The sequence below is a fragment of the Alligator mississippiensis genome, chromosome 1 (assembly GCF_030867095.1).
Source record: "Alligator mississippiensis isolate rAllMis1 chromosome 1, rAllMis1, whole genome shotgun sequence".
NCBI classification, from domain to species: Eukaryota; Metazoa; Chordata; order Crocodylia; family Alligatoridae; genus Alligator; species Alligator mississippiensis.
The window spans coordinates 478,418,642-478,490,123 of record NC_081824.1 but is presented as its reverse complement, the minus strand read 5'-3'; the positions used below and the strand labels follow the sequence as shown (position 1 = coordinate 478,490,123).

General features: G+C 48.4%; 1 protein-coding gene across 1 annotated transcript; it reads left to right on the top strand.

Annotated features, from left to right (window-relative positions):
- The first annotated feature begins 13,054 nt into the window (after positions 1–13,054).
- On the top strand, positions 13,055–68,323 carry LOC102566994 (disintegrin and metalloproteinase domain-containing protein 20). Its single transcript, XM_059724717.1, has 17 exons — positions 13,055–13,144; positions 13,624–13,700; positions 14,889–15,084; positions 17,271–17,342; positions 21,479–21,550; positions 24,890–25,059; positions 28,008–28,089; positions 31,003–31,160; positions 32,371–32,542; positions 34,958–35,047; positions 38,142–38,334; positions 47,071–47,176; positions 55,956–56,130; positions 59,117–59,194; positions 61,027–61,138; positions 65,624–65,733; positions 68,207–68,323. The coding sequence occupies exons 1-17, from the start codon at positions 13,055–13,057 to the stop codon at positions 68,210–68,212; spliced, it is 1,959 nt and encodes a 652-aa protein (XP_059580700.1). The 3' UTR covers positions 68,213–68,323.
- Positions 68,324–71,482: the final 3,159 nt, after the last annotated feature.

The window sequence follows — 71,482 nt, the reverse complement described above, 5'->3', positions numbered from 1 at the left end:
TTCGATACCACAGGTGTTGAGAAAGACGCTGGGAATAGAGGACTGGAATATCTACTGAATTTACGCACATCCTAAGTGATAATACAAGTACACATCTTAAAAATGACAGTCAACTTTATAAAGGCCCTATATATCCCTTACAAACAGATGTCATACCAAACTAACCAGCTGTAGGCACATCTACACATGCACTTTCAATGCTCAGTAGCCTATTTTACTGAGCATTGAAGTGTTGTGTAAAAAACTGTGCAATTATGCCAATGCACAGTAAAACAGGCTACTGCACATTAAACATCACTTTAAAAACTTGCACTTTTGGTATTGTGCACTAGGGCAACCTAATGCACGCTTATTATCACACATTGGAAGTACTAAATTTAATGTGCATTAGGCAAGCACATTAAAACACACATGTAGATGTGCCCTGTATCATGCAAGATGCAAAGATTTTGGGGGGGTGATACCTTCACCATGGAGGGAGGTGGTGGACTCTCCATCCTTGGAGGTTTTGAAGACCCGGCTAGACAAAGCTTTGGCTGGGATGAGCTAGTTGGTCCTGCTTGGAGCAGGGGGTTGGACTAGATGTGACCTCCTGAGGTCCCTTCCAGCCCTTGTTTTCTAGGATTCGAAGATCTTTATTCCAACCATACAGTTAATCCAATAAAGTTAAACCACTAAAGTTAGACATGCTTTTGAATGCAGGGCATTCTTCATCATTCTGCATCCCGACCATCCGTGCAAGTGCCAAGAAAGAAGCAGGCAGTAGTACCAGGGCTTTTTGGAGAGGGAGAGGACTTCCAGAAATGTGCCTACAAGTATGTTGATGCCATGTCAGAAAACATTGTGAAGTTCACAGCTAGTCTCAAGGGAATCCAAATGGCAGACAACATTCATTTTTGACTACCCAAGTTTTTCCAAAGAGGCTAGAACCATAAAATTAATGCATGGAAATATCTGTTCCTTTTTTTTTTCCTGTAAGGTATGAAACCAATATAACCATGGTAGAAAGTCTCCTGGTGCAAAAAGAGACCTTACCTATTCACTAGCTTTATCTACTAAAGTTGTTATTGCACATTGAGAGAGTCTAGCGGCTACAAAAGTGTGGCATGTGTGCTCTTTTTTATTTTGAGGGAAAAAAGCTGTTCTTTTTCAGGTCATTGTCCACTTTCACATTATCCCCTCTGCACCCTATCTCATATCGCTGAGCTTTGACCAGGGATGTCATTGCTCAGCAGCACCTATGAAATGCACCCTGGTGCTACCTCTCCTTATACCCCAGAGCCAAAGCGGGTAGAGGGTGGTGTGGATTTCTTGTTCCTCAGTTCATCTCAACCCTCTGCCTTGTCCTGGGTCAGGCCATAGGCCCATCTTGCCCAGTCTCTTGTGTCACACAGGGCAGGGAGCAGAGGCTGAAGGGGAGAGTGAACTGGATCTGAGCAGGGTTTTTTCCCACCGTTCCTCTCTTGCTTGCAGCCTCCAGCACTGAAGGTCCAGGAAGCTCTGATGCAGAGACCGTGCCCCTCGCTTGCATGCTCAATAGCTCCTGATGCCTCTTTCCTCCGAGACCGAGACTAATCCCTTTGGGAATCTGGCTAAACGGTCACCTTCCACCACCTCCACGAGTTTCACACTTGAATGACACGCTGGGTGAAAAAGAGCTTCTTTTGGTAAGTTTTTAATTTACTACCTACTCCTTTCATGTTGCGACCCCTGGTTCTTGCACGGTGGAGGAGCATAAATAACAAATCCCTCTTTTCACCACTGAGTATTTTGTAAACCCTTATCATGCCCCACCCCGCCCCGAGCATCTCCTTTTCAAACTGAGCAGGCCCGGCCTCATTCGCCTTTCCTCCTATGGAAGCCCCTCCATATGGCTAATGATCCTTGCTGCCCTTCTCTTAGTCCTTTTAAAGCCTTTTTGGGGTGTGGGGACCAGAACAGGGTGCAGGATTCAAGGTGTGGATGTACCATGGATGTGTACACAGTAACAGCATGGCGATGTACTCTTTCAACTTGGCAGCTTCCATCCAATGCCAGGCTCCACGCACACTTTCTTTAACACCACGTAGCAAGGCATGGCTATTTTGTGGCTTCTCTGCCGAAAAGAAGAAAAGCCTGTGGTTCTTCAAGCCAAAAACCAGAAAAGATGGGGAGAGCTTTAGCTTTGACCTCTTTTCCTCAAAGGCTGTGTATCAAACCCAATTTTGAGAGTCTTTGCACATCCCCAGGAACCAGGTGTACGTTGGCTTCTTCTTCTTCTGCGCCTTGACGATCACCAGTCCCAGCTGAGACCCAGGAGCAAATGCCAACCCGGGCATACAGAGACAATCCTCATCGTGTCAGCAGAGCCCTGATACTCCTCGACCTGCAGAAGGTAACCCAAACCTCCCGATCGGTGACCAACACCTCCCAGTCAATGAGGACGTCACCACACCATCACAAGATAGGCTCGAATCTAGAAAACCCTTCTGGAAATACGCCACGAAGCTCTACGATGATAACGAACGCATCAAAGACCAATGGAGCAACGCTTGGACAAGCGCCGACCTCCTGCAAAAATACATTGTCAGCAACCCTACAATCCCCCGGCCAGGATTTGACCGACAGAGCCAGATTTCATCCTCCCTGAATCATGTCCAGACACTATGTGGGCCCCCGCTGCCTATTAAAGGGTTGCGACTGCGGTGCGATGTTTCGGACGGCACGACACGTGGTGAACGATTGCCCAATTAGCTTATTTAACGGCGATCTGAAATCAAACCATGCAGCTACCCCTGAAGCAGTTGAATGGTTCATGGGGGGTCTTCAGGAGGGCTCATGGGGGTCCTCGTGAGGGACAAAAGGCTTCTTGAGGGTCTTCTCGAATGACTTGGATGACAGCGGAGGGTCTTCTCGAATGGTTCATGAGGGTCTTCATGACAGACAAAAGGCTCTCAAAGGAACGGAGGGGACGGATGCAGCCGGAGAAGGCCCCAGGACCCCTTTCTGACTCGGCTGACTTCCAAACTCCCAAAAGACATTTATTGGATGGGCCGGAGGCAACACAACGTAGCTAGACGGAGGAGCTGGCGCCGTGCTCGCTTGGTCCCTCGTTTGCACGGCTTCCTGAAGAGTCCTAGCCCAGGTCGGTCCTTTCACCGAAAAATCGCCGGGATGATTTCCTCAACCAATATGGGAACAAACGACTCGGTCACTGTTACCGCCTCGGTTTACGGGGCTGACGATGGGACAGGCGCCCATCAGGGGCGGGGCTTGGTGGCCATTGGTGGGGGTGGGGCTTGGTGGCTGTTGGAGGGGGCGGGGCCTGGTGGCGGTTGGGGCGGAGCTGAGGCATGGCGGGGATGGGGCCGCTCCATGCGCTGCTGCCGCTGTTGCTGCTCGGCCCAGGTGAGGCGGGAAGGCCCGGGAGGGCAGGGGGGGTCTTTATGGGCATTTACTGTGCCACGCCCCCTTCTCCCCCATTGGGCCCTGTGGCTGCTAGGCCACGCCCTCTTCCCCCATTCGTTCAGGGGAAGCTGTGCCACGCCCCTCTCCCTCCTCCCTGTGGGGCAGGGACCGTCCACTCGCCCAGCTGGGCCACGCCCCCTTCTCCTATTGGTTTGGGTGGCAGCTGGGCCACGCCCCTTCCCCCCATTGGGTAAGGGCCACACCCTCTGTCCACCAGTCTGCAGCCCCTTGCTCCCTCCCGAGGTGCAGGGGGAGCTCGGGGGAGCAGGGCCACCACGGCACAGATCAGGCCCGCCTGGTGCAGCGGGGTCCCAGCCGGGTGCAGATGCCCCGGGCTGGCAAGGGGGGAGCAGCTGGGCAGAGAGCCCAGGAGAAGGGGCTTCCCTGCAGAGACACGGAGGCAGGGCACGAGGCGCGGGGGCAGACCTGCCCCTGCCATGCCTGCCCTGGACCCAGGGGTACCAAAGTCTGGCGGTCAGATCCTCGCTGGTGGCTGAACCCCGCGCTCTGCTCCGCGGGTGGGATTTGGAACTGATTTGCCTCCTTTGGCCCGAGGCGCAAAATTAAAAACAAAAATAATAATTAGCACTCATAACCCTGCATTCACACAGTAAACCTCTCCGAGCTGTTGCACCGAACAGAGGATCGTAGGGCCAGGGGGCTGCAGAGGTCACATCTCATCCAGCCCCTGCTTGAGGCAGGATCAGCCCTGTGCAAATCATCCCGTGCAATCCAGCCTCTTAGTAAGATGCCAATCCTCCCGAGACAGCACCCTCGCTACAGATAAGGCAGGGCGACCGTGGCAGCCCACGCCTTGCTTCTGGGAAATGTTAATATGCGCTCAAGAGATCCTGGGTAGGATCCTAAACCTGCTTTTTGCTGCTGCTTCAAGCCATTGGTCTGCATCCTCCTCTCTGCAGCAAGAGGGAAAAGGTGTCTCCCTCTTCTTCACGGCAGCCCTTCAGGTATTTAAAGACTGCTGCCATGTCCCCTCTTAAGCACCTTAACTCGCTCGTTCTGCATCGTGCCTCAGCTCCAGGAAGCTGGTTGCAAGCAGCGGTCTGAGAGCGCACAGCTGCAAGCAGCCTGGACACCACGAGCTGCCTGGGAACACACTCCCTCCCCCAAGCCTCAAAACAACAGATAGTTGCTTCCAAAAATACCTCTTGCAACAGTTTGCAGGTCTTAATTGGTTTGGGCAGATTTCTGATCGAGTTCTGCTTGCCAGGAGTATCGCACGTGGTTCCTGCCAGCTTGCCGGTAGGCTGCTGGCAAACCCGGGCCTCTCAATCTCTAGGCATGCCTGCCAGGGAAGTTGGCCGCCACTGGTGTAGAGGAAGGAGAAGGAAACATGTCTTGCTAAGGGGATTTTTGGAGGATCTGAGCAAAGAAGGGGAAATGGATCTAGCTGACAGGGATATTTTGGGGTGTGCAGAAATACGGCATGACGAGAGGGGATTTTGAGACCTAGACAAGGCCCGCCCAGGAGAGGTGTGCAAGGAGTACAGAAGGGAATGTGGTTTTCTGAGGGTGTCGTTTTTGGGAATGAAACAGCAGGAAGCGGGACCACCAGGAGCCAAGATCAGGGTCGTTAAATTGAGAGGGCCGAGACGGGGGCAGAGAACTGAGCACGGGCTGTAGGAGATACTTGGGGGAGAGGGCACATAGCGGGTACCAGTGTAGAGATGGGGAGGTGGAGGCCAACCTGGTTGGTTGTGACACAGTTGTGGTTTGGAGGAGCAGGGGCTCGTGTTAGAAGAGTGAAGCAGGCTGTAGCATTAGGTGGTGGATCAAGGGGGATTAGGGGCTTCATTTGGTGAAGAATGGGTATTTGCTGAGGGGACACAGCTGAGAAGCAAGGAAGGATGGATCCTGGTAGGGAGGTTGGGTTGGGTTGGGTTGGGCTGGGAAAAGAAGACTAGGAACTAAAATACCATTCCCTCTTTTTCTCTCCTGTCTCTCAAGTCATTTGCAAATAGTATTTCATCCTCCTTGTGCTGAAATTGTTCCACGTGCAGCCAAGTGACTTGCATCAAACGGCACGTCGCGGTAGAAGGGTGTGCCGCAGATGTCATCAACTTCTTAAATCTTCTGTTTTTCCAGCGTGTGACTATTTCTCTTCTAGGCATTTCGGAGACTACAAAATTCTCCTACTCAGAAGTAATAGTGCCAAGAAAGCTAGAGGCAGAAGTTGATGGCTCCAAGGTAATGCATCTCTTTAAGAAAAGAGACTTTGCTCTTATGGCGGTAGAGCAGTGATTCGTGAATCCAGTCTCTGGCAAATCCCAGACGGTTCGGTGGAAGAATGAACACCTCTCTAATCACTTTGTGCACTGGAGGGGAAGGGGGAGTTTCTTGGCCCGTTGGTGATTTGGATCGAGTCTCAAGCATGAGGATAGATAATAATAATGACACTTTCTTCTTACCTGTGTAAATGCCGTCAATATTTTTATTAGTGGAGTTTGACATACAGGATTGACATTTATGATCTGACATTGCACAAGTAAGAACCTCTGTACAAGGCACTGAAATAACCTGATCTGGAAGGGGCTCAAGCCTCTTTAAACATTTTACAGTGTTCAGATACTTTTACTATGTTACTGTGCACAACATACAGGGCTCATTTCATCACCACTGGCGAACCTAGGGTGGGGCGCAAAAATCACTATGCACCTTGGTCTACCTTTGCTGTGTTGCCAGATCGAAGGCAGTGATTCTTCCCCTCTATTCTGCACTGGGGAGGCCACATCTGGAGTCCTGTGTCCAGTTGTGGGCCTCCCACGACAGAAAGGATGTGGACACATTGGAGAGAGTCCAGCGGAGGGCAAGGAAAATGGTTGGGGGGCTGGGGGACAGGACTGGTGAGGAGAGGAGAAGTGAAATGGGCTGATGTAGTCTGCAGAAGAGAAGACCGAGGGGAATTGAATAGCAGCCTTCACCTCCCTGCAGGGGGGTGCAAAGAGGATGGAGCTGGGCTGTTCTCAGTGGGGGCAGATGACAGGACAAGGAGCAATGGGCTCAAGCTGCAGCAAGGGAAACTGAGGTTGGATATCAGGAAGAAACTTTTTCATGAGGAGGGAGATGAAGCACTGGGACGGGTTACCCAGAGAGGTGGTGCAGTCTCCATCCTTGGAGGTTTTGAAGACCTGGGTAGACATACCCTTGGTTGGGATGATGTAGTTGGGGCTGGTCCTGCTTGGAGCAGGGGTTGGACTAGATGTGACCTCCTGAGCTCCCTTCCAACCTCATTTGTTTTATTCTATGATTCTACAAACATTCCCACGAAGTAGAGATCTGTATGGATACGGGACCGAGATGGAGACCTGGGCGGCCAGAACGAGATTGGCAAACCAGGTGGCAAAGCAGGACATATTCCACTTCTTTTTACAAGAGTTTTGCTGGTATTTGTGCAGGTGCACCACTATTAGCAAGGCTGAGGCCATTAATACAGAAAAAGTGCTGAGGTCTATACCCACTTTTCACATTGGGTTATACTTGCATTGAGCATGTTTTATTGTTATGATGGTAAATATTGGCTATTCTGGTATATAAGGGGCACTGTGTATAAAATACAACCCTCTTCTCTTCCTCCCTCTCTCTGCCAAATGATAAAAATTGCACCTTCATGGCACCTGATAGGAAGATGAGGGTGATGGCAGGAAGTCAGAGGGCATGAGGACATGGTTGGCATGCACAACTGGCTTCCATGGAGGTATCCTTCCCTGGGTCACATGAGAGGAAGAATCAGGTGCTACAGTGCAGTGAGGGGTAGATCAATGAGCATGGTGATTTTGCTCCCCACGTTCCCCAGCGGTGGTGAAATGAGGTCCAGACCTTGGCATTCACTAGGATCACCCAGCATGTGTAGGGCAGCTGTTTCCATACTTGGGGGCCCCTTCTTAGAATTACAGACCATGAGGGCTGGACAGGACCTCGGGAGGTCACATCTAGTCCAACCCCCTGCTCAGAGCAGGACCAGCCCCAGCTACATCACCCCAGCCAAGGCGTTGTCTACCTGGGTCTTGAAAACCTCCAAGGATGGAGAGTCCACTGCCTGTCTGGGGAGCCTGTTCCAGTGCTTCACCACCCTCCTAGTGAAAAAGCTTTTCCTAATATCCAACCTCAACTTCCCTTGCTGCAACTTGAGCCCATTGCTCCTTGTCCTGTCATTCCCACTGGGAACAGCCCAGCTCCATCCTCTTCACACCCCCTGCAGGGAGCTGAAGGCTGCTATTCAATCCTCCCCCCACAGTTTTCTCTTCTTCAGACTCACTTAGCCCAGTGCCCTCAGCCTCTGCTCACAAGCCAGGTGCCCCGGCCCCCAACCATCTTTGTTGCCCTTGGCTGGACTCTTCTTGCCCTTCCCTCCCTAGGGCTGCAAATTCTCACTGCATTTGGAGGCTCGAATTCAAGTTATATTTCAACCAGTTTTACTTAACTATTGCTTTTCTTCTGCAGCTTCAGTATGTAAGACACAGGTGACATGAGAGCTCCTTTTTGAGGGGAAAATGTGTTGCATACCCTGGAGAAGATGGTAACAGTTGTGGCTATAGTAGGTTAGTTTGCACTAGGGGTCTCAGGGCTGCTCATACTAGAGGTGCACCAACATATCGGTTCCATGTCGGATCGGCACTGATAAAAGGAAAATTAACATTATCAGCTCTTGGCTTGTTTTGCCCGGTGTAGCCAATAATTTTCACCGATAAACATAATATGCCTTTCGGCTGTGCCCCCAGACAGCGTGTTCGTGTGCACAGCCGCACGCGTGCACAGGGCCAAGAATGCAGCCGGGCAGCATGGAGAGCAGTGCCCTGCAGTTAAGTCTGAGGAGGGGAAGGGGTGTGGGGGAGAGAAGGTGCACGGCGGGGTGCAGATCAAGTGAAGGAGGGGTTGGGCCAGGGGCTGGGGACGCTAGTGAATGGGACCAGAGACCGGGGCGGGGAGTGGCACAGAGCCACACATGGCTTGTTCAGTGGATGCAGAGGGAGTAGAGAAGGGAGACGGCTCCCTGCCACTGTGCCCACCCCCAGGTGAGGCATGGAGGGGGCACGTACCCCCATTTTTGTGAGCAGGGCAGATGCGGGCTGCTCATTGTGGGCTCAGAGGTCTCCGCTCCGCTGCCTTTGCCCCAGGGGCCAGAGATGGCTGTGTAACCCCTACCTGCCCAGCAGTGGGGACGGCGAGTTGTGCCTCCCACTGCCGGGTGGGCAGGAGGCGCATGGCCAGCTCGGCCCCTGGGGCAAAGGCAGCATTGTGGAGGAGCCTGAGCCCGCAGTGGGCAGCCCACATCCACCCTCGCCCCGCTTGGCTCTGCTCTGGTTAAAAGCGTCCCTGTGCTTAAAAATGGTGGCGGCAGTACTTGAACTAAAGTTCATTCAACGACCTTTATCTCAAGCTCCCCCACTGCCATTTTTAAGTGCTGGGACACTGATCCCCTGGATGAGCCGCCCATGAATCTGTCCTGCTCCCTGCCCTGGTCCTGGGTCCCATTCATCACCCTGGCTGGGCAGAGCCCCCAGCCCCTGTCCCTGCCCCACTCCCTTGCTCACTGTGGGGGCCTCAGTCTGCCCCCCCATGTCTCTTCTCTCCCCCATGCCCCTTCCCCTCCACAGGCTTACCTGCAGGGAGCTGCTCCCCACGCTGCCCACCTGTGCTCCTGTAAATCGGTTATCGTATCAGTATCAGCCGATATGGCGGGTTAATAGTGGGCTATGTGTATCGACCAAGAAAATCTTCATCGGTGCGCCCCTCGCTAACACTGATCCCGTGGTGGCAGTGTTAGGAAAACCCCCCTTGAAAACTTCCCTGTTGGGGTCTGATGAATGGAGTGAATTTAAACCTGCTGTACGTGCAGCTGTAGAGATGGGTCCAATCGACTCCTTGTAAGAGTGAATGTAGGACGTTGTTGATCAAAATAGTCTTGACTACTGTTAAATACGTCTCAATGCTTTAGGAGGCCGTGTCTTATGTCATTAAAATAGAAGGACATTACTACGGTGTTCATCTACTACGAAAGAAGTAAGTGCTTTCTTTCCAATCTTTCTTCCGCATTTTTTATAGCAAAATAGTTATATGTGGGGTTTGACACGCATGTATGAAGAAAAAGCCCTGCCCCAAGGTAGTGTCAGTCTAGATAAGGAGCAATAACAGAAGGTAAAAAGGAGGAGGAATGGATTGCAAGGAAAATGGCTTTATTTTGGACCATAGTATTACGGAGGGCCAAGCATTTCTAGTAAAACTGCATTTCCATTATAAATGTTTTTGAAAAATATGTTTTAGCTTTGCCAACCCTTGTGAAACTCCCCTCATTTGATCTTATGCCAAGGAAAGGGTTGGAGAGGCTGGACAAGATATTTCAGAGAGATGACAACTGCTTTTTGGGAGTGATCCCTGCATGTTAGCCCTCTAATTAGAACACATCCTTTGTGTAATGACGTGTGAACACATGCCGTAACACTTGGCGTGTAAACAAATGACGTGGAAACCCATCCTTTGTGTGGCGTATTCCTCGTTTTATCTCGCCATCCATTGCATTAACGGGCCAGGCAGCTCTTTACAAGACGTCATTAACTAGTTATTCACGTCTGAAGTGTAAAGTGTGCCAGGCACCTCTTAATAAAAGTTGCATATAATTATAGTCATCTAATGAAGTATCTGGAGGTTAAATAGCTAAGTGTGACTCGTGACTGGGTTCTCTCCCTTTCTGTCCTGTGCTTCCTGTGGAGCCTTGAGTGAGTGATTTTGGACGGGCGACAGCTGCTGAAGCAGGATAAATTAGTTGCCACAAGATTTCTGTTGAAACCAGTTTCAACCTGTAACATCCGAACAAACAATCCAACCACATTATTGTCATGACACTGAAGCTAGCTAGCTAGCTCAGTATCTCTATTCTGCTGCACCCAGTTCTGGTTGCCTTTACTACCTAGTGCTTTAGTTTCCCCATCTATAACATATAAGTAGTACAATTACAGCATGGATCCCTGTAGCTAAGCTACATGTATGCTATTGAGCTGATTATGCCTTGGTCATGCTTCAAACCAACAGTTTGCCTGCATCGGGGCAACATGCCTTAGTCATGCTTCAAACCAACAGTTTGCATGCATCGGGGCAACAAATGGCAGGGGCCTTTGTTTTCATGTCTAATTTTAGGGTTCTTCATTTTTGTTTTCAGGATGTACGTAGCCAGAAATTTCCCAGTTTTTACTTATAACACAAGAGGAGATTTGATAACTGATTATCCATATATTCAGGTGAGTCTGAAATGGGCATGGTGGAGGGTACAGGTCTCAGTAACAGTAAACTGCTCTGCTGTGCATTGCTGAGTTACTAGCAAAATCTTGGGATTCCACTGGATTATAATCTAAGGATGTGTCTGTGTACTAGGTTAGCCATGGTCTGGGCAGAAGGCAGATAAATTTAGTGCCGGGTATGGTTAATGAACCACTAATTAATAACTCGGTGGTAAAATCCTGAATCTCTTAATTAAATCAGAGAATCAAAGAAAATGAGGGTTGGAAGGGTACCTCAGGAGGTTGCATCTAGTCTGACCCCTGCTCAAAGCAGGCCCAGCCCCAACTACATCATCCCAGCCATGGCTTTGTCTACCCAGGTCTCTTTTAGGAAACTCCAAGGATGGAGACTCCACCACCTCTCTGGGGAGCCTGGTCCAGTGCTTCACCACCCTCCTAGTGAGAAAGTTTTCCCTAATATCCAACCTCAACTTCCCTTGCTGCAGCTTGAGCCCATTGCTCCTTGTCCTGTCATCTGTCCCCACTGAGACCAGCCCAGCTCCATCCTCTTTGCAGCCCCCCTGCAGGGAGGTGAAGGCAGCTATCAAATCCCCCCCTCGGTCTTCTCTTCTGCAGGCTAAATCAGCCCAGTTCCCTCAGCCTCTCCTCACCAGTCCTGTCCCCCAGCCCACAAACCATTTTCATCACCATCCGCTGGTCTCTCTGCAATGTGTCCACGTCCTTTCTGTTGTGGGGGGCCCAAAACTGGACACAGGACTCCAGATGTGGCCTCCCCAGTGCTGAACAGAGGGGAAGAATCACTGCCCTCCATCTGCCAGCACCACTCCTCCCAATGCAGCCCAGGATGCCAGTAGCCTTCTTGGTGACAAGGACACACTCCTGGGTCCTATTCACTTTCTTGTCCCCCATCACCCCCAGGTCTTTTTCTGCAGAGCTGCTGCCCAGCCTGCACCGATGCATGGGATTGTCCCTCCTAAGGACTTTGCACTTGTCCTTGAACCTTATGAGATCTCTTTTGGCCCAATCCTCCAATTTGTCTAGGTCTCTCTGAATCCTAGTCCTGCCCTCCAGCATACCCACTATTCCCCCTAGCTTGGTGTCATCTGCAAACTTGCTGATCATGCACCGCATCCCATCTTCCAGGTTAGTGATGAAGACATTAAACAAAACCGGCCCCAGGGCCGACCCCCGGGGCATCCACTTGACACCACCTGCCAACTAGACATAGAGCCATTGATTGCTCCCCTTTGAGCCCGACAAACCAGCCAGCTTTTTACCCTCCTTACAGTCCGTTCATCCAAGCCGTACTTAGCTTGCTTGCAGGAATGCTGTGGGAGACCGTATCAAATCACCAACTTTTAATGGAAAAGAGGGGAAGAACCTGCAGAAAATGGGTTCTCAAGCGGCCAAAAGATAAATGGTTTTAAAGAAAAGTTAAAAAAAAAACCAAACAAAAAGGCTTTTTCTGCCTTTCGTTGTGTTTTGACTTAAAGTGGTTAGGACTTGATAGCCCTGAAGCCCTTTCCAGTCCCGTGTCCCTGTGTCAGTGAATGTGGCACCTTTTCTTTCCCCGTGTGTCAGTAGTTATGTGGAATATGCATTGTCTTTTAAGAATAGTTTCTTGCTTCCTACCTTCCAATACAGCGACCCCCAAACATGGACGGGATGGAGCAAAAAGGCTCCGCTGTGCTTAGTGAGTATTTCTAGTGCAGGACTAATACCTATAATTCCCAGCTTTGTTTCTGACCTGCTCTGTGACAGCGGGCAAAACACTTCACCTCTCTACCTTTTTTCTCTTCCCCCTGTTTTAACTATCTGTTTAGTATTTGAGCTCTTCAGGGCCAGGATGGGATTGTCTCTTCCTACGCATTTGCCTAGTGCCAAGCCCGGGGAGGGGGACGGGGAGGCGCGGAGAGGGCAGCAGTGGCACAGACCTAGTCTGGGGCCTTTTGGCACAATTGACATACAAATAAATAAGAGGAAACTTCAGCCCTTTTGTGACGGCTTTTACTAGGCTCTACCACTTCCGGCCATCTAGCCCTCCCTTCCTTCAAGGACCAGACCTTCGTCAAGTTATCGGAAAGGAAGGAGCCATTTATTTTGGGGGGGGGAAATCAATCAATCTCATACCGGGTTTCTCTTGGAAAGGGTTAGAGCCAGATACAACTTGCTGTAATGATAAGGGGCACTGCCTGTTGGCTGCCATGGAGCAGGTCTTGGGAAACCATCGCACAGATAAAGCCGACGATTCCTTTTGCTTTCTTCTTGCCATCTTGCCTAGCGTTCAATTTTCATATAAAGCGAACCACTTTTATTACATTTCTTGAAACATCAGGCGGAGCAGCGAGCCTGGACAGATGACCCCTGCTATAGAGCTGGCATCGGTCTTGTATGCTGATGTAATTTATATCGGCATCCGGAACAGAGCGGCACGCAGCCGTCCGGCGGTACCTGCATGCAGCGGCAGCTCGAACCGCACCGCTCTGCAAGCCGGCAGGGTGGAAATGTAACCCCCTTGCCTTAGCAAATGTCAAATGAGATCTAAACTCATTTAACATAAACAGGTAGAGTTTTATTCCTGCTTCTTGTTTGACTTCTCCCCCATTGGACTGAGTAACGTTAACTTGGTTAGGGGGTATATTCTTTGTCTATCTATAATGATAATGCCAGTCTACATGCACAGTCTACCCAGGTCTAGGTGTTATGTAGTTTGGCTATTCAATTGACCATCCTATTCCTTCACTTTCCCCAGATACTATTGTATTAAAAACTAGTTTCATTTCCACCGGTCCTCTTTTTTTTCTGCTTACAGACATCTTCAGCTAGGTGCCATGGATGTGTGAATAATAAGCCCGGGGTGCTCTGTGTGACTGATAGTATGGGGTGTTCCACCTGATCTAGAATAAAATCATTTTGGACCTTGCAGGATGACTGCTTCTACACTGGATACGTAGAAGACGTCCCAGGATCGGTGGCCGTTCTCAGCACCTGCTCTGGGCTCTGGTAATGTAGGCTTCTCAAGATGTAAGATCATCAATAGTGAATCTCTTTATGCTAGCTGCAAGCATTAACCGGGGAGGCACAATATATGGCTAGAAAAGGTTATTAGGGCATCTTGGAGTAATGACAAGCTGTGTGGGTCTGCTTTCTCAGTTCTGGACAAAGTACCATAATTATAACAAGTTCAAATGATGCAGCACCAGCAAAGCTAATGTAGGTTAGCAGGTGCCATCTAGTTCAGAGCGCAGGCTTGGCACGTGATTAGCGTGCTGAGCGGTCCTTAAACAAGTGTCTAAAAGTGAACCTATGCAACTAATTGAGCATTAGCTAACGATTCATCCGTGGCTATATAAAACAGGCATCCTTGTGGAGGACTCTGGATTTGTGTACCCCTGCACTATTTCCTCTCCATCAGCCAGCTTGGTGACTTGTCTGGCAGCAAAAAGTGCTTGGTTATACCTACTGCATCTGTCACTCCCTTATGTGCCAGTGACTCTGGAAACCAGCTTGCCTTAACTCCACAAGCAGCGGGGCACTTTGCCTGAGAAGCCCTTTGACTCTCCAGTGTTATTGCCTAGGGCTAAAATTGCACATACATAAACTTCATGTTTTAAAATAATAGAAAAATAGTATAGGGATGGCAAATGTGCGGCGTGGGAGGCATGTCGGACTCTTAATTCAGAGCAGGTGTTGGTAGCCATGTAGTCTTCACAGAATGGGGCAGGAAGAAAACATAGAAACCATTAGAAAATGAGGGTGGAAGGGACCTCAGGAGTCACATCTAGTTCAACTCCCTGCTTCAAGCAGGACCAGCCCCAGCTACATCATCCCAGCCAAGGCTTTGTCTACCCAGGGTTTAAACACCTCCAAGGATGGAGATGCCACCACCTCTCTGGGGAGCCTGCTCCAGGGCTTCACCACCCCACTTACGAGAAGTTTTTCCTACTATCCCACCTCAACTTCCCTTGCTGAAACTTGAGCCCATTGCTCCTTGTCCTGTCATCCTCCACCACCGAGAACAGCCCAGCTCCAGAGGAGCAAGCAAACATGGGGTAGCTCCGGGAATTGCTTTAGTTTACGGTCTGGACCTCTGGTTCTTGCATGCAAGGATGTTTATACACTATCTGCAGTTTTTCAAGAGCTTTTCAGTTTTCTTAAGTCTTGAAATCACACTCAAGTTTTGCAATTCAGGGGCTACTTGAAGATATACGGCGTTGACTACGAAATCGAACCCGTTGCGTCTTCCTCTTCGTTCCAACACCTCCTTTATCGGGCGGCACTTGAGGAAGACTCCCCTGAGCGGTGTGGGGTCATCGATGAAGATATGAGAGATCCAGCAGCGGAGCACAGAGACCCTCCGACAGTGGAGAGACAGCTTGGAAAAGATGTAAGTTTTGTATATCTGTTCATATCAAGTAAATGCATATTGCATATTGTATACGAAGCTGTGCATAAGGCAGTGTGGTAACCTGTTTAGAAAGACAGGAGCTTTCATAGGCAGATGTAAAGAACAAACCTGCAGAGAGCTGCGATACTAAATAGAAAGGAATAAGGCCAGTTAAATGCACAGGATGGGGAAGGGGGAGGAAAGGAAGGGACGCCGCTAAGAGAGGTCAAGGTGAGTTGAAATCCAAAGGGGCACAAAGCAGTTAACCAAACCATTGAGGTCCTGAGGGTTTATAACTGCTGATCCATCATCCATAATCTCTACTGAGACCGTGCTTAGTATAATCCAGGCTGTGAATGATTTCTTGTTCAGCAGTTTGGCATTTAAGTTGGATTTTAGAGATTTGTTGTTGAAGAATAGCTGCTCTGCGCTCAGTGCCGGGATGCCCAGGGAGGTTGAACTGCTCTGCCGCAGGCTTTTGTCTCTTTGTGGGGTTGATGTCAGATTGGCGTCCATGCTTTCACATAGCGATTGCCCCGTGTGTCCAAAGGAGACAGCAGAAGCCATTGAACAGCAACGTGAACAGCCGGTGGTGGCAGGTGACACAACAAGGAGCAATGGGCTCAAGTTGCAGCAAGGGAGGTTTAAGTTGGATATTAGAAAAAAACTTTCCTGCTAGAAGGGTAATAAAACACTGGAGCAAGCTCCCCAGAGAAGTTGCGGACTCTCCATCCTTGGAGGCTTTTAAGCCCCATCTAGACAAAGCCTTGGCTGGGATGATGTAGGTGGAGCTGGTCCAGCTTTAAGCAGGGGGTTGCACTAGATGTGACCTCCCGAGGTCCCTTCCAGCCCTCGTTTTCTATTATTCTACAGCTACAAAATTGTGGACCCATAAATCACCTGCAGGCTCCAATCTGAGGCCTAAATTCTCCCAGTTGATCTGCCTCTGCTGGAGGCAAATGTCCAAGCTGTCTTTCTCTTTAGAAAGTGTCATCTCTGCTTTCCCCTGCATGTAGAAGCACTTGGAGCAAACCCTACACTAGTACTAAACTATCCTACCAGCATTTTTGTATTGGAGGGAGGGTTCCCAGAAGCTGCTCTGCATGTGTCCCAACTATCCAGTTAGTCCAACAAAAGATACCACCCACAAGCATCCTTTCCTCCCGTGCGTGTTATCTTCTGCTACAGCTACAACCTTGCCCAAGCACTACTAAAATAATCTATTGTCACTTCTACCCAAACCCAACTCTCCCCACTTTCAACAGAGGATCAAAATCTGCATCTCAGTGGGATACATGCAAGAACAGTTGGTCACTAGAAGTCTTTTAAGATCCTCCCGAAACTCCTGTGAACCAGTTTCTCCACCTCTACGTCAGTAAACGCAGCACCTTATATCCCTTCGGGAGAGCAGAAGTAGGAAAAAAATCTCGTGAGGAATAAGCCACAACATTTTAAAGGTGCCAAATTAGGAGATCCTTCACCAATTGCATTGGTACAATTTTGTGCGTGTTTGAAAACAATATGTTGCTGCCGTTTGAAACGTAGGATTGGGTGAGCAGCAGTTTTGCAAGCAACTGGGAGTAGTTTTGATTTCTCATTGCTGGACCTCCACCCGTGGTCTTCTGCTCGGCCCTTGTTTCAGTGACCATATGACCAGGCTTAGCTTGAAAGCAAGTATGTCTCTTGGTTAGGCTGAAGGCAGGGCAGATATGCCCCTTTATAGACTGACTAAATAAGCTATACAGATAGAGCACAAGCTTTTATGAACCCAGGTTCAGTTCTTCAGATGCTAGGCTGATGTTAGGCGACCACAACCGATCATTTTGCAGTATGCCTATGGAGAAAGAAATGAGCACTAATATTCAAAGGTATACATGGCACACAGGTATATATGGTAGTATGATGTAGAGTTTAGACGATGATTTGTCCGGGCTGGTTTGGCCAGGGCTGATCCTGCCTCGGGCAGGGGGTTGAGCTAGATGTGACCTTTAGGGGCACGTCCAGATGAACACGCACGTGCAGGATGTGGCGCCGCAGACCCGTTACATTTCTCTGGGCTTTTCCAGGTGGGCGAGTGCTCCAGCATGGATGGGCACGTGTCAGGGTTGTATTTGTACGATTCTGCATTGAGCTTAACCGCCTGCATTTCCTTCCCATCACCTTGTTTTACGTATGTTTGCTTCTAGGGAGACGAAGTAAACCTTTTGTACACATCTACCAGATATTTAGAGCTGTATCTTATTGCGGACAAAGCAAAGGTACGTTGCATCAAATGATAGGTATTACCACTTTGTCCTAATTGTGATGTGGGTGTGGGTTGTAGCCGTGTTGGTCTAAGGACATCGGCAGACAAGGCTCTTTGGGTAAAGCTGATATCTTTTCTTAGACTAACTCTTATAGCTTCCAGTTGGTCCAAAATAGGGGTGGGCAAAATGCAGCCCGCAGGCCAGATATGGCCTGCCAGGCCCTTGTATCCAGCCCCTAAAACATTTAGAAAATTAACATTTATCTACCCCTGGCTGCCTGTCATGCAGCACTTGATGGCTTGCCAAAACTCAGTAAGTGACCCTCCACCCGAAATAATTGCCCACCCCAAAGAAAAGATACCAGATTTACCCGAAGGACCTCATCCATCCATTGTAATGTGGTGCATTTTAAACTATTCAATATAACTCCCAGGACAATGTGTAAAACGTTGAAGTTTCATTTCCAGATTAGGATTGGATTTATTCTCATCAATAATAGGTTGGGAAAGCAAGGACACTTCCCACTGCCCTCAGTGGCTCATGCAAGAGACGGTAGTAATTCAGGCTGCCCATGTACTTTGAGCACTCAAGGGCTGCTCTGGGACATATCCGCTGGAGTGAAACGTGTTGCCATAGCTTATAGTCAGCACGTGAAATCCATTGTTGAGCTAATGCGGGTTACATCTGAAAGAAAAATACAGTGATTCCCCACTCAGATGCGTGACCTCTTAGTCTCAGAGCTCGTCTCGGTTGTGGGGCTCGCTCACATCCCTGCGGTCCCCACTATATCCGGTGACAGACAACCTCTGCCTGCCTCTTTGTCCCCTGATGTCAGCGCAGCGAGAGTCTGCTGGTTCGTTAGTCGGAAGAACTTGGTTGCTCTTGGGTGCTCCCATCCCAAATTTCATACCATGCAAGGCAGAAAGCTTGCCCTCCCAGTCAGCTCCTTCTTGGCTGGGCTGAAGCAAAGGGCTGCCTGTTTGACATGCTTCTGGTCTCTCCAGCTCTCCGAAATGTCCTTTCTTGCCCTGCCAGTCGGTTTGGTAGATTGCTTTGACTTTTCAGACCTAGCCCATTTCTTTTTTTTTTTTTTGCAACGCTTTGTGCCACGGTTTAAAGTTCAACCGGCCATTTCGTTCTCTCGGTGTTTGCTCCAGTCTCCTGCCCCAGAATTTCTTCCCCTCGTTCTGGCAGTGGGCTCCCGGTTGCACAAAGCCTTCCCATTACTTCAGTGTCCTGGTTCTCCAGGCACAGGGACACTTGCTTCATCCTGGCTTATTGTTGCATCCTCAGCATCACTTCCCCGCTCTCACCTCTGTCTTCTTGTACCGATATCTTTGAACAAGTAAGCCACTAAGAGGTTGCCAACCATGCCTAGCATCAGTCACCTGCTGATGTCTTATGTTGTAGTGCATACAAAAGCTGGAGGCCCACATCCAAGATGGCCTTCAAGCATCCCCTTGCCTTTCAGCCAAGAGGTTGTGTAAGTTTTTATTGGTCATTTGGAAGTTTTTTAACAGATGGTACCTGTGGCATGTCACCTCCATTTAGTAGCCCTTACTTCCACTGTAACAAATGAAACCTGTGTCCCCAGCACATGCGTTTCCTCGCCTCTTTTATCAGATGTTGTGGCGTGCACTAGTCCTGCTTAAAATATCTGTACTGCATCTTCCACTGCCAGAGGGTTTGGGGCTGGTTTTGCATGCAGCTTGGGAGACTCTTGAGAGAGCTGATCGCTTACCTGCTCTTTTGACGTTGTTTGAGTGCTTGTGGCTGAAGGCCAGCTTGCTCTTGCCAGACAAGACATCTCGCTTAGAAAAGGAAGTGTTAATCCTCTGTCCAGAAGATGACCCTCCAGCCTCAAATATGGGCAGATAAGTCTCTTCAACAGACACGCTAGGGGTAATCTCTAGATATTGATATGGGACTGATCTGTTCCCTAGGTCAGCATCCATTTATTATTTCATTCATTTCTGAAAGAGCGTCCACTATCGCTGTAGGGGACCGATGCCTTCTTTTGTGTAACGAAGATGGATCCAATATCTCCCGGTTTCCTGGCAGGGAAGACTTTATATGTGTGTGTGTATTTGCTCATATATGTGTATATGTACATTTTTATGTGTATGTGTGTGTATATATATGTGTGTGTGTGTATATATATATATAAATATATACAAGTGTGCATATATATGCATGTATATACATATCTGTGCATATATATGTGTGTATATATAGGTGTGTGTATATATATGTGTGTGTGTGTGTGTGTGTGTGAGTGCATCTATGCATCTACGAAAGCACTTCAATGCGCATTAGCCTATTTTAATGTGTATTAAAGCATCACTAAAAACTGCACTTTCACTAATGTACATTAAAATAGGCTAATGCGCCTTTTTGTAGTACATCACAAGGGAGGTACTAAATTTAAGGCGCATTAGCAAAAGCACATCAATGCATGTGTAGATGCACCCACAGTATGTGTGTGCGTGAGTGTGTGCGTATGTGGCATAATGAGTCTCTCGCTACTGCCTGGGGAAAGCCAGCTTCATCAATGAACGGGCTTGTTACTCCAACCAGAGGCTTGTATTTAAATCCCTATGTTGCATATTTAAATCCCTATGTTGCAGGTTAGAACGGTACAGATCCATACCATATCTCTGTTTGAAAATGTTTTTCCTTCTGTAATAGGCTTTGTTGGTAAAATCTGTTGTTAACATTTGATCACAGATCCCCTTGCAGTTCCTGTCTGGATAACTCCTTTGCTGTTAGTGGTTTTGCTCAGAAAATGCTGCAGCGACAGGAATTTCAAGAGTGATCCAAAAAGGGTCTTGTGTGGTGGAAGACTTGGGCGGAGGACTGTCAGCAAGCGTGACCAAAGCCCGTGGTATTATAGCTTGTATTGGTGTTGGATCTAGTGTAACAGGTAGACAGACTTTTGCACGGCAGCTGGCAACAACTTCTTGTGAACCCATCACAATAGTGATCAGTAGTCTGCGCTGGGACATCTGACTGCCTTTTGGAACGAAGCTTTGTCTCCTTATACTTTGTCTTCAGTTTTGATAACTTGGGATCCCAAGCAGTCATAACCGGAGGACGTCCCTTTGCTCTCGCAACAGTTCTTTCTGCCCCCGGCTTCACCGAATGGCATCTGGATGCCTCTCGATACAGAAGGTGTGCCTGCTTAAAGGATTTAAAACCCTCCGATGTAAAGACTTTCTCAAATCAGTTGCTTTGTTAGAGCCAAGATTAAAGCTGGCAAATATGGTAGAGGCTTTTATTGCTTGTCCCCTGATGGGTTCGGAGCTAGAATGAGTTTTCTCTGGTCCTTCCTTCTTTGTGAACTCTCCATCCTTGAAGGTTTTGAAGCCCCGGGTAGACAAAGCCTTGGCTGGGATGATGTCGATGGGGCTGGTCCTGCTTGGAGCAAGGGGTTGGACTAGATGTGACCTCCTGAGGTCCCTTCCACCCTCATTGTCTGTGATTATATGATTCCAGTCTTTTTAAATAACAGATCTGAGCTGCTTTGCTTCCACTACTTCTAAAAGCAGAATGGATGGCAGCCTGCCCTGTCTGTTTTTTCCTTGCTCTTGGAGTGAAAACAGAGCGCTGGAGCACCTCGAAGGAGACTGTCCTTCTTCTAGACAGGCCACACACCTAGCAGGCTCGTTGAATGTCAGATCAATGAACAAGATACACATTTCTTACGTTCTGGCCATTCAGTCTTTGTATGCATTGCTGCAGAGCTGAAGGTCCAACTTAATCATTACTTATTACGTTTGAATGTACAGTCCACTTGTAAATCGGTCACTGGCTAAACTATAGAAAGAGAAGAGTAGTTGCTAGCCACAAGGGAGGGAAGCCCCACAAGGGTCTGTGCTTTTTAACATACTCATTGTTTGGGAAGGAAGAGTATGCAGTGAGGTGGCCTAGTTTGGGGATGACACCAAATTATTAGATGTTAAAAAAAACAGAACCACCCCCCCCCAAAAAAAACTGCCCCCAGAACAAAAAAAAACCCCTAAAACCAAAGCTGATTGCAAAGAACTGCAGAATGCCCCCGTAACATGAATTGAATGTATTTTTGCAAAATATTGCTTTTCTACACAGAATGGAGACTCTAAGATATACTCTTCTCCTACTACTTCTAGTTTCTCCATGAAAATGCCAATGAAACTCTACTGACCCGGAAGATGCTTCAGTACGTTCATTTGATGAATTACGTGAGTAATTCATATTTATTTGGGGCAAACCTGACTAATGATGCACAGCCGCGCAAGGGAAGAAGGAGGCAGAAGATGCCCTGTCGGTCTGTGAGCAGACTCCCTGTATCACAGGTTGCGGCACGCTTCACAGGAGCCGTTGTTGTGGGACTGCCTCTACCCCAGGTAGTTTCAAGGGGTTTGCAGGTAGGCAGAAGGGATGGTTTTGTTTTATCAGCTCACGAACCAACACGTAAGTAGGGACCTACCGAAATCGTGGCGAGACAAAGGGGGCTGCTTGCAATGTGCAGAGCCGATTTTGCAGCCTTTTCACGGCAAGCCCCCCCCTCACCGCTGATGGGGGGCCAATTCCTCATCTTCAGACTGCAGCATTGCTGCAGCACCGCGCTTGGTTCCTTAAAAGACGGTGCCAAAACCCTTTTGCTTTCCTGACCGGCGCCTTCATGGGGTCTACATCACTAGCTCAGCCTCTCAGTAGCTCTCTTTCAAACCATGTGCTCTGTGGCTGCAGGGATTGCTGCTTTCTTTGTATTTCAGTAAGCTTTCATTATTGGGGGGGGGCAATTATGCAAAATCATGGGAAAAGCCATTTTTCGCAGGGATTGAGGAAGCCGCCGCTTTTCGCCGTTTCTGCCAAAACCATGAAACCACAATTTTAGTAGGTCCCTACACATAAGGAGAAGTGGAAAGGTAGCAGATCGTCCTCGGTACTGTTTACACAATCTGGTATATATTAATCCTGCCATTGCTCAAGGGCATTCAGTTCTACCTATGCAATAGTCTGATTTTGCCCCTGTATTGATAATGCCTATGCAATAGTCTAATATTTTTCCCCCTACATTGATTATACCTATGCAATAGTCTGATTTTTCCCCCTGTACTGATAATGCCTATGCAATAGTCCAATTTTTCCCCCTGTATTGACAATGCCTATGCAATAGTCTAATTTTTTCCCCTGTATTGACAATGCCTATGCAATAGTCTAATTTTTTCCCCTTGTATTGACAATGCCTATGCAATAGTCTGATTTTTCCCCCTGTATTGATAATGCCTATGCAATAGTCCAATTTTTCCCCCTGTATTGACAATGCCTATGCAATAGTCTAATTTTTTCCCCTGTATTGACAATGCCTATGCAATAGTCTAATTTTTTCCCCTTGTATTGACAATGCCTATGCAATAGTCTGATTTTTCCCCCTGTACTGATAATGCCTATGCAATAGTCCAATTTTTCCCCCTGTATTGACAATGCCTATGCAATAGTCTAATTTTTTCCCCTGTACTGATAATGCCTATGCAATAGTCCAATTTTTCCCCCTGTATTGACAATGCCTATGCAATAGTCTAATTTTTTCCCCCTGTATTGACAATGCCTATGCAATAGTCTGATTTTTCCCCCTGTACTGATAATGCCTATACAATAGTCTGATTTTTTCCCCTGTATTGATAATGCCTATGCAATAGTCTAATTTTTTCCCCCTGCATTGATCATGCCTATGCAATAGTCTGATTTTTCCCTCCTGTATTGATAATGCCTATGCAATAGTCTAATTTTTTCCCCATGTATTGATAATGCCTTCCAATTTTGAATCCTGAGCAAATTTCTTGAGTCCATTCCTTCTTATTGAGCCAGTGGCATTCATAAAAATATGAAATAAGATTGACCCTGAGAGCAATTCTTGGGAAATTCCACTTGTAATAAAAGCTGAAGGTTATTTTCCAGGAAGACATCTCGTGAGAGAGAAGAATGCATAGGGTGACACTGAAACCTTTAACATATTTGTTTTAATTTTTATAAAACATTTGTTTAGCCTTTTTTACTGAGAGGACCTGTTTCAATTGCTCTCAAACAGTTTCCCACAGACGCCACACCCTCACCTGTTCAATTTGAGGGGGTTTCTTGTTCTAAGGCCCCTGACAGACATTACATTTAAGATGTGATTAACTAGTTAATCATTGTAGGCCTCTCTGGAGCATTGATTAATATATGCTGCTCACACAAAGGCTTTGCTGAAGCATTGGCCGGTGTAGGCGTCACCAGCAAACCCGACCGACAGATGAAACAAAACGTCACGGGTGTTGGTTGTAGCCGTGCTGGTCTAAGGACAGAGGCAGATGAGGTTCTTTGGGTAAATCTGATATCTTTTATTAGACCAACTCAAATACAGGCAGTCCTCAAACTTATGGCGCAATTGGCCCTGGAAAACCGCGCCCACCCCCCGTGCCCTCCCGCCACTTGCCCAGCGGAGGCAGGGTGGACAAACCCACGCCGGAAGGTCGAAATGGGCAACAGCAGCAACGGCACCGATAACCCCAGATGACGGTTGCCCTCGTCGGGTGTGATTAATGTGCTGTCCGCGTTGAAGTCTCAGGAACTCAGCGTCGTCCGACCCCCTGCATAGGCAGGAAAGAGTGCTGGGTCTAGATGACCCCAGCTAGATGCTTATCTAACCTCCTCTTGAAGACCCCCAGGGTAGGGGAGAGCACCACCTCCCTTGGGAGCCCGTTCCAGACCTTGGCCACTCGAACTGTGAAGAAGTTCTTCCTAATGTCCAGGCTAAATCTGCTCTCTGCTAGCTTGTGGCCGTTGTTTCTTGTAACCCCCGGGGGCGCCTTGGTGAATAAAACCTCACCAATTCCCTTCTGTGCCCCCGTGATGAACTTGAGTTTGCCTCTAGCTGCCTTCATTGATGTCTACTGTCTTTTGCAAAAATGGACCTTATAAAACTTAAATAAGGGAATAAACAATGCTGTTATCTTAAAAAAAAATCCTGCAAAAGACTTCAGTTTTAGAAAAGCAAGGTGTACTTTTTAAAGGGGTGTTGGTTGTAGCCGTGTTCATCTAAGGGCACAGGCAGACAAGGTTCTTTGGGTGAATCTGATATCTCTTATTAGACCAACTTAAAAAGTTGGGGAAAAAAGGGTTTTGAACCCGAAAGCTTGCTTAATTTTTTTTTCCAACTATTTAAGTTGGTTTAATAAAAGATATCAGATTCACCCAGATTGTCTACTTTTTAAAGGGCATATGCTTTTGGAAACTTTTTATATCGGTGCAGAGCATTTCTTTAAAATGTTCGTTTTGGGTATCTATACAAAAAACTAGAACTCTTGGTTCCAAAATGATACCTTTTATTAGACCAACTGGGAAATCCCAAGAAAATACGGTTAATATGCAAAATCCCCCCGAATAGGCATGAATACTCAGCCCAAATTCTGTTGCTGCTGGAGGAGCAAACAGAACCTGGGCCGAGGAGGGCACCACTCACGCAGAGAAGTGAGGGATAGCCCCATCCAAGTACTGCGGTTAAATTACTTTTTTAATGCTTGATCTGTTTCCAGATGTTCCATCCATTCGGTCTTCGCGTTAGTCTGGTTGGAGTCGAGATCTGGACAGAAAGAGACATCACCGCGATCACGCCCCATTTGAATCAGGTTCTCGAGTTGTTTGCAGACTACGCTCACCGGGTTCTCCAGCACCGTTTGCATTTTGACCTTGCAGAATTAATGGTGTACGACTCTCTTTTATTTCAAATGCCAGCCTGTGTTTTTTATCCCCGAAAAAGTGAAAACACACCTTTTGGGCATGGAAGACAGCTGGAAAAACATCCACCCCGACATTTCAGAACATTTTTGGGGGAATGGTCTTTCCCATGGGAACACACTTGTGTTGACATCCTGAAATGAAAATGTTTCATTTGGGGCATTTTGTACAGATCCCAAATACTTCATTTTGGTTTGTTTCAAAATTAGATGTTGCGATCCTAGCATGAAATCACAGAATGATAGAAAATGAGGGCTGGAAGGGACCCCAGGAGGTCACATCCAGTCCAATCCCCTGCTCCAAGCAGGACCAGCCCCAACTACATCATCCCAGCCAAGGCTTTGTCTAGCCAGGGCTTCAAAACCTCCAAGGATGGAGACTCCACCGCCTCTCTGGGTAACCTGTTCCAGTATTGGCAAATTTGTAGTTTGAGAGTTTGACACTGGAGTCCTGCACCTGGAGCTGTGCTTGGCTAGACGACATCTCCCGTTATGAATGCAGTCGTGTGACTACTTCTATCCTATTTATTTGAATCCAAGACACGTTTTTTTTCCCACAGTTAACACCAGGGGGAGCGTTGTCTTAGATTTGAGTACCAGCCCGAGGCAGGCAGTGGCTTTGCTCTACCACTTACTTTGGGCTCCAGCTCCAACCCATCAGGCCCAGAGCTGCAGGTGCTGTTTGTACCTGGCCAGGCTGGGCCGGGGCCACGTCGCTGTCTCTACTGTCCCCGGGCCAGAGCTGCCCCAAGCAGGGGAACAGGGCAGGCAGCACCTGGCAGGAGGTCAGGGGCAGGCACTAGTTGCAGGGGCAAGCAGCAGAGGGCGGGAGGGAAAAGCATGGAGGGGTATGTGGTGGGGGGCAGATGCCAGTGGGGTGCAAGGACTGGGAGTCCAGCTCTTTACCCCCCATCACTGCTTTCCCTGCCACTGTGGTAGGGGACAAATTTGCAATGACCCCCTCCCCCAGTCTCTCCCCCAGTCTTTGATTCTAGACATGGAAAATTATACATTTATTATAAGTGTCCTGGTCTGGAATCGAATTATTGGAGAGTCGTCTTAAATTTGTCCCCTACCGCTGAGGCAGGGAAAGCAGCGGTGGGCGGCAAGGGGCCAGACTCCCACCCCTTGCTCCCCACTGGTGTCTGACCCTCACTACATAGGCAGTGTCTTGGATTCAGATAAATGCAGTGTGCTCCTTGCAATTAAAAGGGAGTTTGTATTGATTTATGTGAGAGTGAATGCTTAAGAGTCTGGCCCATAGGAAGAATGGAGGCCAAAAATACAGCTCCCCCGGCTCCAGTAGGGTAGCAAGCTATTAGGAAAGTACAGTTCGAAGTTTGGCTGAACTGCTTTGAAATGAAATATTTGCGCTGCCCAATGCAACAAAATAATCTATTAGTCAAAACCTTCCCAGATGAAATATTTAGTTTTAACAACGTTGGACGTTTCCTGCAGAGATTCTATTTTTTTTTTTTGATAGAAATGGCATTTTCTGTCCGGAAATTGTGCAAAGTTCAGTACCAGCGGGTTTATAACATTGTCTCTGGATGGGAGAATAGGTACGGAGGGAAATCTTAGATTGCTCTTCCTTTGGCAGGATTGCAAAACGATATTCAGTCCCTTAAAATCCCCTTCTAGGAAATCAGAGCTTGCATTTTCATGGCTGCTCCCCTGTCATTGTTGCATGTCTAACAGTCTTCGGACGTATCCCACCGCTACAGGAGGTTTTCTGTCTCTGGAGAACATTCGCTCTAGAGGGTTGCAGAGCAGCTTTTGAGCTTGGAAAAACTTTGGTGACCTGTAGGCCTTGAAGGAGGACTGTTAGCCCACATGGTATTTCCACTGGGCATTGCAGACTGGACATCAGCTGCACAAAGCTTTGGTAGATGTAACTTTGAGTTCACTTGCAAGTAGTTTTTCAGACCTTCCCTTGATCTTCCCAGTCACGGTATCTGCTTTATTTATAACCGACTGCTAGGCTGATCTCAGGAGTTAGGTGTCAGGGACTGAGAGCACCAAAATGCAACTTTGCCTGCTCATTTGTTTTCTGTCTCCACTCACTGACTTATTAGAGATACACCCATTGCACCCTGATGTATGGCATTTGGTTTACAATCAAAGAATCAGGGAAACGAGGGTGGAAGGGACCTCAGGAGTCACATCTAGTCCAACCCCTTCCTCCAAGTAGGACCAGCCTCGACTGCATCATCCCAGCCAAGGCTTTGTTGAGTTGGGTCTTCAAAACCTCCAAGGATGGAGAGTCCACCACCTCTCTAGGGAGCCTGTTCCAGTGCTTCACCACCCTCCTAGTGAGAAATTGGGTGCCTGCTTCTTCCCCATGTCTTATAGAGTCCCAGGGGAGGCTATTTTCTAGGGCTGCTCCCGATACACGAAACAAGGAGGGGAAGCCAGTCCCAAATAGAAGCAAGCTCTACATCCTGGTGTAATCGGCTTATAGATGAATCCGAACCTGTCCTTTTTTTTACCAAACGATGTGAACTTCACCGTGTTGGTTGGCGATTGGGCTCTGGCTAAGCTGTTACGTTTGAATGTCTCCACTGTACCTTTTACTGTCCAATCACAAACCAATTGCCAATAATAAAGATAGCTTTCTGTTTTCACAGACATCTTTCTCGATGACTTAGAGGCATCTTTCTTTGCATGACAGGGGGAGAAAGTTCAGAGATGTTTCAAATTGGCTCTGACTACCTGATGTTATACAGTAAGAGGCGGGATGGCCTGACCCTTGTGTTACGAGAAAATACATTTATAAGAGAAGAGTTTCTTCTTCCCTAATTAAGTAGAACATGTTTCCTGAATCTGTTAATTAGACTGAATGCATTTCCAGGTAATGGAGAACCATTTTATGTCAGCTTTTGACGTTCCTTTTCTTTTCCTGTATTTTGTGCTATAGGGGTGGAAGCTACCCTGGACTGTTTGGACTTTCACTTGGAGAATCGCTGTGCAAACATCATCCTTCTGTAGCTGTTGTCAAAGTAAGTTAAATAGTGACCGCAGCACGAATCATAGAAGATGAGTTCATTATTGTAAAACTGGGTTCCTTAGTATGCTGAGGCTCAGTGGCATGGATGTTTTCTTTACACATTTACCCTATTGTTCTGATTATAAATTGACCCTGCAAACGAGCCAACCCCATGTTTTCAGACTGAATTTTAGGAAAAAGTTTTTCCCCAGAGTATGCTGATAACTAAATTAAGTGCTTGAGCTGCAGTTGTCCTTACGGTATCTCACAGGAGCACCAAATAGCAAATGAAAGCGTTAGTCATATAATCACAGACAATGAGGGTGGAAGGGACCTCAGGAGGGCACATCTAGTGCAACCCCCTGCTCCAAGCAGGACCAGCCCCAACTGCATCATCCCAGCCAAGGCTTGGTCTACCCAGGTCTTCAAAACCTCCAAGGATGGAGACCCCACCACCTCTCTGGGAAGCCCGGTCCAGTGTTTCACCACCCTCCTCGTGAGAAAGTTTTTTCCTATTATCCAACCTGGAAAAAAATATCAAAGAGACCATTCTTGACAAACTGGCTGATGACAACATCCTGAGGGACAGCCAGCACGGGTTTGTCACGGGTAGGTCTTGCCTGACCAATCTCATCTCCTTCTACGACCAGGTGACATATCACCCAAACAAGGGAGAAGAGATTAATGTCATATATCTTGATTTTTAAAAGGCCTTCAATCTGGTGTCCCATGATCTCCACATGGAAAAATTGGCCAACTGCGGCCTTGGCTATATCATGGTCTCATGGCTGGGGAACTGGCTCCAAGGCTGGACCCAGACGGTGGTAGTCGACAGAAGTAAGTCATTGTGGTGCGCCGTCACCAGTGGGGTCCCCCAAGGCTCTGTCCTTGGGACGATACTCTTCAACATCTTCATCAATGATGTGGACACTGGTATCAGAAGTGGACTGGCCAAGTTTGCCAATGACGTCAAACTTCGGGGTAAAGCGTCCACACCCAAGAACAGGATGGTGATCAGAAAATGGGCGGACAAAAACCTGATGGTGTTCAACACTGAAAAATGCAAGGTTCTCCACCTTGGGGGAAAAAAACCCTCAGCACGTTTATAGGCTGGTGGTGCTACGCTCACTAGCACCACGGCTGAAAGGGACTTGGGGGTCATGGTTGACCACAAGATGAACATGAGCCTTCAATGTGATGCTGTGGCTGGTAAAGCAAGCAAAACGCTGGCTTGCATCCATAGATGCTTCTCAAGCAAACCCCGGGACATCATTCTCCCCTTGTACTCGGCCTTGGTGAGGCCGCAGCTGGGGTACTGCGTCCAGTTTTGGGCCCCACAATTCAAGAAGGATGTGGAGAAGCTTGAGAGAGTCCAGAGAAGAGCCACGCGCATGATCAGAGACCTTATGATGAGAGGTGGAGAGCTATGGGACTCTTCAGCCTGGAAAAGCGCAGGCTCAGGGGTGATCTGGTGGCCACCTACAAGTACATCGGGGGTGACCACCAGTATCTGGGGGAACGTCTGTTCACCAGAGCGCCCCAAGGGATGACAAGGTCGAATGGTCACAAACTCCTCCAAGACCATTTTAGGCTGGAAATAAGGAAGAACTTCCTTACTGTCCGAGCCCCCAAGGCCTGGAACAGCCTGTTGCCGGAAGTGGTGCAAGCACCTACTCTGGACTCCTTTAAGAGGCATTTGGACGTTTATCCTGCTGGGATCCTTTGATCCCACCTGACTTCCTGCCCCTGGGGCGGGGGGCTGGACCTGACGATCTTCAGCGGGCCCCTCCAGCCCTAATGTCTATGAATCTATGAACCTCAACTTGCCTTGCTGCAGCTGGATCCCATTGCTCCTTGACCTGTCATCTGCCCCCACTGAGACCAGTCCAGCTCCATCCTCTTTGCAACCCCCTGCAGGGAGTTGAAGGCTGCTCTTCAAACAGTCCAGCTCCAGATAAGAGCAAAAAGACTGACTGAGTCTGAAAACTCCTGCCAGACAGCGAGAAACATAAGAAGTTCAAGAGGTGATATGACTGTAACTGCATGGATGGGGGGAAAGATTTCTAATAGGAGAGGCCTCTTTGAATGTACAGACAAAGCCTTCATGACTCGCATCTGGAAGTTAAAGGTAAATTAATTTCTCCTGGAAATCATGCACATTTTTACCAGTGAGGGTAACTAAACGTTGGAATGGGGTATCAAACATGCAGCCTGCGGGGCAGATGTGGCCCACAGAGCCCCGCTATCCAGCCCCGGTACTGCCTCTGGGTCTGACCAGACCCACACTGGGCACAGTGCACACCCATGACGCGGGGCTGGTGTGCAGGCTGGATCTGGCACGTGGACCACCTTCCCCTCCCTACTCCAGCATACCAGACTCGGCAGCTCAGCCTCAGACCCACACCGCATGCGGTGCAGGTCCCAGAGCTACCAGCATGGGCACCACGTGCGATGCAGTCTGGCTGCGGCAAGTGCCAGGCTGCACACAGCGGCTGTCCCTGCCGGACCGCGCTGCACACAGCGCCTGCTCTGGGACACGCGCCACAGACACCATGTGCAGTGAAGAGCCCAGACTGGCTGGAGCCAGCACCGCGTGCAGCACCGTGCACCCTGCAGTGCTGCTCCTGCTCCATCTGGACTGTGCTGCATGTGGTGCCCGCTCCAGCAGCTCTAGGATCTGCAGCATTGGTCCCAGACCAGCTGGAGCAGACTCCAGATCACCTGCTTAATTTGGGGTGACTTATTTTGAAAATGTTCTCAGGGGTTCGGCAACTGTGCAAGAACTGCAACTACTGTATAATGATCTGGTTTGCTAATGTAATCTCAGACAAAACTTTGAAGTCTAGCACCTTGCCCTTGACTGCTTTTTGTACTCCTATAGCATTCTTAACTCCTTTTCCTCCATCTGTTTTGCCTCACTGCACAGGCAGCGTCTAGGTCAGTGCTATACGATGCACTCAGTATGGCACATGAGACAGGGCACTCTCTTGGCTTCACGCACGATAATGCTAAAGCAAATGTCTCCAGAAGCTGCTACTGCAATTGTACCTGTGGAGGACGATGCATCATGTCATCAACAAACTCGTGAGCACTGATTTTGTTTTTGTGTTAATTTAATCCATATTATTTCATAAGGTCACCCTGGAGAATAGTCCCTTTCTCCTGCGGACCGCTTGCCTCTGGTGACCCCAAAATGGCATAGTCCTTCTGCACCGCACAACATGTAGGCAGCAGAGGGTGCACCTACACATTCATTAATGCACTGTAATTAATGGTGCGTTACATTGAGTACCTGTAATAACCGGCGCAAATGAACACTTTTTGGGGACGCTTATTGCTTATTGGACTAAGTCTACTGTGCATTAGTGCAAATGAACACGTTTTGTGCTGCCTAATCTTCATCAGATTAATCTACTGCTCATTAGCATGGTTTTTGCCAGCTGCGCTCATGCGCAGTGGGGTGAGTCCAATGGGCATCAAGCGTCTTGTGTAGATGCGCCCAGAAAGTAGCAGCTGCCGATGTTCTTGTCTCCTCCTTTGTGCGTGGTCAAGTGTCCTCCTGCATTTGAAGAATCAATTAAGTGAACTGGAACAAATTACATGAAATTTCTGCTTCTTTTCAATAATTCTTTTTGGGCTGCTTTCCCCAAATTTGGCCTGCAATCACTTGCTTCGCAGAACAATTTCCAGTTTTACAACCCAAAAGGGCAGCTGTACTGATGGTGGGCTCCATCGTTGGCCTGCTTGGTCGTGACTGTATCTTCCTGGAAGCAGACAGCCCTTGCTTCAGTAGTTTCTGTGGCCAGGGAAGGAGCGGTTTGTCCTAGCAGAATTGCCTGCTCTCTCACCAGAGCCCGAAAATAGCCAGGTAGTTTTCAGCGAGTTGGTTTTCTGCAAAAAGTGCTTTTCCACTGAAACTAAAGTGTTCGCATAGCTGGAAACTGTTCAGGGAATTTCTCAACTCAAGACAAGACCTGAGGGCTGCTTTGGCCCACCTTGTCAACTCCAAAACTATGCCACACATGGGGCCAGCTCCATGGAAGACCCTTTGTCTTGTGCAATTTAAGTAGGTCCCTGTGGGTCAGGTGTGCTGGGGGACCCGCGCTGCATCTGGCCCAAGGGAGGGTAAAGGTGGGGCCCTGCTGGTACAGACATTGGAAGACCTTCTAGGGAGTTGGATCAATGATTATCCATTGGGAAATTCAGAGGCACGCTGGGAACCCCTTGTCTCTGCCTGACCGTGTTGCTAACACTTCCGCGCGTGCTGTCCTTATGGCACTTTGTTGCTTTACAGTCTCTGCACGGGGTTCAGTAACTGCACCAGAGCAGAATATTACAACCTGATAAGTAAACAGAGCAAGCGCTGCCTGCTTGACATCTCACAAGCCAAACGACCCAAACCGGAGAGCAAGTGCGGCGACGGTGTCGTGGGAGAAGCGGAGGAGTGCGACTGCGGGTCACATACAGTTCGTAGTTTGTCGACTTCGGTTTTTGCACACTTTTTAGTTCATTTCTTGTGTCTCGCTGTAGCAAGTCCAGCCCTGGGGCGGCCAAGTCATTCCCCGGTGGCTGCCTGGGTCCTGCCTTGCTCACCCCTCGGGGTCCCACCCTGTTGGCTTGCCTTCCACGCCTTGGTGTTGTTGCTGGCTGGAAGACTGCCTGTAGAGATCAGGGGGTTTCGCTTCAGGTCCTGGATCCTTGTCTGGGCTGAGGCTCCCTGGCCTTGGCCCGCTCTAGTCTGGTGGGTCCCTCCCACCGAGATCCACTGTCCCAGGACCCAGCTCCAGTCTTGCTCTGGTGGGCTCTGGGCTTGAGCCCTCAGTCTTTTCTGCCACATGCTACAGTCCTTCAGCTGACAGCAACTCACCCCCCAGGTGCTGCTTGCAACCTTCAAGCTTCTTGGGGCTCGTGTCTGGGCCCTGGCCCTCTCCACCATAGCCCCCAATGCTGTTTGCCATCCTTCTTTGAAGGGTTTAGGACCCAGAGTAGCCTTGGCACCCTCCTCCGTGGCTCCCCCCTCCCCTACAGCCACTACTTCTGCCCCAGGTCTGTCAATCACTGGCCACACAGGGCCGGCTGCATCTGGGGCAGGCGGTCATTTTATTAAAGGGCACTTTGCCACAATTCGTCTCTCCAGGGGACTGGAGCCAGGCAGCTGCTCCCCGGCTCCCTCCCTCCTTCAGTGATGGGGTAGCGGCCCATGACGTGTACCCAGCTTCCAAATGCGTGAGCGCAAAGAGAGGGCGTAGCGTTTTGACTCTAGAAGTGCTGTTTGAGTCTCCGTGGCAAACGCTGAGTCGAGTTGTGCACTTGAAGTGGGATGTTATGTTGGAGGAACACAGCCTATTTGCACCAAAATTGCAGCTCTGACATTTGGAGTGACATATGAGTGGCATATGAAATTGCAGGGTGTACGAAATTACCTTCTTGGCGTGCTGCAAATTAGCCCAGCACCCTTCCCAAGGGCTACTCCAACCCTCTTCCGCTGCCCAGTCTGCTGCTCTGCCTTCTGCTCCCTGCTATATCTGCTGCTGTGCTGCCTGTTCCCTCCCCTGTCTGCTGCGTGCCACGCACAGAGGCTGTCTCTGCTACTTGGGCAACCGGGCTGCTAGCACAGCCACCCCGGTACAGAAGGCGTATTCCTTCAATTTAATTACAAGCTCTACAGCAGGGGTGTGAACCATATCCAGCCTCAGCCACATGAAGGGTGCAGAGCTGGTCTGCAGACTGGATCGGTTCTGCAGATGGTCTCTATTCACTGAGCCAGCACGCGAGGTCAGTCCAGGGTGTGCAGCCTGGTACCGGCACTGGTCCAGGGCTTGCGCACAGAACCGGCACAGAGCATGCATTGCATTCGGTGCCCATGCTGGCTCTTGCGCATGATGCCAGTCTGTGGGCTTGATCCAGATTGGCCCTGGACCAGCATGCAGGGCCAGTCCGGCAGGGCACCACTGGCAGCATGTGTCCCGGATGGGCCCCACATGCCACGCACATGTCGGTGCCAGTCCAGGGCTCATACTGCACATGGTGCAGAGAGTCAGGCTTTTGCATGCTGCATGCAGCACCCTGCCAGACTGGCCCAAAGTGCTGGCCCAGCATGCAGGGCTGATCAGTGTGCCCAATCCAGCCCTGCTGGGCCCCACCAGCAGCACACACCAGACCATATCCGCACCCCTCATGCAGCGCACAGTCGCCCGTGGTTGGTCCAAGATCCATGGGTTGAATTTTAGGGCTTCGTTGGACCAGATCTGGCCTGTGGACTGTATGTTTGACACCCCTGCTCTGCAGCTTCTGCTTATAACAACAGAGAGAAAGAGCAAGAGAGAGAGAGGAGATCTACTTTGGTTAGTCTATAAGGTGCACATCTACCCTGCCTTGTGCTTGAATATCACAGGACAAGGTTTCAGCCTTATACGGCTATATCGAACTCAGCGATGTTAGTAAAACTGGAGTATTTCAGTCCCTAGGAAACTTTGTGCGCAGACAGAAAGTAGAAGAGGCATGTCATCAGGCTCATTAGCAACCCTCTAAGCGAATAAGTCCATTGCCAACTCAAGGCCAGATTCACCCATATTCCAGCTGCTCTGTTCATCGCTGACAAAATGTTGCAGTATTTTTTAGTATGTACATGGTACTTCTATAGAACCTGAGTACTTTGCAGTTTTTTAAAGAAATGAATTACATTAGATTACAGTCATTTAAAATATCTCCATATGGTTTGGGCCACCGCAATTTTCTTTTTCTTACAATGTCACTAAGGTTCATTCCTGTTTGAAATAAATCGTACTAACAGCATTCGGTAAAACAAAGCACTGTAAGACCAGTTTTTGAATGGAGCTTTTTATGTTTTAATGAGGCACTGTTTCCTCTTGCACTTCAAGTTATGCTTACAGGAGAAATGCTGCCAGTCGAATTGTTTAAGAAAGCCAGGCGCTCGTTGTGTTTTCGGACATTGCTGTAAACAATGTCAGGTGAGTAAAATGTATGGTAAGTTCTGTATCTTTGAGTAAAATAGCTATTTAATGGCCTTTTTTAAGCATCTTAAGTCAATGTGATTCATTTTCAGTATTTTTTTTTTCAAACGGCATGTGCACTAATAGCATGTAGGTGGATCAGGACCCCTTCACTCAGTGTGCGATGGCAACAAAAGCTGCGGTCACTGGTGCGAGGGTGAAAGGACCGGCCCATCTTCTCCAGAGCACTCTGCCGTTAGTGGCGCTGCACGGCTCCGAGTGACTTCTCTTGCTAGCAGTCTCCCACAATTTTCTTCTTCCAGAGGTTTCCTCTTTTCCCCCCCTGTTGCTCGTCTCTTCTTTCTTGTTCTTGCTTGGCCTCCGTACTTGGAGCTCCTTTTTCGCCGATGGTGGTATGAGCTTACGCCTCCTTGTAGAATCACAGACCACGAGGGCTGAAGGGACCTCAGGAGGTCACGTCCAGCCCAACCCCCTGCGCAAAGCAGGACCAGCCCCAACTACATCATCCCAGCCAGGGCTTTTTTCAAGCAATCTCCAAGGATGGAGAGCCCACCACCTCTCCGGGTAGCCTGTTTCAGTGCTTAAAAAGTTGAAAAAGTTTTTCCTAATATCCAACCTCGACTTACCTTGCTGCAGCTTGAGTCCATTGCTCCTTGCTCTGTCGTCTGCCCCCACTGAGAACAGCCCAGCTCCATCCTCTTTGTACCCCCTGCAGAGAGTTGAAGGCTGCTATTCAATCCCCCTCGGTCTTCTCTTCTGCAGATTAAAGATATCCTCAAGACAGCCACACTCATAAGGAGAAAGCAGTCTAGTCCAGCTCCCACGCAATGCCTCCATTAGAGAAAAGACAGCACCGCCTGCCCCCTCTAGACTGATTTCTGAGATCCCTCAGGTCACCTGGAGGAGACACAGGTGACGGCAAGATCTCCCAGTAAAGAATCCCTCAATAAAAGACGTTAATAGCCCAGACTTCTTACATTACCGCTGATTTAGGAAGCATGGCTTTCATTGCAAGAGGCAACCGAGAGTGGCAGGAAGTGTGTGCGCCTGCCCTACCGCTGAGCCAGGACGTAAAGGATTCAGAGCAGAAGTCCCTGTGATGGGAGAAACTCCTCTCATTTCCTCTGCTTCAAGATCCCTGCTGCCCTTTCTTTCTTTTTGCATGGACAGGAGCCCTGAAAAGAGCAGCATTCCCATTGCAGCACATCTAGGCTGCTCCCTCTGGCCACTAAGCAAAAGTTTTGGGGAAAAATTGATGACATGAACTGGTATGATCTCTCTTCCCTTCACCCCAGTCGTTCGGCAACCAGAAGTACTCAGCCACGAGTATGAAGTTTCCCTGTGATTTGCTGAACCCTCTAGAGCCGATAGAGGAGATGCATAAGACTCCTCTTAAGGTTTCCGACAAAACAAAACACTTGCAAATACGACGCGAATTCATCGCTGAAAAACGCACAAGGACGAAGACACCAAGCAGCAAACGAGATGATGCAGCCCTCGGTTTCTGCCCATTCATCCCTCTTTCTGTCTCCCTTGCTATGCAGAATTCTTCCTTTGCAATTAGTTTCCCCTCCTGCAAAGCCAAGGAGCTCCCATTGCCAAAAGGCTTTCTGTTCGATAGGACAGCAGCCGTGGGATCTAGAGCATGTGCCGATCCATGGGAGCAGGCTTTAATCTTGTCCTTAAGAGTCTCAGAGTACACTGTGACTTGCTTCACCACCCTGAATCATGTATGTCCGAGACCCTGGTATACCAGCTCAGCAGATTAGCTCTCCAGAAGAGAGAGGTTTTGGGCTAGACGCTTAGCTGGACTCAAGCACCTACATTCAATCCTCTTCCATCCTTCTGAGTGCGAAAAGCCATTTCCACAAAAGGGGTGGGTTCAGTTCCTCACTTGGCTGGGGGTTTTTTTGGTCTTCTGGCTAAGATAACAGTCTGTTACCCGAGTCAATGCATTGATGGCTTCTCGGGAACTCGAACAGGATGAAACAGAATTAAGCGCCACGTCTTGCCTGCTGGCTCCCTTGCTTTGAGACGCACGTTGCACATGCAAGGCTACAGGTGAGATGTCCGCAGCCCCCGTAGCTCTACAAAAGCAGTGCAAGCGCACGACTGTGGTGGGCTGTCTCAGACAGCTGCTGCTGCATGACCAGAGCAGGGACCCAGACCCGGAGCAGCGTCTGTCCCTCCTGGAAGGTGGTGGAAGCTGTCAAATGCAGACATCTGCTACCCTGGGGGTTGCTGGGGGTTGTCTCTGCACTGCTGCTATTCCCCAGCTTCCCCAGTAAGCAAAGACTCCTCTTGGTGTGGAGGCATCAGAAGTGCAGTCCGTTGGCTGAAGAGCACAACTTCATCATACCACGCTAGCCGGGGGTTGTGAGCAAGTCGATGCTTTGTTTTGTGCAGAAGCACTTGGTAGTGCTGCAGGTGGATGTGTGTCCGTAGCCTGGATCCGCAGACTGGACCTTGCCTTTATACCAGAGTACATAATGCTAGAAACTGTTGTGAGGTGCTGAAAATTCATAGGGACTTTCCTTCTCCCCTTAATCATTTCAGCTGCTGCACACTGAATGAGGGGGGTGCATGAATATTTTTCCTGAAGATAGACGAACGCTTGTCTAGGATGAGGAGTTTGGGGGAGTTTTTTGAACAAGGAGCAGGGGTCAGACTAGATGGCCCAAGAGCCATACCCGTCTGACTTCCCTGTGATTTTCTCCTCCTGGCCTTAGCCTCAGCCAGCCCGCCAGAAGACAACAAATACAGGCAGTCGCCCAGCTTGACTTGGCCCGTTGTTAACGATGCAGTCGTATATCTACAATTTAGAGCTGAAACCAATCAGGATGCTTATAAAGACAGAAATTGGAGAGCGCTCCTTGAAACAAGCTCAGCAAAAGGCCAAGAAAGAGATGTTAAAAAATAAAAATAAAAAAGAAGTCATTTTGCCTTTACTGCCTATACCACGTAGCATATAAGAAATGGCTTTTTTCCTGATCTGTTGGGTGCCTGGTTGGTTTTAAGAGTAAATGGTAGCGCGTGCGAGAGCTCGTCTGCAAGAATCTCTTTCAGGTCCTTGTGCTACTGTTTCTAACAGTTTCTTAAAGAAGGACGGCTGTGCCGGGAAAGCAGCGGGGAGTGCGACCTTCCCGAGTTTTGCAACGGGACGTCAGAGCTGTGCCCGGAGGACATGATCAAACAGGATGGCACCCCGTGTAGCGACTCGTACCTTTGCTTCCAAGGGAAATGCCGCAAACACAAGATTCAATGCAAAGTCCTATTTGGCCAAGGCAAGGCTTGCTTTATTTGTTAAAATACATGTCTATGTATGTGTGTGTGTGTATATATATGTGTATATGTATATGTATATATGTATATGTGTGTATATATATAGCTATAGATATAGATATCGATATATACAGTAGCAATACTTAACGCTTAGGAAGTTTTTTGTCTCTTAAATGGCTGCCAGGTGCAGATTGAATCATTTTCTGCATGCACTTTTTGGGGGGGAGTAGGGGACCTGGGGAGGGCAGTGGGGTAACTCAGCAACAGCGAAGGGAGACTCGTATGTGGTTGCTGGAGTGTGATACCACGATTCCTGCCTTCCCAGTGTTTGATTTGATCCTGCTTCCCCTTTGCTGGGAAATGTCTTTTCCCCCTGGACTTCACCCTAGCTATTATCCTACCAACATGTCTGGGCGTTCGGCAGCCCCCATCACCATAGTTATCTAAAGGGCATCGCTGTTTCCTCCCCCCAAGCAAAATGCCTTCAAGTGTCACACACTGGCACCCGTGCCAGGGGCTGCCTACCCCTGGGCTAGATGCTTGCTAAAGTAGCTGGGGAGTCCCTGTATTTACAGAAGGTGAGACACCAATTAGTAAGAGAGGAGGGGTTTGTTTTAAGGAGGAGAGGGAGCGGGATCGAATTAGCTGGAAGGAGATGAGAAGGCCAGCTCACACATTGTGGGAGGGTAACAGGTAGGAAAATGCAATCCTAAAAACTTGCTTTGGCCTGAAGAGTTAATATACCAAGTCATTTTAATACTCTTAATTTTCACATGCTTCTCCCACTGGCAGCGATGGTGTTTGCTCACTGTTTACCATACAGTTTATGTGACAGTTCTTCTGAATAGCGCGGCAATTTTAGTTAAATCAGCTTTTTATTCCATGTCAAGAGACCCTTTCAAGGGTGCCGTGGCGTGCCAGGCAGTGTGTTGTACATTTGGATATGCAAACGTGATTCCCAAATTAAACCCAGATTTTCCAAATAGCAATCTATATAGTGTCAAAACCGCAGCGTCAAGGCCAGCGGTGTCCTGGCGTGGAGCCCTTTGCAGCAGAACAATCACTCTAGTATTTTTCTGCAGTCAATAAAACAAGTGAAAGCTGAGAGCTGGCATTTGTTGAAGGGCTCCTGGAGTCTGAAAAGGTTGAGAACCAGTAGTTTAGACCCTCCGAAGTTTTTATTTTAAAATTCTTATTATGCATTTTTATTTCCAGTTGGCACATCCTTTTGTCTAGGATGGACGAGGGTTGGAGGTCTGCCTTGGGAGGATGAGGGGGAAGGGCGAAAGTCTGATAAGGCGTCTCTGGAGAGCAATAGGGGAAGGAGCCAGGAATATTGTATTACGATGCATAGACATTTGTAAAACTGGCAGGTAACACTGAGAAAGAGGAAGGTTGTAAGTGAGGGAGCAGCTGAAGGACGCTTGGCATTGCCAGTCCTAACTTAACCAGGGGCTGGCAACCTTCACAAGCTGCAGGCCAGATCAACCTGGCACCGGTGCAATGCAGGCTTGGGGGGGGGCTTCGGTGGCACATCGGTGGTGGGTGGCTTTGCCTGCACCCCTGCGGGAGCCACGAGCTAGGAGCTGGGCCACCACTGCCTCTCCCAGGCCCTGCTCCCCAGCTGCAGGGCGGGTGCAGCTTCCAACCAGGGGCACCTGGGCTGGGCTAGGCAGCTGGGACCGGCATCTCGGACGCTGCAGCGTCTCCGCACTTCCCCTCCACCCGCTCCTGGTTGCAGCGTGGGTGCAATGAGATGCTGCCCGGCCCCAGCTCGGTTCCCCACTGTAGCCAGGGGTTGGGTAGAAGTAGGTGCTTGTTGTCAAACCCTCCGGCTTTTCCAGGCTGGGTCCAGTGGCTCGGTGGGCTGTATATTAAAGTCCCCTGAACTAAGCAAAGCAAACCCCAATGACACTTTTTGATGACAGCCTGTGGAGTGGGAAGGTAACCTTTTTCTGATCCAAACTGTTATTTTCTAATGCCCTGTAATTGGATGCGTGCCCACGATTCCCACGGGGTAAGTGAGAGCATCTGTGACTGAAGCCGGCCCTCCAGCGAAACGCAGGACGTGGAGACTCGAGAACCTGCTCACCTGCTATATGGGACTTGTCAAAAAGGAGAGGGGGCCGCGAAGCAAGCATATAGAGACCACACCATTGCAGACAGCAAAACCCAGGATTGTGTGCCGACTCCTGATGGACTGGAACATGCCCTTGATGCTTTTCAGAGCACATTAGAGAAATACTTCAGTGGGATGGTTTAGAAAGGGGTGGTCCTGCTTGGAGGAAAGGGTTGGACTTAATGACCTTCAGAGGTCTCTTCCAGCCCTACTTTTCTCTGGGTCTGTGATACTCTCACGGGCTAGATTGCCCTATTGATCCCCCCATAGTTACTCAGAACCAAACCACAGCAGCAATGTAGAAACCTTCCCTCAATAAGGGGGCAGATAAAATGTCCATCGCTGGGTCAAAAGGATCCCCCTGCAATCCAAAGGGAAAGCGAGCAATCTTCTACTATTGTATCACACAGGCTACTGGAAAGGAGGGACTTATGGGGCCTAAACAATACCAGCAAGTGTTTCTACACCTCGGGGTCCTGACCTCTTCAGACAAATATATTATCAATTAATTACCTTCCATCTCCGGGAATTGTTATTTAATGACCTAGTCCATTAATGGTGTACTTGATGAAAGTGTAATAACACTGAAGGAGATCAGATGTTACCAATAATCAGAGCCACCATTAGCTATCCTCACTTTCGACTCATTTTTTGCAGCGACACAATTACAGTCAAAAGCAGCAGCCGCATTCTCAGTATCAGCATCTGAAAAGAGGATACTTTGAGCCATGTGCTAAGGTTAACAAACTCCAGCATCAACTTCTGGCCTGAGACTCGGGTCTCAAGTTTGCTACAAGACCCAAGAACGGCAGACCCAAGAGCCACCTTCTGGCCTGAGACTAAGGTCTCAAGTTTGCTACAAGACCCAAGAACGGTAGACCCAAAAATCACCTTCTGGCCTGAGACTCGGGTCTCAAATTTCCTATAAGACCCAAGAATGGCAGACCCAAGAACCAACTTCTGGCCTGAGAGTTGAGTCTCAAGTTTGCTACAAGATCCACGAACAGCAGACCCAAGAACCAACTGCTGGCCTGAGACTAAGTCTCAAATTTGCTACAAGACCCAAGAACAGCAGACCCAAGACCCAAGAACTTGGAAACACTCCTCTGATAGGAGGGGACTTAGGAGAGGGCCAAGGAGATAGGCGGGGACCTAGGAGAGATCCTAAGGGAAATCAAAAGGGAAGGATTCCAGATGCTTTCTTACCCCCAAAAAGGATGGATGTCTTCTCTTATGTTACACCTGAGGAAGCTCATGTCCTTCATTGGGAAGTTCAGCTTCCCTGCATTTATCTGGCACTGTAATAGGTTCCCTTTCAATGCAAGAGTGCAGCTCTCAGCCTAAATGATGTATGTTCCTCTATTTCAGTCAGACACACTAGTAGGAGCTTCCTTCCCTAGGCAGGGAGGATCATTTCTAGTCCAGAGTTCCTCTCTTTGGACTTTCAGCTGTCCCAGAGACGTTACTACATGCCTTCCATCAGGGGAAACACATTTACGAAGGCAGGAGATTCACCGATACCTCTCCATAAACCGCTGTACATACATTACTCATCGTATGAGAAAATCTGTCGGGACCCGTATCTCACGCTTCCCTGTTGTTTATATGGATAAGTCAAGCGTGGCAGAGACGGCAGGGGCTGCCCCTGGGGCAGTTTCACTGCCGCATTTCTGGGCATGGCACATGAGAGCAGGAGTTTGAGGGCAGGGTGTGGGCTTGAGTACGGTGTAGACATGCCCTTCGGTTCAGCTACATTGGTAGCACCTTATGGCTGCCTCTCGACATGAGATCCCTGTAGCATACATTTCATAGATTTCATAGACATTAGGGCTGGAAGGGACCTCGGAAGATCATTGAGTCCAGCCCCCTGCCGCAGGGGCAGGAAGTCAGCTGGGGTCATAGGATCCCAGCAAGATAAACATCCAAATGTCTCTTGAAGGCCTTCAAAGTAGGCAATTATTGTCTGGCAATAATTACAGAACAGATTTAGATTGCAGAGCCTCAGCAATCTGCAGAGAGCAGCTTTCAACCCTCCTTAGCAGTAGCTTCAGATACACTCAATCTTGACTGAGGACTCACTCCAGCGGCTTTATGCTGCATGGACACTGGGACTTGCAGGAAAAGTGAGTGAACACAAAACAACTCATTGGGCTCCCCGATTTTTTCTAGCACGTCACAATGTAGTGCGGTGTCACCGCAGGCAGCCCTGTGGGCATAAACAAGGAAGGAACTGCATTAAGTGCAAGCTCTCTCATGTAGCCCTGCATATAGCAAAGACAGAAAACATATCAACACCGTTTTAAATGATACGTGCAGGATTATAACAGGCTGCCTAAAACCCACCATGCCTATATACACATAATAACATGCCTATATACACTATCTAGCGTAATGCTCCCTTACATCAGGAGGAAACTCCCTGCAGGGGGGTGCAAAGAGGATGGAGCTGGACTGTTCTCAGTGGGGGCAGATGACAGGACAAGGAGGAATGGCCTACGGTTTCAGCAAGGGAGGTTTAAGTTGGATATTAAGAAAAAACTTTCTCACCAGGAGGGTGGTGAAGCACTGGACCAGGTTCCCCAGAGAGGTTGTGGATTCTCCATCCGTAGAGGTGTTTAAGTCCTAGCTACATAAAGCCTTGGCTGGGATGATGTAGTTGGGGCTGGTCCTGCTCTGAGCAGAGGTTGGACTAGATGTGACCTCCTGAGGTCCCTTCCACCCTCATTGTCTATGATCCTATGAAAGTAGCAGGCTACATTGACCAGCAGGTACAAGAGTCAAACGGCATCCACCTGCTATATGGACATCAACCAGCTCACTGTCGCCTCTCGTCGAAAAATAGCTTTTTGTCCTCTACCGTACCATTGACCATAACGCCGGGATCAACCAGAACTACCCTCTGGCAAAAAGAATGGGAGAAACCAGATGACAAAGCTATTGAACGGAGCCAGCAAAAAATTACCCCCCAGTGCAGAGTTAGCATCTGGCTCCAACTACAAGTGGCACACATAGCAGAGCCTGAACAGGTTGAGAGTGGGTCTCGGAAGATGCGACTTTCTCATGAAACCACGGGGCTGCTACGCAACCAACCAATGTGTTTGTCAGGACAAGCAAACCATGGATCATCTGAGATGCCCTGGAGCACCACAATGCACCCCACAAGATGTGGCAACACCAACCCCAGAAGCAGTGGCCTGTGCAGAGTACTGGGAGCAGACCATATAGAAAGGGTGGACTGGATACACGACCAAGAAGCAAAGATAGACATCAGTCTTGCAGAAAAATGGATTTCAGAAGCAGCCATTTAAGAGAATAGTGAAATGCCAGTTCTTCAAATGCTGGGATCATCCATCCATAGACCTATCTATTACAGAATGTCCCAGATTTTGCTTTAGAGCACAAAGACACAGCCAATCTGACTTAAATGCATTTGTGATAAACTGGAGCCAGGATCATCTTTTGGCTTCCCCATCTTTCCTTCTAATCACAGATTGCTATGAAAGATAAAACAGGACATAAAGCCAAGTAACTGCTGGTCCGATGGCTACGGCATAGCCAAGACAACAGCATTCTCCGTCTTTAGCCACCAAAAGTAGTTTATTAAGTTCTTCCTCTTATTTCAGATCTGTTAACTCAACTAAGTGAAATAGAGAAGATAGGTTTGGAAGATAAACTACCTCAGAGTCTGGGCTATCAGGAGTTGAGTGAATTAGAATAATCTTGCTGTCTATAGAGTCATGGAAAGAAGGACCGGAAGGGACCTGCAAGATCATCAAGTCCATGGGCAGCAAGTTACAACTCTCTGGGATCGGCCTCTAAGCCAGTTGCCCACCCAGCCCACTGTAGACTGGTCCAGCCCAGGACCCTCCAATTTAGTTGAGAGAATCTCGTGGGAAACAGAGTCAAAGTCCTTATTGAAGTCCAGGTAAATGACACCAACCTCATGTCCCTCATCCAGATGGTTAGTTGCCTGGTCATAAAAGGACACCAGGTTTGTCATGCATGATCTACCTTTGACAAAGCCATGCCAGTTGCTTCTTAATACCCCACCAGTTGCCAGCTTGTAATTGATGGCCTCCTTGACAATTTTTTCAAAAATATCTCCCAGGACCGAAGTCAAACTGACCAGGCCATAGTTTGCAGAGTCATCCTTCTTCCCTTTCTTAAAGATAGGTACCACATTGGCCCTCTTCCAGTTGTTCAGGACCACTCCCGATTTCCACGACTCTTCAAACAGCTTCGCCAGCGGCCCTGCTATAAGCTCAGCCAGTTCTTTCAGGACTCTTGGATGCAGATTGTCTGCTCCAGCAGACTTGAAAACATCCAAATGCTCTAAGAGTACCCTCACCTGTTCGGGACTGATTTCATGCAGTCTGTTATCTTCCCCATATACCGTGGGCCTCTGGACAGGTGAACATCCCCCATTTGATTTCAGGAATACCAATGTGAAGTATGTATTTAGGAGCTCTGCCTTTTCATGGGGATCAACTGTGAGCTGCCCCTCCGTATTCAATAGGGGGGCCCACAAAGGAGCCCAATTTTTTCTTGCTTCCTGTAAACTTCTGTGCTTAGTTCCTGAGCGCTGTGCGTCCAAGCTCTTCTTGAACTGTGCCGTGGCTTGTTGGACTGCACAGCCAGCCTGTTGGGAGTGACCTTGGGTCAGTTCCCTCAGGGGTCTCGCTTGCCACGTCTTTGATGGTAAATAGGTTTTGATCGGGAGGACGATGTCTGGTCCTGCCTCCCAAGGTACCTCCCCTCGGTCATCCTTACGATATGTCTTCTTGGGGCTCTGCCTCCCCTACACCCCACCTAACACCAACCGTTCTGTTGTTCGTTGGGGTCGATGTAGTGACCCTCCCTGGTGCTCGGTGCCTTAGGGGCTTGCAGTGGTTGGTCACTGGTGATATCTAAGCCAAGCGTCTCCTGCGGCCCCCTTTTCCTCCTGGCTTACACGGCATCTGATTCTGCCCAGGATTCGGCCCCCCTTGCCACGTCGTTTCCTCCCCGGGTCCGGTACCTGATGTTCACCGTCGCCATTAGAGCGGCGTCTCTGTTGTTCCTGCCGACGTCCCAGTCGCTGCTGCCATCCTCCATCCACACTGGGTCTGTAAATGATCCCTGGGAAGCTCGTGGTCTCTGCCATGCTCCCCTTCCACGGGAGCCACCACATTCCCACATTGGGAGCCTCTAAGCGCCCACACTCCTCTGAGCCAACCAAGGACACTCTTGCTGTGGCTGTGGCTGCAGCTGCTTCCACTTCCACTCCTCCTCTTCCTCCTCCTTCCCCCAGTTTCTTTCCTGCCAGGTCTTTTATCCTGGTGCCAGGTGCTCGCCCGTCCAATTGCCCCTGGCACGCTTTTATAAAGCACACCCAGGCAGACGCAGGAGTCAGTTCTGGCTCCTCCCGGCTCCACTTTTTTACTTTGATCTCACTTTGATCTCACGCCATGCTTCACTGCCAGCGCGGTGTCCCGCTGCCTCTCTGCTGACCTGGGTAAGTTTTCTTCACACTCCCTATGCACCTATAGAAGGACCTGTTGTTGTCCTTTATTTTGGTTGCCAGCTTGATCACCATGCCCGCCTTGGCTTTCCATATCTCATACCTGCAGATCCTGGAGAAATCAGTATACTTCCCTCTGGTTGCTATAGGTACAACACGTCATATTTAACTCAAGGAAACAATCAACTTGCAGATGTCATAGCTTCAAATGGAATAATGTAGTCCCTACCTCTGCTGCCCTGTCACTCCATAATGGCAATTAAGATTCATCCACAAGCTACGTCAGCGTCTCACTCTTGCATCTGTAACTGTCCCATTTGAGAATACAAATGAGTTAGAGATGAATGTGAACAGATCGATTAGGATTCTCCACTCCCGACTTCAAGATCCGTGTCAAGCATGGGACCTTAATATAGTTCTCAAGCAGCTAATTAAGCATGTATTTGAGACAATGGTAGGGTAGGCTTTAGTTCACCTCTCTGCTAAAACAACTTTCATCCTATCCATATGTGCCAGCAGAATAAGTAAACGACGTGCCCTCAGGGGTAACTCCCCATTCAGTGTTGTTCAATCAGGCCAGGTTTTGATAGGCCCCATTCCTATTTCCTTCCTTGAGTGGTGATCAGATTTTACACTATTGACTTAGCAGTGTTTTTAAAATCAGATTAAACAAAGCTGTGGTACCCCTAATTAATTCATTTTCTGTGCTGATAGGGAAAAAATGGTCAAGTGATTATATCTCAGACCAGGGGGGGCAAAATGTGGCCCAGGGGTCGGATGCGGCCCACCAGGCCATTCTATCCAGCTGCGGGCCCCTAAAAAATTTAGAAAATTAATATTTATCTGCCCTGGGCTGCCTGTCATGCAGCCCTCGATGGCTTGCAAAACTCAGTAAGCGGCCCTCTGCCCAAAATAATTGCCCGCCCCATCTTAGACACTCAGAATGACATTGTTTGCTTCTTTTCACATCAGCATCTGTCCCCTTTTGTCACATTTTGCTAAAGGAAGCTTTGATAGTGAGCCTTAGACATACCGGTATGCTTTTCATAGTGCTTTTCATAGCATTTACTCGAACAGTCCCTGTCATTTACCTTTTTGACTTTATTTCTTTCCTTACAGAGGCAGAAAAAGCCCCCGCCTTTTGTTATGAAACTGTGAACACCAAAGGCGATCGGACTGGCCATTGCGGTAGGGACGGGATGTTTTTCAAGAAATGCAAAAAGAGGTAGGCAGTGTGTTTTATCTCATGGGAAGCAATGTACTGAGAAACCATCTTCGATTTAAAAAAAAAAATCTCATTTGAAAAAGTAACAGAGCCAAAGAGAGACCTCTTCCGTTCATTTAGGCATTCCAGTTTTGCCGTCAATAGTTTTGATGGGGGCAGTTTGCTGTTTTAAATTTTGAATGCACTGTATTTATGTAAGAAAGCTGGCTGTGGAAAATCTGGTGGTTTCAGTCTTCCTCCGGAAGCTAGGACGTGGTTGAAGAGATGACCTGGTGCCCTCTCAGCTTTGCCAGGCTGGGTTGACAGGTGGGGTGATGGCCAGCAGTTATCGGCGTATCAGTGTTGCTGGCCTACTAAGCCTCGGTGGCCAGTCAAGTGGGCAAAAATAGTAAGGATATTTTGGCTGGCGTGGTGGCATTACATGACATTATGTGCAATCAAGAGTCGTGGCAACAGCCGTTGTAGGCATGCAAGCTGTGATTTGAAGCCAACATGCCAGCAGCCAACCAAATGGATTTTCCCTTCCTCCGGGTTTTAAAGATGATGGCTTGTCTGGTTCGTCCTCCTTGAAAATGTCTTCTCAGGGATCTCTTGGTGGATCAGGATGGAGGTTTCTCCTTCTCAGGTCGCTGGTGACTTTTGCATAAACGTGCCCTTTCCAGCAATTTCAGACTTTGAAAGGCCACAACTCCCAAACCGCATCCACACAGCCAGTCAGAAGGTCTGTGGGTATTTTGAGACGCTTGAGGTCATCAGCACATCCAGAAAAATCTCAGCCATCCCTGGTCAAAAATATATGTGTTTAAAATGCCAGGTTGGACCTGAAATGATCTGACCCCAGAACTCTTTCCTGCCCAGGCAGCGGGTCGGACTCGATCTGTTGAGGTCCCGTCTGTCCCGAGCATCTATGAATCTATGAATCATAGAAAAATGCCAGGCATACATTCACGCAGCCATACATTTAAAGGACGGTTCCTTCTCCTATAAAGAAGCTTATTATCTAGCTTTTATTTTTTGATAGTGGCTCAAAGGTGCCAACAGTGTGCTCTTGTTGCAGACCCCCTCCCCAAATCTCAAGAGCGTCCTGGCTTATATTAACAGGGGTGTCACTTGTAAATTAAGGGAAGTGATTCTTCTGCTCTATTCAGCACTAGTAAGGCCTCGCTTGGAGCAACATGTCTAGTTTTGGGCCCCAAACTTCAAAAAAGATATGGACAGATTGGAAAGAGTCCAGCACAACGCAACCAAAATGATCGCAGGCCTGGGAGAGGTAAAAGGAACTCAGGTTATTTAGTCTGGAGAAGAGAAGATGGAGGTGAGATTTGATAAGAGTCTTCAAATACCTGAAGGGGGGTTATAGAGAGGATGGACATGGGTTTTTCTCTGTAGCCATCAGGGACAAGTCTAGGAGCAATGGCTTCAAGCTTCAGCAGGGGAAACTGAGGTTGGAGATGGGGAGGAAGTTCATGAGGGCCAGGCGACCTGGCACTGACTGGACTAGATGACCTGGTGAGGGCCCTTTCAGCCTTCATTTCCTGTGATCCTACTTGGTTTTCCTGAGTACCAGCACTACCCCAGATTGGCTAAGCTAAGCTTTGGTTTTACCTTGATTCAGTTACCACTGGCACATTTTGATGACCGTTTCTCATGTTTTTTCCTCTCTGCACAATTTAAATTAGTTTAGCACCGTGTGATTCTCACTGAAGTGTCCTTTGTGCTTTTGTCTCACTTAGGGGAGAATAGTAGAGATGTAGCCCTCAAGTAAATATTATATTTTAAAAGCTTGTATTATTCACTTTAGCCTCTTTTGCAAGACACTCTTCAAATCCCCTTTTTGGCCTGCCTGATTTTGCTTTCACATTTGACCTGTCAGAGTTTGTGTGCTCTCCTATTTTCCTCATTTAAGGCATGCTTTCATAGTTTCATAGTTGGTCAGGTCGGAAGGGACCTGAGCAAATCGTCAAGTCCATGGCAGGAAAGAGCACTGGGGTCAAACAACCCCGGCAAGGTGATTATCCAGCCTCCTTTTGAAGACCCCCAGGGTAGGAGCCAGCACCACTTCCTTTGGAAGTTGGTTCCAGATCCCATCCGCCCTGACAGTGAAGTAACGGCGCCTGATGTTTAGCCTGAACCTACTCTCAATCAACTTGTAGTTGTTATTCCTTGTTACTCCAGGAGGCACTCGGGGGAACAGGGTCTCTCCCATTCCCCGCTGGTCCCCCCTGATAAGTTTGTAGACAGCCACCAGGTCCCCCCTCAGCCTTCTCTTGTGGAGGCTGAACAGGTTCAGGTCCCGTCGCCTCTCCTCGTAGGGCCTGCCCTGCTGCCCCCTGACTATGCGAGTGGCCTCCTCTGGACCCACTCCATGCTGTCCACATCCCTCCTGAAGTGCGGCGCCCAGACCTGGACGCAGTACTCCACCTGCGGCCTGACCAGTGCTGCATAGAGGGGGAGGATCACCTCCTTGGACCTGCTCGAGATGCATCTGTGGATGCACGACAAGGTGTGGTTGGCCTTCCTGACCGCATCCCCACACTATTGGCCCATGTTCATTTTGGCATCAATAATGACTCCAAGATCCTTTTCTGCCTCTGCACTGATGAGAAGGGAGTCCCCAGCCTGTAGGTCTGCTGCTGGTTCTTCCTCCCCAGGTGCAGCACCTTGCACTTGTCAGTGTTGAAACCCATCCTGTTTTCATCTGCCCACCCCTGTAACCTGTCCAGAGCTAGTTGTAGCCTATTCCTCCCTTCTAGCGTGCCCACCTCTCCCCATATCTTAGTGTCATCCGCAGATTTGAACAGGATGCTTTCCATTTTGGGAAGGATGCCTTTTGCTTTGGATAGCTTCCCTAACTCTGCAGGGCTCTTATGGAACTTGAATTTGGTCCTCACATTCTTGATGAGAGACATTTGAACTTATGAGAAGGAGTTCTCCACTATACTTTCCATGAAAATGGCTTTGCTGGTAGTAATGACATCAGCTAGATGAGCAGACAAAGTCCAAGTGATCGCGGTAGATCCTTTCTATGCTGTTTTTTACCCAGACAAAGTAACTGGAGACTCAATTCCGTGTTCCTAACCAAGATCATCGTGTACTTTCTCATGTGTTACTGTTCTTCCCACAGCCTCACTTGTCTTGTGCAGAGGCTTTCCTGTAGTCATTTGATGTGAAGAAGGCACTGACTTATTACCTTCAAAGCAACCGATCATTTAGAAAGTCTCCCCAGATGTTTTCATCTGTAGCCAACACATTGAAACATGATTTGCAAGGGCCTTGAAGCTCCTTGCTCATTAACTTTTGGCAGCCCAGCTGGGCACAGTGCTGTCTTCCAGTAAGGGAGTGGGGAGAGAACATTGTTAGAAGCAGAAACCTCTTTAAATGATGGTGCCAGAAGCTTCTTGAGCCAAAGTTTTGCTGAAACCTTAGCAAGACAGTGTTGGGGCACTGGGTCTCTAGTCTATCCAACGCTGTTCAAATAGGAGGGCTCCAAGACTCACCTGTGTCAATGTGAGTCTTGAAATCACCCACAACGAGAATGTGCATGAAGAAGAAAATAAAATTACTTACGGGTCACTAGAGCTCTTCGAATCCTGCCTTCCTCAAAGTCATAAGTAATGTAGGACTTGGTGTGTGCAGACACACATAACAATTGAACTCTTCCAAAATGGCACTGATGGGGAACGGGTTCACAGTTGTGCAAAGTGCTGTGTCTTTGGGCACCTGCACACACCATGGGGTTAATCCTCATTAAATTAAATAAGTTTATAAAATTTAAAACTGTTTATTTTGGAGCATTGCATTAATATTTGCATGCACTAGGTTTTCAAATGAATTAAGATTTGGAGCGTCACATCTGTGTTTGCACGCACTTGCTTTTCAAACTAATTAAGCCCAGTCCCTGGCCAGCACTGCAGGAGAGCGGGATAGTCCAGCACTGCCCTACCAGCCTGGGCCCCTCCACCCTGTGTCCTACCATGCAGATGTGGGAGCACAGAGCCGGCAAACAGCACAAGAAAAAACAAAAGCAGAAGCAATTCAAAAGTGGAAGCAATTCAAAGGGGTGAACTGCAAAAAAGTCACAGCACCATCTGGTGAACAAAGAGGCTCATTACACGTGCCTTTGTGTGTGCACACAACAAATCCATGGATGTGATGCTTTAATTCATGACAAACCAAACTAAACTATGTCCATGGAGTTTTACTTTAATGTACCAGACTTTTAAAGCATTCAGAAAACCCACTCGAGCAAACAGTCACGCTGCTGCAGCGCAAGAAACAGCAAAAAATGTGGCATGTACAAAGGCCCTTTGAGACCAGGGGACGGGAGTGAGCACCCACTGCAGCATGCTTCACAGTGAGTGAGTGGTGGTGCTTGCACCCATGCTCTGGAGTTCCCAGAGGGTGGGTGACCTGCAGCTTGGGACATTCACGTTTCTGCTTTCTCTTCTCTCCTAAACATGAGTTCAGTAAACTTAAGTCACCTGCAGTTGACCATGCTTTTTGGTTCCCAGAGGTTGGGGCAAGGCAGGATGAGGGGTTGCGGTGTAGTAGGGTTGTTAGCTGATTGATAGAAAGAAGAGTCGTCAGAAAACAGAGTGCTACATCGGGGTGAATGTTGCAGCAGTAGAGGAGAAGAGGGGAGGTGAGGAGTGATGCAGTGTGGGATGCCTTGAGAGTCAACTAGCTCCATGTCAGAGAATGCTTAGTGTCCGCACATAACACCAAACCAGTTCATAGCGAACCAGTTCAAAAGCGTAGTTCATTTTCCAGGTGCACTTCTGAACCAGTGGCTGGAAGTTGCAGCATAGTAAGTTTAGACTGGATATCCGGAAAAACTTCCTAACTGTTAGAGCTATGAGGCAGTGGGACAGGCACCTGGGGAAGTGGTGCACTCTCCATCGCTGGAGTGGTTCAAGGAGAGGGTGGACAGCCTCTGGTCGGGGATGATCTAGGTGTAGCGATGCCTGTGTTCTGCTATGGGGATTTCCCAGGCTTCTGGGCTTTGCTGGCTGTCCCTTCTCCTCCTTTTCTGCTGTATGTCAAGGTGTTTTTAAGTCTTCCCAGAGGTGCTGGGTGCTGGCTGCAGGCCAGGCTGGGAATGGTGACTGGGCTGTGCCAATGCTCCTGCTGGCACCTAAGCCAGAGGGTCCTTGCAAGAGGGTCTTGCTCCTCCACTAATGGTCAGACTGCCCCTGCATTTAGGGCCAGGAAGGGATTTCCCCCCCAGTCAGACTGGTACAGACTGAAGTGGGGAGGGCTGCCTTCATCTGCAACGGGGACCGTGGCCACTGCCTGGGATCTCTCAAGCATGTATTTAACAACATTTTATAGAAGCAAGACATTGGCTGCTGTGGTCCCCCTGCTTTACCTGTAGCAGGTTCGGGAGTTAAGTTTGTGTTGTGTCAGGCTTGATGGCAATCTTATGTAGAGTTTAGATTATGGTTGTATGAGATGGCTTGGACAGGGCTGATCCTGCCTCCGGCAGGGGGTTGGACTAGGTGACCTCTGGAGGTCCCTTCCAGTCCTACTTCTCTAGGACTCTATGACAAGGGCGGGCAATTATTTTGGGCGGAGGGCCACTTACTGAGTTTTGGCAAGCCGTGGAGGGCTGCATGACAGGCAGCCAGGGGCAGATAAATATTAATTTTCTAAATTTTTTAGGGACCCTGCGAGCTGGACAGAATGGCCTGGCGGGCTGCATCCGGCCCCCGGGACACATTTTGTCCACCCCTGCTCTATGACCATTCGCTGCAGCTTTAGATTGGTTTAACAAGTGTGTATGTCTGTCTGCTTCAGATTTAAACCTCATTTAAACTGTTCCAAGTGCTATACATGTCCCTGATCCATGGCTGAGAGGAAACCAGAGAGTGGAAACTGCACATTGCACTGAATCCCCACCTCAGCTGGGGGTCACAGCAAGAAGCAGGGGAAGGGTATCTTTTATAGATACCGCCGGGGCAGAAAGCACTATAGTCTACGCATGGGGTATGAGACACCTGAATAGGTGCGAATGCTGACAGTGTATCATAAGGAACTCCAGTCACTGCTCAATAACTTCATTTCTTTGAGATGTGCAGTTCCTCAAGAATTTCTCACAACCGGCGGCCCTTATAACCACATGGGTTGAAATGGAAGTTCACTTTAACTTAACTTGAGAGGGATCTGGGCTGCCAGAGACAAGACAAGCACTCGCCCCAGACTCATTCAGTACACAACTGGACCCTGCTAAGCCCTTCCCTGTAACACAGGATTCAGATGTGGGAGCTCTTCTCTTACAGCTGCCCTGCCCGCAGAACCTCTCCTATTCATAGGCCTTTTTCTCTCTTGGAAGCTGACTCCGCAAAATACAAATCTGATAACCTGGGCAGAGAGCCGATGGCAATCAAGGCGAGCTGCAAGGAGTGGCGAGGCCATTTGGTGAAGGCTCAATTACCAATCCAAGCATTTACGGGCCATAAGAACTCAGAATATTTGCAGGGAGCGAGAAGCCTTGTTCTGGGATAGGTACTTTGGGCCCTTTTCTTTACCTGGCTTGACTTTGTGGTTGCCCATTGACCAAGACCAAGACTAGCAAGGCAGAAGCTGCGTGTCAGAATGATGAATGTACAGAGCCGTATTTTGGAGCCCCTTCAGCAGTTGTGAAGCCCGCAAACTTCAAAACCAGTGGCACAGGTAAGGACCTGACAACCCTCCCACAATCTTTGTTACTCTGGGATCCATTTGCCACCTGAATGGACAAGACCCGACAATCTCTCTCCAGCTTCCAGCTCCAGACCAGCGGGTGCTTATATAGCCTCAGATGTGAATCTTGATTAAAAATGCCCCGAACATTATTAGTCCCCACTTGTAGGGTACTTTGACATCCTTTAACACTGATGATCTGCAACTTCTGTTGGCCTAGGATATGCGCAGACGTGACACGATACATCAACTTATGTTGCTTGTTCTCAGTGATCCCCGAATGAAATCCCTAGGCCTTTTCCAGCTTCTGCTGACCTAGCCCAGCTATGCCAAATGGTGCCACAGACCATCTGTGTTGCCATCTGCCTCTCCCGGAAGGATGCTCAATTATATTAATAATTGGCCTGGTGACTAAGAAGGCTCATTTTATTCCACATCACCAGCCCCCGTCAGCTGAGGGAATGCAAACATTTTCCTGGAGCAGATCTGTTTACACGGCCCGTCCACAGGTATTGTCTAGGACAGGGGTTTTCAACCTTTTTTCATTTGTGGACCCCTAAAAAATGTCAAATGGAGGTGCAGAACCCTTTGGAAATTTCAGATGGAGGTGCAGACCCCTTTGCATTGTAAGTGTGGGCATTCACATACTTTTGGTTGATCGTGGTCATCTTTCGCAGACCCCTTAGACATAGTCTGCGGACCCCTGGGGGTCTACAGACCACAGGTTGAAAACCACTGGTTTAGGACCAGAGATGGCAGTTTTCTTTGTGTTTTCAACAGAACTCTTTAAACTCCTCGACACTGAACTTCTCTCCTCTTCCTCCCATCACCAGGAGACACCTGTGCACTCCCTAATGATGTTTCTGCAGTTTATATTGAGTAACCATTGAGTTAAATGGATAGTCACAGTGGGACAGCTTCTCACCTATTGGGAACAGAGGCAGAGGAGGGCATAGAGGCCAGTTTGTCCAATACCTGGGTAAATGCCCTAACTACTAGGCGCTGGGACTAACAAAGGCTAGTCTTCCTCTGGTGTCGAGCAGCCACTAGTTGTTTTTATTTGGTGGCATTGCACGTGGACCTGGGCAGAGTTGCATGAGTGTGAGTGGCAGAAGCCCGTGACTTTTTAGCCTGCTCAGAAGGGCAAGGTGAGTTGCGGAGTACGGGAGTAAGGTCTAAAATCTGCATAAGCGGCCTCAAGTGTCACTACATGGCTAACTTTAGCTGCATAAGTGCTACTCATCTGTCTACAGGGAAGTGAGTCTGCGCCCTGTGGCATGTGTACAGCTCAGGTGAACTGCTGAACTTCAGCCTTCAGCGAGTGGGGTACATATACACAGCCACGTACACAATATATGGATGGATGATGCAAGTTTGGAGGAACTCATTTATTGTAGAAGAACTAGCTTTTTTCATCCATGCATACCGGATCATTGAATAGAGAAGGACAGTAGGAGTGGTGGCCTAATGTAGCCTAGTTAGAGTAGGAAGCAAATGCAGGACTAGCTTCATTCCTTGTACCTAGAGGACTGCAAAGTTGGTGCCCCACTTCGTTGTGCTCTCCCTTACCTCTGTTTAACTGCCTCAAAATTGATGAGCTCCTGCTTGAACCACACACAACAGCTCTTCATGGCTGAAAACGCCAGCACCTAAGTAGGATTCGCAAGCAGAGAGAGGAGTCAAGTCAGTCCCAAGGCCACTGCGACCATTGGGGTACCTTAGATGCCGTGACAGCCCTAGTGGAGTTGCTTTGGTGATTCTTCGGGCAGAGTGACTTGGCGGTGCCCATCGCCTCTCCAGATATAGATGGCAGGAGTTCATCTGCCCTTCGAGAGGTCTTGTTTTTAGACCTGCTGGGCGTCCACACATCCTCCTCACCCAGGCTAGCCCAGGTCGGGGAACAGGCTGGTTAACGTGGGACCAGTTAGCAGACCAGGAGAGGCCTGGCCTGACAATGAGAGACGAGGGGAAGGATTTACAGAACGCACTGCATCTCCTGCGGCAACGTACACCCCGCTTCCGCCGAGAAGTCTTCAAATGTTTGTAAAAAGCATCCATTAAGCCACTGTTGTTTACATATGTGTGTGTTGTCTTTCAGCGATGTCATGTGTGGAAAACTGCAGTGCACTAATATTAAATATATCCCTGATACGGATAAGCCTATAACCGTGGTTCAAGATACACATGAAGACTATGTGTGTTGGACTGCAATATTAAAGGACGACATGGATGTTGGGACAGTGCAAGACGGGACAGCTTGTGACAGAGACAAGGTATTGTAATTAGTGCCGTGGGATTTGCAAATGATTTGGACGCACGTTTCCATGTTTCCCTTTCTGGCATTACCTGAGAAGTCCCAGAAACCCCTCTACTCTGCAATATTGTTTAGGGGCAGGGGGTGTTTTTTATATTTTATTTTAATATTTTACTTGATTTTATACTTTGTGTTCTCTTACTGCTCTAAGCTTTTGCTGGGTAGGGTGGCATATAAATCTAATAAATGAATAAATAAATATTCTCACCCCAAAATAGATGTGGAAGACCAGCAGATGACTGTATTCTTAACCCATCACTAGGGAGGTAGAAGGAGGGGGCTAATGGCAGGAAATATGCTTTCCCATTTTTTGGGAAGGGAGGACAGGGAATTAGGCACCTGTGAAAAATCTCACGAGGTGCCTTAAAAAAATTGACCCTTAAAGTCTCTTCCTCCCCTGAAGTTACTATAATGGCTATCTTAATGACTATCTTAAGTACTGTAAATCCATGCTCCTTTGATCTGAATGTACTAGAGCGTGGATAAGGAGACCCGGAATAATTTTCTGTCAGGAGGACGCCTTTTACAAAGGTGAATCCGGCAACATGATCTGAGTACGGTTAGACGTGAGCTACGTCTTCTCTTTTTGGGCATCTCCCCGGGCCGGCACTGAAAACCTAGGTGTAGAATTGCTCAGATGTTAAAATAGTAGTGAAAATATTTAGGTCCTTTTTTTTCCAACACTGCAAACAAATAACCAGATGAGTAGGCCCCTGTTTCAGTCTTCGACTAGAAGGGATATATTTATTTAACTGGTCTGTAGCCTCTATCTAGGCATCTTGGACTATGTGCACAACCTATGATAAGATACTCCTTTTGTCAAGTAGCTGTGTTTTTAAAACGCGGTCTTTGCAAATGGAGAAAATTTAAACCTCAGGTCTGTAAAGCTGCTTTACCTGCCGCAGTAGTGCCTTTTCTCTGCGCTATGCTGCCTGACTCTTTCCTTCCATCTCATTTCAACTTACCTCCACCGGCCTAAAGAGTTCAGTTTCCAGGTTGATATCCCATTGGATCTAGTTACTGCTTGCCTCCTTGCTCTCCTCGGCTAGGGACAGAAGTTACACATAAACTGATATAAGAGGGGCTGAAAGCCGGTTCAAATCTGTAACACAACAGAAGTTCAGCGTGTATAAACTGCTTTCAAAATGGCCAAAACCAGTTTCCAATAAACCTGGGTGGATGCAGTATCAGAGGGCATTTATACACATACTTTTTGGTCGTGTGACGCGGCGGAGATCCAATTGATGGAGTCCACTCTGCATGTGAGCTGATGCGCACTGCGCTGCACCGTGCGCAGTTGTATAAGTGGCGCAATGCACATCAGCACACAGAAAATGGTAGCAGTGTGCTTTTAAACTAAAAACACCTTTGATGTGTTTTAGTTCAAAAGCACACCACCGCCATTTTCTCAGCGTGAAGTGCATTTCGCCGCTTATACAACTGCAAGTATCGCAGCACTGGATGCTTTGCAAAGCACCCGGCGCTGCCGGCACTGAGGTGCTCACATGTATGAAAATGCCCAGACTTAACAGATTTAGGTTAAATTGCTTTATTGAACTTCAGTCCCAGATCCCCTCCAGATTCAAGTTAACTCACAGTCCTCCAGCATCCCAGGATGCTTTGCACCTCCCCTGCAACCCCCACCCCTCCTTGCAGGGTGGTCGGAATAGCTTTGGCCCAAGCCGTCTACTCCAGCCAAGCAGGGAGGCATGTCCTAGCACCCCCGGCCTTCTGGCCTGGGCCAATGCAGGTCTGTGGCTGCATTTCCAGAATCAAAAGTGAATGTCTGTTCACCTGCTTATCAGTTCAAGCTACGCAGCTTAGACCAACCTGCAAAGATTCAATCATTCAGCCCCAGTCTTCTTGACTGTCCATTCTTAGCTCTTGTGATCATCCAGCGTGGATCCTGACTTGTCTAATGTTTCCAGTGAGCAGTTTCACAACAAAATCCTTAGACTATCCCCAACAGACTTTGTTCTTAATACTGCAAGGGAAGTAGAATGTAAAACGACAGGCTTGTTGCCGATTAGTGATACCCGACATACCGAACTAGCTGGAAATGATGAGTCCAGCTGTGCCGAGAGGATAACAGGCAAAGGTACAAAGTTTCAATGTAATGCGGTGAATAAGAGGGAATCCAGTGGAGGAAATGGGGAGGCATGTACAAAAAAGGATGGTGTGGTAGGCAAGAGGAGAAATGTTCAGGATATAAACGGGTATCAGTTGTCATCCTACATGTCATAGGATCATAGAAAAGGAGGGTAGGAAGGAGTCTCAGGAGGTCACATTTAGTCCAACCGCCTACTCAGAGCAGGACCAGCCCCAACTACACCATCCCAGCCAGGTCTTTGTCTAGCCGGGTCTTCAAAACCTCCAAGGATGGAGATGCCACCACCTCTCTGGGTAACCTGTGCCAGTGCTTTACTACCCTCTTAGCAAGAACGTTTTTCCTCATATCTAACTTAAACTTCCCTTGCTGCAGCTTGAGCCCATTGCTCCTTGTCCTGTCATCTGCCTGCTGTTTGGACCTCAGTTCATCATTACATTCTTGACTTGGCAGGTTGGGCCCGTACTGAGAGAGCAGTAACGTAATGCTTCACGCTAAAAATACTCAAAGAAGAATTTGTATTTACCAAAAACGAATTCTTTGAATAGACCATCCACACAGTTTCCCCCTCCCCACCGCTGTGGAGTCTCTGATATGGATCCTCTGCCCCGGAAAGGAGTACAGGCATGTGCTTAACACCTCCTCTTTTTTTTGTCTCTAGAGGTCTTTGATGATTTTGCCAAGAGCATGTCAAGACATTCTGAAAACCCAACGTTTCCCTTTATCCTCTAGTCATCACACCCAGCATGGTTTCCACATCTGGTGTCTGTTAGCTAACATATTCTAACATTTCTTTAAATCTATGCTCTAACATGTTTTTCTTTGTGTACTTTTACAGATGTGTCTAAACAGGACATGTGTCAACATAACACATCTGAATTATAACTGCAACCCCACAAAATGTAATAATAGAGGGGTAAGTAGCAAAGACTTAAATTTCCCTTGCATATTTGAGGAAATCGTGGGGCTTAATTTCTAACAAGCAGTGTTTCACATTTTGATTTTTTGTATTATAAGATTATTTTGGTGTGAGAAGGCTGAAGAAGCAGTAATTTAAGTACTTGGAGGAGGGAGCCTATCAGATTACACTCTGTGTGATAAAAAAAATCACAACAGTGTATGACATCTGATACAGTAAGATCTCCAAGACAGACAGATCTCATACCATTTTGAGTTTAATAGTTAATGAATGTCTTCTGCCCATTGCACTTAGTCAGCTAAGCAGTCTGAAAACCAAAAGAGACCACAGGTGTTAGCTACATTGTCACAGCACTAAATGAACGTGGTGGTCAAAAAGAAGCCAAGGTAGGGAATGTTTATACATAACCCAACCTAAAGATGACAAATATATGGATATCTGCGGCATCGGATTGGCAAAGCCATCATTTAAAATATAAATGAAGGTGATAAAAGGTGCTTTTGGCTGTCCCTGTTCCATGAATTTACATGTTTTATTAACGGTATTATGGATATACCATTATAATGGTAATACATTATATTATACATTATACATTGTATAATATATATATTATACAATATAATTTGTATATTGTATATAAAAAATATATACAAGTATATATATTGTTGTGTATATATATACAACAATATACATTATTGTATATTATACATAAATATAAATGTATTATGGATGCATTTCTCACAGGTGGGAATGCTAGGTTTGCAAATGTATTGTGAAGTATATTAAGATCTGCAAAGAGAAGGTCCAAAGTACTTCATTATGTAGTATGACCAATAGCCTTGTTCTGTCAATGGGCGACTGGTACCACCTTAGTCAGGGGGGGCATGTGCCCCCCCCACCCCAGCAACCAGTCAGCAACTGGGGGGCAGTCCCCCCACAGCCGATTGCACTACTCCCAGAAGTGGCAGCAGTGCTTCATCCGGTGCTCCCACTCCCTGGCTGGCACTCTGAGGGGGGCACTGGCACTCCCACTTGCCTCCCTGCCCGTCGCCTAAATGGGCAGCGTGGCCTGTCAGGGGGTGCACCAGTGCTCTCAGGGGGTGCACATGCACCCCCATGCACCCCCTATGCATCACCACTGGTTCTGTCAGTAAAAGGACTGGCTAGGTCCAGAGCATCAGTTAAATGAGTATCTACCATAAATAATTTGCACTCTTCAATAAGAAAGAAGCCATCCTGTGCTTATTTTAGAGGAGAAACTATTTTGGAGAGCAAAGTATCTTAACTGCAGTTAATTGCTTGGCTGTGCATTACCAAAACTAGTGAAAGGAGATAGGGACAGATGAACAAGATTATTTCATATCCTTTCGGCATAAATGACATGGAGAAACAAGAAAGGTCAAGTCCTGGACACTCGGTAACATGCACTGCTTGGCTGTCACTGCAGCCAAGTGTATGTCAGTATAGCCAAGTGCAAACCTGTTTTTAAAATATTGTCACCTCTCTTGCACTGGAGTTTTTTGCATTCATGATAAATTAATCAGAGCCCCATTTGACAAGATCTGTATCAGGATACCTGCTCATTAGACATGGCTGTACAACCCTGGGAGTCGAACTGGAACTTGGATTCGTCACTCCCAAATGACAAGCCTGGATGGAGACACAGTGTGAGTGCTTCCATCAAGGGATTCAGAGACAAAAAATCGGCAGTCCCGAGGCTTACATTCTGTTCTTTTACTCCGTTTGTGCTGACGAACTGTACAAGGCAGGTGGGAAAAACTTGGGCTAATTACTTGTTCCATGACATTCACTTGCTGGTTGTATTACAGGTTTGCAACTCTAATAAAAACTGCCACTGTGATCATGGGTGGGCCCCTCCGGATTGTAAATTCAAGGGCTATGGAGGAAGTATCGACAGTGGGCCTATTACAGAGCATTCTGGTACGTGCTATGAAAAACTAAGCTTGCTACATAGCTTACATTCTTGACCATGCTTGTCGCGTGGAAATCCAGTTCTCTGCTCTAGATCATCACTATTTGTTACAGCGACATCGTGGTTATCCCTTTCTCTTGCCAATGCAGCCAGATAGACTCTGCAAAGCTATAAGTTTGAAAGGGATGTTGAAGCGTGGGATAGTTTATGTATATAGCTCTCATATGAGAAGCGGGTGATCTCCACTTTGTACCAAACGTCCTCCAGACCGGATTCTCCAGATCAGTGGTTTTCAACCTGTGATCCACGGATGCCGTGGGGATCCCCACTCTGTGGCTAAGGGGTCTGCGAAAGATGACTATGATCTTTCAAAAGGATGTGAATACCCACACTTACAATTCAAAGGGGTCCGCACCTCCATTTGAAATGTTTTAGGGGTCCGCAAATGAAAAAAGGTTGAAAACCACTGTTCTAGATAGATGTTATGGTATCCACTCTAGGAGAAGCACAATGATTTATGCTGCTTGGGAGAAAATGAAATGTAGCGTATTGAACTTGGGGAATATATTGGATAACGTGCTCGAGCAGTACAAATTGCAGTCTATATAGTGTTATATTCAGTCATTAGTAACATAGGATGAGCAAGGACCACATAGGTCGTCGGCTCCAGTTCTTTGCAATCACATGCAAACCAGTTAGTCCAAAAGGGTCCACAAAAGCATCTACTTCAGCCCTGCTGAAAGCCATAAAGTTATACCTAACCATCTATAACAAGCCAAGAGTTTAACATGAGAAATCAAAACTCAGTGTGCCACAGGAAACAAGCAGGGGAGAAGGGTATTGCCAGTACCACCCACCCCTACAGTGGAAGGGAATTTAAGTGAAACAAGCCGAAATTATACTAAAATGTGGAGCATGTCAATCCTAGTGGAAGGAAGACTTCTTGCTAATCCAAGTCCCCGGGCAGATGTAACACTTCAGAAGCAATTAACCTGTTAGTTGTGCCTTAAATAGTAACCCAGCCGCATGTTCAGATTAATTTATGTTGTGATAATGCAGCAAACAAGCCACAAGGTTGTTCCACATATAATGTGTAACTCCTTTGTGGCTTCTTTGTATAACACCTTAATTTGAATTTGCGGCAGGTTGGGGCTGACCCATGACACATCCTGACGCTCAGCTGAGTGTTGGGGATCCAGCATCCAGAGTCCAGGACACAACCTAGTTGGGCTGGAGGCTGAACTGGTTCCTGGGCTCCGTGCCCCACTCCCTATCTCCAGGGGCAGATGGGAAGGCACTGTGAGCCCGGCACTAGGGAACGTCTCCCCAGCATTGGGCTCACTGCACCCCAGACCTTCAAATCATAGATTATAAAGGTCATGGTGCACCTGCACCTGGGATCAGAGAACTGGGGATTTCAGAAAGCTGCATGTACAGGCCAGCTGCACACTCAGGTCCCAGGAGGGACCAGACCTAAAATTGAGGAAAAGTTCCTTGATCCCCCCCTGGGGACCCCAGGTGCTGGGACTTTTAAAGATCATGTGAGCCTTTGGATTTTGCACCATGGGACCTCTCTCTCTCCTCTCTCTCTAAAAAGACCCATGGGACCTTTAAAAACCACATGGGATGGGGAGCCTCACTGGGGCTGGATCCAGACCCTGGTATGGTCCCTGGACCCAGTCGACAATCAGCTGACTGTCAGGTCCCCAGCTTTCAATTTGCCAGTGCAGGGAGAGCCCCAAATCACAATCCCAGATTAAGAAGCCTCTCCCCTGTCCCAGAATTAATTTTGTTATTGAACATTCAAAACATGCACTGGGGACATCAGAAAACCTCATGGGCAGCTCAGTTGCATGCAGTTTTTAAAGGTCTCAGCTTGATGGGACCATGGGATTGGGGAGAGGCTCCTTGATCCCAGGTCTGGGTGTGCCAGGACCTGTAAAAACCACTGTACACACAGTTTCTACCCATCATGGGGCTCACTGGGGCTGGATCCAGTCCCCAGTACAGTCCCTGGACCCAGCCAACAATGAGCTGGTTGCCAGCGCAGGGAGAGCCCATAATCATGATCCCGGGCTCCCCATACGCTGGCAGGCATATGTCCCCCAATGGGATGGTGGAGAGTGCCATTACCTCTATCTACCAGACACAGCTTTTTGTCAAGAAGGGGGAGATGTAGGTGTCAAACCCCTCCTTAAGGGAAGGGGACCTAGAACATGGATCTCCTGCATGCTGGGCAGGTACCCTAACCACTAGGCTATTGGCCAAAAAGGTGTGTGTTTGGAAGAAGGGGTGTTCCTCCTCTGCTGTTTCTCTGAGGAATGAGCTTTCCCATGGAGTAGGATCTAAAATCCTGCATTGGTGGCCTAAAATCCCACGTACCCAGCTAATTTAGTTCTGTAAGTACTACTTACCTACCTAAAGGGGAGTTGAATTTGGGACAGAGTGTCATGTATGGCCTGCAGTTCTTGCTTGTGCACAGCAGTGGCTGCAGCCCGAGGAAGTAAATTGGCTCACACACCAAACGAGGCACAGGGTGACTCCCCTCAAGGTCCTGCTCAAGTTACGGCGAGAAACTCCTCCCGTGTACCAGGACATGAAGCCTGCGATGGTGGATGAGGTCCTCTCCAAACACGTCTCCATTTCCCCTGGCTACAAAGCCTTGCAGGAGAGCTGGTGGGTAGCGTAGGTCGTTAGTACAGGTGTAATCATTACAGGCACCTTGTCTCCAGTTCGGCTGCCTTGCCATTGGGTCACAATGAGCACAGTTGACAAAATAATGTCAGCTTTTGTGGTAGTAGGTGTCACAGGGTGCTAGGGTGCCCTGCTCATTTAAAGGACTGAAACTGCCAGGGGAAGAGCCCTGGCGGTGAGTTGGAGGCCCCAGCTGCGGGTTACCAGGGCAGGCAGAACAGGTTAGTGGCCCACACCTGCCAGCAGTCAGCTGACCGGAAGGGGCGGGGCCTGACTCATGTATAAAGCCCAGGGCTGGGACCAGGAAGGCAGTTCCCTGCCAGTGGCCAAGGGGGAAGGAGCTCTCCCGGAGCAAGCAAAGGGGAGAGGCCTGACTGCACGAGCAGTTCCTGATACTGTTGTGAGATGGAGTATTCCCCAGTAGGGTTTGAATGATGTTACAGCCAGGCAGCTTGTGTTTGGTTTATTGTTGTATAACACCGATGGCTTGGGTGAAGCTATTAGGGGATGGAGGAGGCCTCATAAGGGGGGGCCCAAAACACCATGCGGACCCCAGCGCCAGAGAGTGCGCAGCATTTGGGGCTGCACAGACCTGAGCGCCAGAGAGTGCACAACATTTGGGGTGCACAGACCCCAGTGCCAGAAAGTGTGCAGAGCGAGACAGGGCTGCGGAGAGCCCAGGGAGGACAAGGGGACCAAACTACAACAAGGCCCAGACCAAAACAACATCGGTACCATCTGCAAGGCTTGGGGCGTGGTAAAGGGGTGGTTGGAACCACACGTAGTCCATAAGGCTAGGGTGCCCCGAAACACCCATTGTGACATCCGTCTTGGAGCAGGACCCACCAGGGGTCCAGGGACCCACGGGGTCCTGAGAATCAATCTTGACCGTGTCCAAGAGGATTTAGAGGCAGCCTCACTATCATTCATACCACCAAAGACATGGCGGGCGAGAATAGAGGGTGCCCAGTGGGCCAACTTGGCACGGGAAGGGGGCCTTGGGGAGATCACGGCCATCCTGCAGGACCCCGTCCCGTGACAGTAGGATACACTCAGCCTTGGCATTACAACCATGCACACAGGCCACCTGGGAGAGACGGTTACTGTTACCGAGATGGGGGTTATGGGCAAGCAGCAGTGGGGACAGTCAATCTGCCCTGCTGGCATAGGGCAGATAGACCAAATGAATTAGGTCAGGGTTGTGGATGCAGCCAGTGGTCCTAATTTGGCACCCGGGGCAGGCACAGTGGACACTGTCCAGCTGCACAGAGGGGCGCAGGGGGCAGGCTGGCCCCTATGTTGCCCTGCAGGAGAAAGGAAGTTGGCCCACGGGGGAAAGGGGATGTGGACCCAGCCCCAATCCAGAAGCAGTGGGGAGGGTACATGGACTGGCCCCGCACACAGGATTTGGGGATTTGGCAGCAGGGGATGGTGGCACCAGCTAGATCAGCGATTCTCAGCTTTTTATCGCCCCAAGGATCCCCTCCAAAATCTTTTCTGAATTTAGATCTAAGGGACTTTCAAGCGAGATACCATGAGATTCAGAAAGGTTATGAAGGGAGGCCTTGAGAACGACTGGTGTACAGACTAATCCTTTCCTGGTGGATTTGGTGTCATCTTTGTAACAGTACATCTCAGCACCGGTATGACTGCCACCAGTTTTAATCCAGAAAAAAAAGTGTGCCCCAAGTATCAAAAGTTTGGGAAACTGATATAGAGACAGCAGCAGCTCTACAGAAATACCCATTGCAGTTGTACCAGCCCATCCTGAATGTAAAGTGTCTCTGTTTCCTTCCCAGATAAAGATGAAGACATTGCTGTGGAAATAGTCATCGGTGTCTCTATCACGGTCCTTGCGCTTATTGCCGTTATAACACATAGAACTCGCCAGTCTACCTGCAAACGGCAGGTAAAAAATCTTCCATGTTTAAATTATATAAAATCTAAGTTCAATTAAATGGCCCTCTCCCTTGGATTGCCGAAACATATTTTGACAACCCTTGCAGCAGCAGGACCCCGGTGTCCCCCTGCTTTCCCTGTGGCAGGCTCGGTCGCGCGACAGGGTTGCTTGTGTAGTTTCAGTAATAGGTTAGACGAGGATTTGAATGGGATGGTGTAGATAAGCTGATCCTGCCTCAGGCAGGGGTTGGGCTGGAGCTCCCTGCCAGCCTGACTTTCCTATGATTCCAGATTGCATGACGACTTTGACACTGCCAGCCACGTTCGGTCCCAGCCCATCCATACAGTTCCTGCTTTCTCAAAACACACGGCAAACATTGCTTGCCAGCTGAAAAAGCAGTTCCTTTTTTGACCCACTTAATACAGGGGTGGGCAGGGGGCCACATAGGGACTTTGGGTGAGCTGTCAGGGACCGGGTCAACACCACCCCGCTGCAACCACTCACCAAAACTCCTTGTGTGGCTCTGCTCTGCGCTCAGCCTGGCAGCTGGGAGCGGCATCCAGGGCAGGGCTGGGAAAATGGGGCAGTGATGGTGCAAGGCCAGGCTCAGGAGCAGAGTCGTAATCCGCTGCCCGCACGCCCCTGCGACAGGCGCTGGTTCTGCGGGCAGGGACGTGCAGGGAGCAGATTGCCCCCGGCCCCACTCCGTCACTGCCTGGGTCCGGGACCTTGGGGCAGTGACAGGATGGGACCAAGGGCTGGGGCAGAGCCATGATCCGCTCCGGTCCAGCTGTACACCGAGTGGAGGCAGGATGAGCCGCACAAGTGACATCCTGGGCTGCCCCCGCACTTGGCCTGGGTGGGACTGAAGGACCCTCCATGGGCTGGACAACAGCCCTGGCCTACGGGCCGTATTTTGCCCACCCCTGCACTAATAGCTCCTTAAGTGACAAACACTTGGTTACTAATAACCAATATCATGTGATGCCAAGAGAAGCGACTACAGTCATTTTCCCTTAGCCATTCTGTCTGCATATACAGATGTACGCCCAGTGTGACCCTCGCAGCAGCCCAGTAGGTGCATCTACACATACTTTAATGCACAATAGCCTATTTTACTGCGCATTAAGTGGCATGTTAAAAAAAAAAAGCATTCTGTACGCTCCAATGCAAAGATACAGCCTGCAGGGTAATGGAAACAAATGAGCTCTTTTCCGTCACTGGTTTTGCAGCCACAGCTACTTGCTCTAAATCTTTCCCATTCACGATGTTCAGGTTGAAAATGTTGTTTTCTGCAAGAAACGTTGAGGGGAAAAATGGCAATTTTCTTTTAATTTGCTCTTGAGGAATCATTCAAGCTGTTACTTTCCTTCCATCTTTGGAAACCAGAAAATCAAGGTTTTCAATTTTTGGTTTTATGGGGTTTCAGGCCCTTTCTCTCCCTTTTTTTTTCTTGGGAAGTGAGGGGAGAAAGGTAAAATAAAAATATGTGACTATAAGAAACAGTTCTCACCCTCAGATTTACAACCATTGTAATAGAGGGATAAGCAGCAAGAATTGGAGGAAAAAGGGAAGAAATTACCCAGATCTGGAAACGAAGTCTCAACATTTTTTTTTCAGCTTAAAAAAAATCAAAAAGACATTTGAAGTCATGAAGATTTTCATTTTTTCAAAATTTCTTGCAGAAAAATAAATAGTTTCCATCAGGAGGGAAGTCATACTGCAAGCAAAAATGAGTCCCATCAAAACCCCTTCTTGAAAACTTTCCATGTGGAAAACATCAAGCAGCATACCTGGGAAATAGTCCCTCCACCCACTGTCTTCAGTGACGTTAGCATTTCAGTGCCTATACAGATCACACAACTGCATCATTAAATACACACGGGGTGTGTCTACATGTGGATTTACACGCGCCTAAACCTAAACGTAATTAAGGCGCATTAAGGCTATTTAGGCATGCATCTACAAGTGGACGCTCTACTGTGCATTAAGGCACATTAAATTTAGGCATGAATAACTAAGTTGCATTAGCACATGTGTATCTGTTGACACACTTGCGTTAATGCGCATTAGCGCATCTACATGTGTGCTAATGTGACTTAGCTATACATGCCTAAATTTGATACCCGCTTTATGCAGGTATGAAATTGAGCCTCACATAGCCTTAAATTGCCATTTTTCAGGCACACTAAGGGCGCACACGTGTAGACACATGCCCTTAAGGCACCTTAAAAATGGCGATTTTAGGCTAAGCCTGATTAAAAGAGGCATGTATAGACACACCAACGTAACACCTGATTTAAGTGCTGGTGTTAAGCAAGGAGAAATTATTTTTTCTGGTCTTTAACAAAAACAATTCTGGGCAAATATAGTGCAAAGTTCAGGTTGAATAACTACAGAAGAGCTCAGCAAATAAGGGCTGGGGCCAATGTGCCATGGGTTGCGTCGCACCCCTCTAATGCTGTGTTTCTTTCCATTACAGAACTGAGGCGGTAAATTTTGGAGGCTAACTTCACCAGCCATGAGAACGTACCCATTTAGATTTGGTCAGGTTTGATTATTATATAATCCGACCCACAAATTAAATAAATCACCTTCAGTGTGGCTGCAAGAGTGGTTTGTCTCCTCCAGCATCAAGTGCTTTGGTCTCTCTTCTGGTAACCTGCTTCGATACCTTCCATGGTTTTCTTAGGAGTTTGCGCTCCTAGCCAAACTTGAGTCCAACGTCCGTCCTTTCTCCACGATCAAAGTTCTTCTGAGAAATGGAGGAGTTGGAAATTGCAGACAAGAGGAGGCCAGGAGCAGTCATCACTCACAGGCTATGTTGGTTATTGCAGTAAGTTTATCAAGGGGAGGGTCAGCCACTTTCCAAGACCGGTTTAACCTGAGATGCAAAAAGATTGACATGTTTATATATTTCATTGAAGTGTACTTAAACCAGGGGTGGGCAAAATGCGGCCCGCGGGCCGGATGTGGCCCACCAGGCCACTCTATCCGGCTCGCGGGGCCCCCCCAAAATTTAGAAAATTTAGAAAATTTATATTTACCTGCCCCTAGCTGCCTGTCATACAGCCCTTAATGGCTTGCCAAAACTCAGTAAGTGGCCCCCCGCCTGAAATAATTGCCCGGCCCTGCCTTAAGCGGTCAGCTAGTCATCCTTGCTAGTCAAGACAAGGATCATTGCTATCCAAAGCATAAATCTCTAGCTAACCTGTTCTTAAGAGCTTCAGGAGCAACCCTTACGGATATTTTAGGAAGCCCCTCTTCTAAATCAAAGTAACTGGAATGCATCTTAATAACTTAGTTTCAGCTTTGTCATAAAAGACACATCCAAATTTCATGCTGAGGAGCTAAAAAACAAAAAAGGAAAGAGAGGCAAGGCAACATTGTTCTGATGCTGCAGACTCAGCGGGCGCTTGTACACATCACCATATGGCGACAGGCTACGTCACCATATGGCGCGCTACAGCGACATAGCGAGCAGTGGGTCTACACATGATAGGCAACTACATCGCCACAGCGGTGCACTCTCCTGGTATAGCGCACCGCTGCGGGAACGTAGCAACCAGAGCTAACTGTGCGCGGTGCGCATGATGCAGTATAGGCGGTAACTGCGCCGTGCTTGAGCACTTCCCAAAGGAAGTACTTAAGTATGGCGCCATAGTAACATCACCGTACGGCAATGGGCAGATGCAGCCAGTAAGTCATTTTCAGATTTCTCACTTCAGTTACTCTTTTATATGAGAAGAGTACAGAAGACTTCTTGAGGCTGAAACATCATAAAACCATTCCTCCTTTTCAATTTATAACGTGATTTTGCATCGACCACATTAAACGCGAAGGCATCGCAAAAGGGCATGCAGAAAGAGAGAAAAAAGTTGAGCCGTTTTCCAAACAAGATCAAGGGGGAAATACCATTTTTCTCAAAAGAAGGAAATTCCTGTAAGCTTTTCTCTCTGAATGGTTATGGCACAGAGATGGTAAAATGAAGTTTGGCAAGAAAATAGCCTCTAAAAGTGGGGATTGCTTTTCTCCGTTTGCACGAAAATCAGGTTAGATCTTGAGTGGAAGTATGAGAACTTGAAAATCTCTTCAGCAACGCTACTCTGTGTTCAGATTTACCCTCTGTGTCTATGTGTGCATTGTGCTCAGGACAGGAGTCTTTGCAGGGGTCTGTACAAATAGGTCCACAGAATCATAGAAAGTGAGGGTGGGAGGGACCTCAGGAGGTCACATCTCCAAGCAGGACCAGCCCCAGCTACAGCATTGCAGCCAAGGCTTTGTTTACCTGGGTCTTCAAAACCTCCAAGGATGGAGACTCCACCACTTCTCTGGATAACCAGTTCCAGTGCTTCCCCACCCTCCTCTTGAGAAAGTTTTTCCTAATATTTAACCTCAACCTCCCTTGCTGCAACTTGAGCCCATTGCTCCTTGTCCTGTCACCTGCCCCCACTAAGAACAGTCCAGCTCCGTCCTCTTTGCACCCACTGCAGGGAGCTGAGGGGTGGTTACAAATGGGATTTGCAAATAAAAATGTTTTTATTTTTTAAAACAATAATTAGAGATTTCTCTCTGATTAAATGAATATTAAAGGTTGCATGGCCAAGGACTGAAAACTCCGGAAATGGCAAGGTTAAAATTGCAGCAGCAAACCTCACTGCTATGCACACATTTTGGTTTCGGTCTAAATGAATGTCACTCGATAAATCACGGTCGCGACGTGGAAGACGCACGTGACATCTGGTGGTCTGTCCTGTGCGATCGGTGGTTACACAGCTGCAGAATTTGGCAGAGCTGTGCTTTGACTGATGCCGCTGCCCCACATTTCATTACATCAGAGATCGAAAAGTACATGCAGTGGACATGTGCAAGTCCAGCCATGCCCTAAGCCAAGGGCTGGCAACGATTTGGGGCAGAGTGCCAAAAACACCCGCAACCTCGACTTGTAAAATGTTGGTGTGCCAGGGTGGACGGCGGGGGAGCTGCGGGGGTCCCGATCCCTGTTGTGGCAATGCAGCCTCGGCCCCTTCTCTGCTGTGTGCCTCCAAGGTGTGCATGCCAAGCAAAATACCTTTGCATGCCACGCTCTGGCACCCGTGCCAGGGGTTGCCTACCCTAAACCTTACAGAAGGAAGCCTCAGGTGCCCGTAGGCATTTGGAGCAGGAGCATAATGATGCTGCTACAGTAAAGGTGTGCATCTGCTCACTGGCAGGGCTGGTGACCGCCGTGCAGGCATTCCTGGGCCCTGGGAGAATGGGGCTAGGGTTGTGGGCCAGTCCTTCCCAAGGTCTGGGCCATCTGGCCTGGCTTGTCTCAGTAGCTGGTACATGTCACGCACCCATTTCGGGGTGGGGGAGGACCCCCAGAGCTTCCCCCCACAGTGCAGCCACCTGCCCCAAGGACCAGCCTGAGCTTTTCCTGGGGTAGTTTCCCATCCCATCAAGCCTCGGTTCCCCTGAGCTTACGCTGTAGCTGCAGTGGGGGAATCTCCTCCACCTGGACAGGCTGCTGACACTACATCTGCTCAGCGGTCCTAGGCAGGACCCCCTAATATCCTCCTGTCCCTTCCTCAGGATGCTGCCTCGTGCTCCCCCAGGCCCACATAGCTGCTGGCACGGGAGCTGGCGGCACTGCTGTCTGCCCGAGGGCCTCGTAGAGCCAGCAACGAAAATGGAGACTTCGTGGCAGTACGTGCAAGAGCTCTTTGGGGTCAAAACTCATCCCCGCAAACACGCTCTATCATAGGGATGTTAGGAC

What these genes read in the sequence shown, in the direction of transcription:
- LOC102566994 (XM_059724717.1), top strand. Translation starts at nt 13,055, where the DNA reads ATGACCCCTGCTATAGAGCTGGCATCGGTCTTGTATGCTGATGTAATT. An exon ending in AGAGACAGCTTGGAAAAGAT is followed by an intron (nt 15,085 to 17,270) that starts GTAAGTTTTGTA and finishes GTTTGCTTCTAG; the next exon opens with GGAGACGAAGTAAACCTTTT. An exon ending in ATCATGTCATCAACAAACTC is followed by an intron (nt 31,161 to 32,370) that starts GTGAGCACTGAT and finishes GTTGCTTTACAG; the next exon opens with TCTCTGCACGGGGTTCAGTA.